The 72,089-nt window shown below is 41.8% G+C and overlaps 1 non-coding gene across 1 annotated transcript; it reads right to left on the minus strand.

The window, feature by feature from the left end:
• Positions 1–26,983: 26,983 nt before the first annotated feature.
• On the minus strand, positions 26,984–27,102 carry LOC145391080 (5S ribosomal RNA). The gene has a single exon (XR_013895771.1). It is a non-coding gene; the product is annotated as a 5S ribosomal RNA (ribosomal RNA).
• Between the last annotated feature and the right edge of the window lie 44,987 nt (positions 27,103–72,089).

Consider the following 72,089-nt stretch of genomic DNA (forward strand, 5'->3'; position numbering starts at 1 on the left):
GAAAATTACACGAGTTTGAAGAACCTGAAATGTTTTTTTTTAATATTATTTCTTAGATTATTATTTTTTTTTGTACACTCGGACTCTCCTAGCCATAAAAATATAACATAGAACATAGCACATATTGCAACAGTATGGTTGGAGGTAGAATACTCCCATCACTGCTCGCCACATCCACCCTCCATCGTGACTGGCAGGTCACCCGGGGCAGTGTTGCCAACCAGTGACAACCAAAATTCCCCACAGCTCCAGGCTAAAATTCCCCAAATTTCCCCATTCGATAATAATATACTATAATCCCCAATTTTTAAGGTACAGGTTCAGTCTAATAGACAGAATATTGCAAACATATTAAGAAGAAATGGTTACTCACAACTGATTGATTAAAATACAGGTTTTTCTAATTGTGTATCCTATTATTTTGGGGGAAATAAATGCAGTGGCTATAGAACATTATGCATAATTATAGCATCAACAGTACATCCTTGGGTAGTGTTACACTTCGCTTATGAACTGTAGAAAAAATATCACCCATACTGCTTTTGGGTTAGCCTTGGAATATGCAATATACGAAACAAATATAGATTAAGCTTCATCAAAGTATCCTTGAATTATGAAGAAAAACATTACACAAACTAACATCACTCAAATTTCTCTTGAGTTAACTTAGTGTATGTCTAATTTCTTTTTCTGTACAGTTACTTCTGGACAGGAAAAATAATAATGGGTACGGTTTGTGGAAGGCATCATTATTATTAGTTAGCTGATCTCTTCTACTGCTGCTGCTGTTGTTGTCACCCATTTCCGTTCATTCGAGTGCACACGAGATATCAACTTTATTGATGAAGAAAAGCAGATGCATTATTGTTTCATTATAGAAAATAGTCACTCTGAAATTACGAAATTTATATATAACCTATTTCAATTTCTACAGCTCAGTTTATGGATTAAGTATCCTGCCTTTGGCAAAAAAAAAAAAAAAAAAATCCCCAAATTTAAAGCCGATTTCCCCATTTCCCCATTTGTACCCCGAATTCCCTAAATCTAGGGATAATTCCCCATGGTTGGCACACTGCTGACCAGGGAGACGGTGAGAAGGGGTTGACAGGTGTCGTTGTGACCTACAATCTCTCCCACTTTGGGAAGAAGGTCTCGGCCAGATGTGGGTGTATCGCACGCACTCAGGAATGTCCAGATATGGGTGCTTCGAAGCTTACGAGTTCAATCCACATCTGCTTTACGTGAGGACCTTTTCATCCTCGCCACGTCATTTAACGTGAAGACGCAGTTTAGCTCAGTGGAAATTTCCATATAATTACACGTATTTACAATACAGTTGTCCACGAGGGTTAAATGCAGTAGCATTTAATTTATCAATAATAAGAATGATTAAAGAGAACGTAATTTCTGGGTTGTAAAAACCGCTTGAAATTATGAAAGATCTCAGGTTTTCCTCTGCTATCTAACCAAGGATGACTATTATAAAAAGTAGAGAGCGCAACTGCTCTGGGGGAAAATATTTCCCACATCCCACATGTTGGAGTACGTCATGAAATTCTTGGCCATCTGGACTACAAAGAGATTGTTGGGGATATATCATATGTTAAGCATTCTTCATGGTATGGGACAATATTGTGGATATACATTATGTGGATTGACATTCCTGGTGAGAAGTTGTGTGTGTCCCCAGCAGACAGTACATCCCGCATATTGTGTTATGAGATAATGTCTACATTTAGCTCAGTCACGCAAAGCTGTCATATCAACACCAGTTAATATTATCATAACATATTAATGCATACTATATACACATTACATTCAGCTTGTAAGCTAATTAAGTGAAATAAATACCGGTAATATTGTAATAGTAACATAACCGCATGAATATTGTATCAAAATTGTAGTTACAACGTGTTAATGCAATTGTCGTTACATTGTGTAAATGCAACTGTTAACCCTGGAACGCATTCGAGGACACTATTGTGGCCCACGCAAACTTTGGCCACATGGCCCTTGCTTCCTATGTGACCCAAGTGGGTAGTGTTCTCAGTAGCTTCCTAAAATGATGCGCTGTGTCGGGTGAAGGTAGTTGGTGCACGCTCCTTAGCTAGGTTTTTCATATACCACAGGCGTGGGCTATAAAAGTGTCCACGAATGTGTTACAGTACTAGACGATTAATGCATGGACAAAATCGATGTTTTTCTGCCAGGAGACTGGGAGTCGGCCTGCTGCCCCCCACATCCCCACACTGCCCACTGGTCAACGGACATCGGGATCCATTCATTATACTCGTGCCTATAGTCTTTACTTATTTTTTTAAAAAAATGTCTCTAGTTACCCCTGGAGGATTAAACTATTGTTTTTTTGTTTTTTTTTTCTGTCAGACTGTAGTGTAAAGAGTACATTTTAAGTCCATACCTTGTAAGTTTAATAAAAACAACTCCAGGTATTTTTTTTTTTTTATTGGTACACAATAGTGACCACGAATGTGGTAGCGTACAAAAAAAAACGAATGTGTTCCAGGGTTGTGTGGCTGTAACATAACATTATGTTAATGCAACTGGGACACAATGATGATTACAATAAAAATGTAGTTACATATTATTAATGCAACTGTTACATAACTGTTGTTGCCATAAAACTGTAGTTACATCTTGTTAATGCAACTGTTATATACTGTAATCGTGGTTGCAGTAAAATTCCAGTTACATCTTGTTAAAGCAACTGTTACGTAATTGTTGTTGCAATAAAATTATTGTTACATCTTGTAAATGCAACTGTTATATAATCGTGGTTACAGTAAAATTGTAGTTACATCTTGTTAATCCAACTGTTACATAACTGTTGATGCAGTAGAATTATTGTTACATCGTGTCAATGCAACTGTCATAAAATATGGTTGTAAGAAATTGTAGTTACAAACTGTAGCAATTCCAATATACTTGCAGTAAAGATAGTGTTTGTAGTTACATAACTGTAGCAATTGTAACATAACTGCAGTAATGCTAGTGTCTGTAGTTACATAATTGTAACAATTGTAACTTAATTGCAGTAATGTTAGTGTTTGTAGTTACACTATTGTAGGAACTGTAATATAATTTCAGTAATGCTAGTCTTTATAGTTACATAATTGTAGCAATTGTAATATAATTGCAGTAATGCTGGTGTTTCTATCTATCTGCCTACCTATTGCCAGACGCCTTAATCCCATACAGGGTGGCCACAAACAAAGCGCCTTCACGTCGCCCTGTTCCCCGACATTTCACTGCCCTGCTCCCAACTTGCACTCCACTCTCTCATATACCTCTCCACTCCATCCCTCCATCTTATTTTTGGCCTCCCCCTCCCTCTCTCCCCCTCCACCTCACATAAACTCTCCTCATCAGTCTCTCACTCTCCATCCTCTCCACATGGCCAAACCACTTCAGTGTGTTTCTCCTAACGCTTCCTATCACATCCACATCCACACCACAACGCTCCTTCACATCCTCATTTGTCAGTCTGTATCTCCATGTGACTCCACTGGCTTCTCTCAAATAACTCATTTCCACTGCTCTCACTCGACTTGTGTCCCTCCAACAACGTCCAAGCTTCACTTCCATACGTTAGAGCTGGTATCACAATACTGTCACATAGTAACTTTTTCACTTTCATACTCACTTCCCTGTTTCTTATCACTGCTTTCAAGGAACCAGCAACCTTTCTTCCTTGTTGTACCCTTTCAAGCACCTCACCCTCCAAACTTCCATCCTTACTCATCACACTACGCAAATAATTAAATGTACTCACATTTTCCATTTCCTCATCATCCAACCTCACTATACATTCACTGACTTCACTTCTTTCGAAGAGCATAACTTTACTCTCCCATACATTCACCTTTAGATTCGGTATCTTACACTCTCTCGCAAACTCATCCACCAAGCCTTGCAGCTCCCCTTCGTCTTCACTTAACAACACAGTATCATCTGCAAACAACAGTACAAGGAGTTTCCAAACACTGCTCTCTCTCACTAGGGCCACTCCAACATCCACTGCCCTACCTTGTATCTCTTTTATAACCCAATCCATGTACAGATTGAACAACCATGGAGACATGACACATTCCTGTTTCAACCCAACCTTCAGATAGAAAAATTCACTCAGTTCACTATCCACACTCACTGCAGCCTTGGCACCCTTGTACATACTCTTCACAGCATTCAACAACTTCCTATCTACTCCATAAATTTTTAATACTTTCCACAATCCTTGTCTATCCACCCTGTCATATGCTTTTTCCAAATACATGAAAGCCGCATACAACTTCTTTCTCTTCTCTAGAAACTTTTCCACTAAAGATCTAAGAATGAATATCTGAACTTGACAACCTCTTCCCTTCCTAAAGCCTCCCTGTCCAACTAATTCCTCTGTTATTTCCCTAACTCTGTCAATAAGTATCCTACCATATATTTTTCCAGTTGCACTAAGAAGACAAATGCCCCTATGATTACCAAGCACTTCTTTTTCCCCTTTCCCTTTTTACAAGGTGTTAGTGTTTGTAGTTACATAATTCTGGCAATTGTGACATAATCGCAGGAATCACAAGTGTGGTCATTGTAGCTGTATAACTAATACATATGTATAAAATTTATACAATAATAGCCATATTTGATGTACTTGTTTATTTGAGACACCATAGGTGAATTGGCTTAGTTATGTAGCATAATTTATATTTAAATGATACACGTAACCCCATATTTTGTTATTTTATATAGAATTAAATAAACAATATTTATAATATATGCAGTGTTTACATAATTTCGTTTGTACCACACATCACTTGATCCTATAGTCCTGCAAAGGTTATGAAGTCAACTTGATATGTTTGCTCATATTTAAATTTTTCTTTAGGTATGGGTTGTAAGTATTTATGTGTGTGGTTGAGTATGGTATACTGTTGCTAGTTCCATTTGTGTTAGGCATTGTCACTTGATTTTCCTTGTAACTGTAATAAGAAGAATATGTGTGTACTTATACTTTAATTCTCTGGTCTTACTAGATTTTCATAAGTACGTATTATACTCATATGTTGATGAAAGGATATATATTGTCTATCACTGTGTATATAAGTAAAGTTGTATATAAATGAAGAAGTACTATTAAACTAATGATATTAATTGTGGTTGTGGTGATGATAGTGATATTGGCTGAAGGGTGTTGGTAGGGTATGTTTGAGGTAGGTCAGGGTCCTGGTATGACTGCGTCACCAATCAGTGTCATCACTGTGGGGTAGGCAGACATGCTGGCAGGCAGGCAGGCAGGTGCAGGATGGCAGGATGGTGTTGCCAGGCACTTGAACTGATTGACGTGTTATGATACTCTTAGCAAATGCCGACACTGCTGAGCTGCTGCCTCATTTTGGTCGTAGTGGTGAAGGAGGTGGTGTTGGGGAAAAGTGGTGGAGGTCATGGTAGGGTGGTGGAGGTTCAAGGAGGGAGAAAATGTGTTAATGCTACATCACCACGCTGAGTCAACACTATTGGCTCAGTACAGATGCATTTCCTCCTTTCTCACTTTCCTTGTTCGCATCTTCTTCTTGTCTCCTGGCCGTCTCTGGTTCTCTCTCCTGCTCTCCCTTTGTCTCCTAGCCGTCACTGGTTCTCTTTCCTTCTTGCTTTCCTGCTTTCTAACCTTCTTACATGTGATATCAGACTTATATCCCCTTCTAGCTTCCAGCTAAAGTGTGTGTGCGTACGTATGTGCATGTGTGTGTGTGTGTGTGTGTGTGTGTGTGTGTGTGTGTGTGTGTGTGTGTGTGTGTGTGTTGGGTATGTTTCCGGCACATGATAGGAGGTGTTCGACATTCTTGATTAGTCTAGGCTAAAGGATGTGTAGTTTTCTCTTCCTGGAGAACTTCAGACATTACAACGTGATTTACATATTTATACCTAAACTATAGCTATAATGATACCTATTATTAATATTAAATTGGAAGTAGTCACTATGAATGGTGTTATTTAAAGATTTATACACAAACAAGGTTGAACAATATAAGTTTATATTATTCAGTCTCAAGACATCAATCTTTTTAACTCGTGGATTGCGCAATTACCTTTTTTTATTCAACCCAGTGGTGCGTAAAAAACAAAGTAAAAAAAAAGTTTTCTTTCTGGTTTTTATATACAGTAGTTGGATTTATCTATCCTGATGGTAAGTTTGTCCTTTTTTTTTTTTTTTTTTTTTTTTTACTTGCCAGGTTGTTATTAACAATATCTGTTACTTCAGTGAGATTATGATGGTTGGTGTAAAATGTGCTGTCATCAGCGAACATCACTCATTTCATGTGAGGGATAGCATTTATGATATCATTAATGTATAAAAGGAATAAAGAAGGTCCTAAAACCGATCCCTGAGGAACTCTATACTATGCGGATGTATACCGGAACTGACCATGGCTACAGTGTATTCAACAAACTGTTTCAAGTTTCCCAAATATGACAAGAATCATTTATTTGCTGTATCATTTATTCCATAATTATCGAACTTTTTAATTAATATTTGATAATTTACAGTGCCAAACGCCTTTGCCAGATCCACTGAAATACCCACCCCAGGAGAAGGCCACAGGGAGGTGCACAAGGGCCCTGAGCTACACAGGCCCACGTTCCCCGCTACCATATGCCCCAGTTCCACCCAATGGAACCAGCAGGGCGTTCATCACCCCACCGCATCACACTCCAGCCGGGTCGACACTTGCCAGAATTGGGATGCCACTTGTCACTGTACAGTCCCAAGTAGGCCTTTGGTAACGTCCACCAGACTTACGAGCAGAGAAACGTCCACTGGACTTCCTGCATCTACAGACCCCAAGGGGAGCAGAGCAGCAGTAACATCCACTGGACTTACTGTAGAGGGAGCATCCACTGGATCTCCCTCATCTTCCACCCACCACCGAGAACAGGGGCACGGTAACATCCACCGGACTTACTGTCAGAGAAAAGTCAGTCAAGGTTTGAGCGCTGCGGAAGCAGGTAGTGTGTGTGGCAGCGTCCTTCCTCGCAATGACGCCTAGTTCCTACCGCCGCCATTGGATTCCCACCTAGCGTGATTGGCGAGAGACTCAGCATGTGCAGTGTCCTTCCTCAGTAATGACACCCAGTCATCGCTTTGTCCACTTTTCTGACCAGTATTTTCTTTTCGTATTTTCCTAGGTTTAAGAGTTAGCTTTTGAGTGAGTGAGTGAGTGAGTGAGTGAGTGCGATCACCTTATATTGAATTCATTTTGAAATGTAACGTAACTTTATTTTATTGTAATCAATAAATTTAAGTTATTTTTTTTAGCTTAATTTAACTTTTTTTTTTTTTAGCTTAATATAATGTAAACTCGTGTTTTATTTTCCATATTAAGCTTATTTCACTTATAGCTCCTAGTTTGCATAAACGCTTTGCTATTCATAACTGGTACTTAGGCCAGTCCTTTTGTATTAAGCTTAAAACCCCTTGTGCAACCAGGAGTTAATGCTTCAGCAAGAACCTGTTATCATTAATAGCATTAGTTATTGATTGTCAGGGATGAAGTCACTTTCTCCAGAGGCTAACAGTACTAACAAACAGCAGTTGTGAGGAATTAGTCTCTGCTGTGTACTGTTGAGAAAGTTTATAAATTCTCGTCCTTAGAGAATCGGCAAAGTAAGCCGGCATAAAGTAATCATTGCTTGATTTTCACAAGACAACGTTTTGTCCCTGCTCTTAAGTATTATCGAATATTTTCTTTAATATTGTATACTCTTCAAAAACCCCGTGACAATTGGCGACCTCATTCCAGGATATTAACTCCTAGCTCTAAAGTTATTCACAAGATAATACTCACTCACTCATACTTAGGTATTTATCATTAAAGTCTATAGGCACTATCTTACTGGTGATTATTGATTCAGTTCTATTAATTTACGTAATAGTTTTCACACTCAGTTGTTTGTTTAATTTTTTTCTTTACCAGTTTAATCATATAAAACTGGTCACCACTAACCTGTGCCTATATTCTTTATTTTTGATTATTGGCATCTCTCTTTGCAAAAATCGCAGTCAGTACTGAGTCGATTGTTTACTTAGATTGAGTTAGCATCATGGCTGCCAACGTCAATGTACAGGAAGCTAAAGATATGGGCCTTACTGACCCAGAAAAAATCCAAAGCTACGTTCTCTCACGGTTTAATTACGAGCAACAACGTGAGAAAGATGCTCGTGAAGAACGCGAAAGAGAACGTGAACACGAACGAAAACAGTGTGAGGAACATAAGAGAACGTGAACACGAGCGAAAACAACGCGAACTCGAGTTAGAACAAGAGCGAGAACAACGCAAATACGAGCGAGAACAACGTGAGAGAGAACGTCAACTCGAGTTAGAACAACGAAAGAGAGAACGTGAATATGAGCGAGAACAACGAGAACACGAACGTGCCGAGCGAGAAGCACGTGAAAAACATGAAATTGAAATGCTGAAGCTCAAGCAAGATTCCTTGGCTTCAGACACATCTGGTGCAGCTGGCCCAAGCTCCACGAGCGCTGTCCCTGCACATGTTATGGCGACCCCACACATCAAGCTTCCTCCATACAAGGAAGGCGAGCGAATCGAGCCATACATAGCTCGTTTTGAAGACATGGCTCAACTTTACCAGCTGGATGATGCAGCTAAGCGACTTCAGTTTCTTAGCCTGTTTGAGGGCCCTTCCCTCGATACTCTCCACAGAATTCGTGGAGATAATCTCACGTATGAGATGATGAAGGCTGCACTCGTCAAAGCGTACGGTCTCACAGTTGATGACGCCAAGAGTCAGTTCATGAGGGCACGTTTACAAGAAAAAGAGACTGCCGTTCAGTTTCTTGACCGGCTTACTGCTTACTTAGATGAGTGGATGGAGAAAGATGAAACTTCTTCCATGCGTGAGGGGATAATTGACCTTATGCTGTGCACGCAGCTAGAAAAGTCGTGGCCTACTGAACTTATGGCTCAGCTTAAGATCTGCCAGGTAAGAGATGCCAGCCAAATGGTGAAGAAGGCTGACGCATTCTTTACTGCATACGGGTATCAAACTCGCAAGCAGCATACCTGGAACAGGAAACCTGATAATTTTGTGAAACCGTCTCAGACTGAACCCGAGCAACAAGGCCGTTCACAGAATAATGGCGAAGGTCCAAAACCGCAGAGGAAGGACTAGGGGGAAAACACTCAGAAACCTGAGTGGAAGTGGTACAACAGGTACCCTAACCAGCAGCAGTATCAGCTACACAACCGACCGTCGGGACTGTCCTTTTCAGCACTAGCTCAAAGGAGGCAGGAGGCGAACGCAGCCTTCATTCCTCAGCAGCAGCACAGTGGTCACGTCCCTACCAGTATGGGTACTCCCCCACAGTTTTCTAGTCCCACAGTGACAGTGAACCCCCCTCCACAGATGGCCAATGCTCCATCTTCCCAGGCAGTGAGTATGACCCCTCAAGTATCTAATTCACAGGGCACCATGTTTGCCACATCATTTCTTCAGCAGCCTAATCAATGGCTAGCTGCTTCCTCCACAGGCCCTCCCACAGGTGACAGTGCCTTCCTTGTTCAGCCAGGGTTTGTGGGAGCTATTCCTGTGAAGGTCCTAAGAGACAATGGGTCCTCAGGTTGCTCTGTCAAGCAGAGTCTAGTTCGGCCTGAGCAGTACACAAGTCGACAGATCCATGCTAACCTTATTGATGGATCAGTGAGATTATTCCCTGAGGCACGTATCCAGGTGGCATCTTCATTTTACACTGGAATGACACTCACAGTTGTCATGCCAGAACCTTTATTTGACCTTATCATAAGCAATATTCCCGGTGCCAAGGATAGTTGCACCGAAGATGATGCTACTCAGACTACGGCTGCAGAAACACCAGCCATCGTTGAAGCTCCGAACTGTGTACACCGGTGACCACTGAATCGCCGCAAGATCTGATGTGTAGCCAAGTTGTTGTTCAAAAACAACATTCTGACCCAAAACCTGCTGTTGTGCAAAAGAAACAAAAGGGTAGAGTGATAAAGTATTCACGGGGAGGTCAAGCCAAGTTCCTTCGCAATCAAGGACGGCTGTACTGTGAGTCACGAACACCCCAGGGCGAGGTTCGACTGCAGTTCGTCGTCCTCACAAAGTACCGCCAAGCAGTGTTAGAATGGGGTCATTGTTCAGCCTCAGGAGGTCACATGGGCAAAAGGAAAACCCAGGGCCATATCCAAGCTGACTTCTTCTGGCCAGGGATGGGACTTTTTCTGGCCACCACTAATCAGGGACATGTCCTTCCTGTGCCATTTGTAACCACACCCATAATCTCTGAGTCAGTTGAGAGACAGGGCAGTGGTAATGTGGGTGCAGACCTGACGTCTCGCCCGTTGGCCCCACAGGACACAGTATGTCCAGGGCCTGTACATACATATGTACAGTAAGTTAAGGGGGAAGTTCGAGAACCCCACAGAGACAGTCCGAGGCTGTGTATGAATTACCTTGTGGAACGTCTTGAGCTGTGGGCCTCTCTGAGGATTACCGGAGAATGCACAATATCCACACGAGTGTTCACACCCACTGTGGGTGTTAAAATATGACCTGCCCGAGATTGCTCAGCGATTCTCAGCTTCCTGTCATTAATCGTAAGCATAGAGTTAGTTAACCAGTAAACTGGGTTCCATTAGCAAATCGCAGCATTTGATGTCCTGCACAGACGCCCAGTCTTTTCGCTCATGACCACATTCCCTGGTTAATTTAGCGAATTGCAGCATTTGATCTCCTGCACAAACGCCCAGTCTTTTAGCTAATTAAATTTAGGGTTTAACCAGTAAACTGGGTCAGTGTTTGATGTCCTGCAGAAACGCCTTGACAACGTTTCCTAGTTAATAATGTAAATAGTGTACTTTTAGTAACATAAGTACTGATTGCTAGGCAGAGAGAGAGAAATGACACTTTTGATGTTTCACCTTGATTGCTTTCGCAGGTGCTGCTGGAGGGTACAGCATTGCCATGCAGAACAGCTGATCGTCCCTGATGCATGCTGCCACCTCTTCTCTTCTGCCTCATCGTCATCATTTACTATTGATTTGCATTATGTAATTTTACACGTAGGTACAGTTACACCACAACTGTCACACCTACACAATGTATTACATACATCACGCTACATAACAATTTGTTGTTAATGTAAATGTAGCAAACTTTTCACTCAATTTGACCTGAGTACAGGATTTTTCACCATCGTCACGGAGTTTTTCCCTCAAGCTTGCTTCTCTTAACGTAAATACGAGTTTTTTTTTTTCACTCACTGGCGACTGTGACTTTCTCCTGTTACTGGATAGCACACACACACCACAGTGTGAATCTTGTGTGACTGAGTTAGGATTTATATGTATGTATATTGATTTTTTTTTTTTTCTGAAGAAAAAAAAATGATTTTCATGGGGCGTAATGTCACGAGTTGGAGTGATTTTGTATTTGAATAAACTCGTGACATCATCTTTGGTGGGAAACCGCGAATTCTAGTGGAATCCAAGTATTTATCACTCAGTCAACAGCCACGTATTCACCCGGTCGGGAGTGTTTTCAGAACAATTTTTCACTGTGTCATAAGTGATCGTCTTTGTGCGAGACATTAGCACTTCCGCTGAGCGATTTATTATGGGCGTGATTCGCTCATTCTAGCCGTTAGCAATGCAGCTCGACACTCGCCTCTTTCTCACGATTTGAAGTTAGTCAAGGTTTGAGCGCCGCGGAAGCAGGTAGTGTGTGTGGCAGCGTCCTTCCTCGCAACGATGCCTAGTTCCCACCGCCGCCGTTGGATTCCCACCCAGCGTGATTGGCAAGAGACTCAGTGTGTGCAGTGTCCTTCCTCAGTAACGACACCCAGTCATCCGCTTTGTCCACTTTTCTGACCAGTATTTTCTTTTTGTATTATCCTAGGTTTAAGAGTTAGCTTTTGAGTGAGCGAGTGAGTGTGATCTCATTTTGAATTCATTTTGAAATGTAATGTAAATTTATATTATTGTAATCAATAAATTTAACAGTTTTTTGAGCTTAATGTAATGTAAACTCGTGTTTTACTTTCCATATTAAGCTTATTTCACTTATAGCTCCTAGTTTGCATAAATGCTTTGCTATTCAAAACTGGTACTTAGGCCAGTCATTTTGTATTAAGCTTAACCCGCCCCGTCCCGGCAACTTTTCGACCACTGGTACCCCCCAATCCCGGGCAATTTTCGACCTTTTTTTTTTTTGCTTAAACTTTCGCTTTTGGTCAGAAACAATGGCCGGTGGCAAAGAAAGTGGTCCCTGGGGTCCCTAATTAGCTTAACCAGGTATGCGTTCGTCCCACCTGGCCCCGTGTTCTCCCTATGCGGTGTGAGCATCAAACGTTTTCTATGGTATTATAAGTTTGGGAAACCAATGAAAGTAAGTAGAAATGAATTTATTACAAACATAAAAACATGTGATAAAAGAGTATATTGGATTTTATACAAAAATAGAGCAGAAATAACCATTGTACCATCGTGAGAAACGAGCAAAATCGGCCAACTTGGTTCCGATGAATCGCTAACATTCTAAAATCATGATACATATAATTTTTTATACTTACATAATACTTCTACAATAACATCATACCATTTTACAATATATTGAACTGTTTTACGTATTCACAGGCCTTTTGATAACATTTAGCGTAATGCTAGCGCTAAATTACGTATGCAGAGTGAACTCGCTGTGACTGATGTTTCAACTCGTATTGTGCTTTTTCTACTAACATAATACCTTTCTAATATTATTATACACTTTTCAACTTTATATAACTGTTTTGAGATTATTTCAGGCCTTACGTAAATATATAGCGTAATATTAGCGCATAGTAACACACATGGTGAAGTCGCTATGACAACTAATTCAACTTACAACCTATTTTTTTACTTATATAATTATTCTACACTAACATTGCACATGTAAACACTTGATATAATTGATATCACATCATTTCTGAACGTACGATGGAACTTAGCGTCATATTTGCGCGTACTTACACAGGAGTGTTATCGCGATATCATTTGTTTCATCTTACACAAGTAATCAACTTATAAAATACCTTACTACTAACATTACAACATCATCCACTGTACTGTATATAATTCCTATCACATACTTACTGACCAGAATGTGGGTGTACTCGTGACATCAATTATGACAACTTACAGTAATGTTCAACTTATACGTTTTATTCATGCTAACATTACACCCGTTTCCACTTTATTTCCTTGCTATCACATATTTACTGACCAGATTTACACAGTGGGTGTAGTTTTGATAACAATTCTTTCCACTTACACTAATTCTCATCTTATACATTACTTTTCTGAAAAAATAACACCCGTTTCAACTTTATATTTGACTTAGCACCTACTGACTGGCCTTACCATTATCATGAGCGTCATTTCGCCTTCCCACACAGTTTCAGAAGTGTACGAGATTATGATATTCCTTGAAACAAGGCTGAAGGCACAACGCAACATTGCACTCGACACACTCGTATCTTGTGTCTTTTCTCTGCGTTGATGGTCTGACTGTCGAGTGCTTACATACATGGCAGCGACGCTGGGGTTTACGACGGTTTGGTTCGGAAGGGATTGCGCTGGGGTAGTGGCGGGCTGCAAGACGTAGGGGAGTCTGAGCAGCACGGGGGGCGCGGGGGCGGTGTGGGGGTCTTTCCTGGGCATGCTTGGCGATTATTTCACGTGCCAGCTCCCTCACAAACCCCTCAAAGGTCTCGGATACTCTGGTGGTCATTGCGTGCAGGTAGTGGGCGTTCAGGACCGTGATGTCGAGCAAGTGGGAAAAGAGTTTCTTGTACCACTTCATCGTTGTCCTGGCACAGTCAACACTTGAAATCATCGAGTCTGACTGATCAACTTGCCTCATGTTCAGATTATAGGCAAGTACAGACTCTGGTTTCCATACGTTGCGCCTCCTCTCGCTACGGTGATCCACGGAGTCTGTGCGGTGCATCAGGGGGCTGTGAACAGTTGATAGGAGGCAAACTTCCCTGTTGTGGTTCCACAGGGTTGCCAGGATGTTATTGGCCTGGAAGAAAACCACCTCATTCTTGTCAAGTTTCCTCCCTATCTTGACCATATGGCGACGGTTTTCTCTTGACTGTACCACAGACTCCGGTGTCGTGTTGGTGGAGGAACCTAGCGAGAAGAGGGCTAGTGTACCAGTTGTCCAGGTACAAAACATGACCACGATGAAGGTACTCTTCTATCATTGTCTTCACACCACGGCCCCAGAGAGTCCTATACTCCGATCTTCTATTATATCTGTCTGTGCGCCCGTGTACAAGACTATGTCTTGCACATAACCAGTCTTACAGTCACACATAACAAAGATCTTGAACCCGAAACGGTGTCTCTTGCTGGGTATATACTGCCTAAAGGAAATATTGCCTCTCCACAACACAAGACTCTCGTCTATGACGAGGTCTCTGTAGGGATAAAATGAGGAGCGGAACATTTCCCGTAAATGATCAAATACCAGCCTAATTCTCCTCATTTTATCGGTGTTATTTGCATTGGCTGGATCATCTGCATCAAAAAAGCGGAGGCAGCCGAGAATAAACTGAAATCTATTACGACCCATCACCTTTCCAAAGAAAGGTGTTAGGATGATTGGGTCCGTTGTCCAATAGGCAGGAATTTGATTTTTCTTCACCACACCCATCAAGATTACCAGGGCCAAAAATAGGAACATCTCTGATATAGTCACGGGAAAGTCATACTGTTCTGCATGCTTGCTAGTGGTTCCTAGGCGTTCACTTTCAAGGCGCTGGGATTGTGAAAATATATTCGTCTGTTCTACTATGCGCCCAACAAACGCCTCATCAAAAAACAAATTGAAAAAATCTAAACGTGACGACCCAGCATTTACACCTGGAGCCGTGCAACCTGACCGCCACTCCTCAGTGAACTGGTGAATGATGGGAGTAAAATTACTCCCATCCTCCCAGTTCCACGTGACACCACCGTCTCCAGCCACGTCACCATCGTCCCCTTCGTCTGGGTGGGGTGGTGTGGGTGGTGGGGGAGGTTGGGGAGGTGGAGAGCGGCGCCTCTCATCACTCGCACTTCTCTTCCCTCTCCCTTTTCCTTTACCCTTTCCCTTCCCTTTCTTTCCTTTCCCCACATCCTGGGGCTGTGGGGAGGAGGTTTGGGCATATTCAGGGGCAGAAAGAAGTGCTGGGGAGTGACTCAACCTCCTCTCCCTAAGCCTACGAGCACCACGTGCTCGTGCTGCCTCCCTCCCACCAATGGCCCCTTCACCCCGCACTACCCCCACACCACTCTCACTTTCACCCACGCGCTGCCGCCACAACACTTTCCCTTTCTCCCAGCAATCCCACCACACCACTTGCTACTTCCCCAGACAAAGTACTTGAACCATACCTTAGGTGTCGTCTCGCCCCACCTTCTGATCCACGTGGTGATATTTTTCCTTTCCCAACCACTCGGCGATATCACGTCCTAGCCCTCCGTCATCCTCATCGTCCTCATCCTCGTCCTGATCAGAATCGTGATGGAGAGATAGCTGTGCACGTGGTTGGGGAGCAGCCTGGCCTTCCCTTGCCTTACGGTATGTCACATACCGCGTTTTCGGGGCGAAGGGACCTCCTCATCACTGCTACTTATTTCTTCCTCTGGCTGACGTAATCGCGATCCACCACATCATCATCGAGTGGAGAATCACTGTCTCCAGTGAAGGCTTCCAGGACGGATGCAATTTGCTCATCTGAGAGACCTTTCCGCGCCATGTCTGACCTGGGTCACTGCTGGCAGGTGAGTGACCGAGACAAGGGCGAGCGCGGGTCACGCGGTCTAGGACGCTGCCGCCTGGCGGCAGGTAGGGAGGCTTGGGTACCCGGGCGAAACGAAAATCTCCCGCGAATTTTGAAATTTGTGGAAATTATGAACCTTGCAATTGCAGGACGTTGAAGTACGTCCTCGGGACTGGCTGTGACAAAACGTGAGGACGTGGAAGTACGTCCTCGGGACGGCGCGGGTTAAAATCCCTTGTGCAACCAGGAGTTAATGCATCAGCAAGAACCTGTTATCATTAATAGCATTAGTTATTGATTGTCAGGGGTGAAGTCACTTTCTCCAGAAGCTAACAGTACTAACAAACAGCAGTTGTGAGGAATTAGTCTCTGCTGTGTACTGTTGAGAAATTTTATAAATTCTTGTCCTTAGAGAATCGGCAAAGTAAGCTGGAATAAAGTAATCATTGCTTGATTTTCACAAGACAATTCTTTGTCCCTGCTCTTAAGTATTATCGAATATTTTCTTTAACATTGTATACTCTTCAAAAACCCCGTGACACCCGGAATGGAGCCTTGGTAACCTCCACTAGACTTGCCAGGGAGAAGGGATGTCCACCGGACTTCCTTCGTCCACTGCCCATGTTAACGTCCACCGGACTTGCCAGGTGGAAGGAACGTCCACCGGACTTCCTTCTTCCACTGCCCTGGAGAGGAGTTTTGGTAACATCCACCAGACTTGCCAAGCAGAGGGTGCAACCACCAGTCTTCCCTCCTCCACTAACCAGGAGGTTCTTGCCGAGGACAGTGTCCTTGACTCGGCTCGCCCCTCCAGAGGCCGAGCAGGACGCCCCTTGCACACCCCCTTCACCATTAGGGGTGGAGATTGCTCCCTGACAGAGTTCCTGGTGGAGAACATCTGGAGTGGTCACGTCATGAGCCTGGGTGTTCACTCACTGCAGCCATCCCCTTGACGCCTCTAGCCGCTGTCAGACTACCCAAGTGAGAGTGGCCGCAGGCAACCTCTGACGGCCTCCCCATCCTAGCGAGACCACAGCCCCCAGCCTTCAAGGGACATCCTGACGACCCCGGGCCAGGCCCAGCCTGGACCCTCCAGTAAGACTCCTACCACCTCCAAGGGCAGGCATCGAGCCACGTGCCTACTAGCCCTGGTTGGCCCCAGTCCTGAGGGCCACCAAACACCTCAGGGCCCCACCAGAAGGGGGCCGCCCACAATGCCACCCCACAGCCCACACTGGACGCCCCACTATACAGCCCGAGACTTGCACCTCATCCCAGACGGCCCACCTCCTACACGTGGCCATCACCCACACCTGTCAGACATCTAGTCTGCTGTATATCTTTATGTGTCAATAAGTGATTTGTACTGTGCCATGTGTATTGTGTAAAGCATTGTGTTTCTCTTTGTATGGTAATATACGTGTAAGACTGGTTAGCCTGTGTTTGAGCCCTGCTCCTTTGCTGCATGCTCCTGACCCGGTCCTGAACAAAAGAACCCAAGTCTGTGCCTCTGTTGTGAGTGCAAGAAGCTTGATTCAGAACACGCTGCACAACACCCATAGTAAGCTTTGCATCATCAAAAGTTCTGAGCATATCTTTAGTGAATAAAATGAGAGCACTTTTAGTTGACATCCCTGCCCTAAATCCAAATTTGCAATTTGTTATGGTGTTTTGATCAGTGCAAAAACTGATCACCCTATTATATACAAGTCGTCGATGATTTTACTGAGTGCTGGCAGTACTGAATTCTGGCAATAGTTACCTAAAATTCTTCGATCACCAAATTTGAAAATAGGAATATCTTTGGCTATCTATGGTTCGTCTGGAAAGATTCCTGCTGCGAAAGATAAATTACAAAGGAAAACTATGATAGGAACAATGGAGTGCATAACTTCTTTAACAATTGACATGGGAATGTGGTCATATCCGGCACCTGTATTTCGTAGAGATTTCACTAGATATATTACTTCAATTTCCATAGTCTGTGATAACGTGAAAATATTTTCTTGCCTGTTAAATAAGAAAGATTCAAAATTTGACTGTGATTCGCCCATTTTCTCAACTAGATTTTTACAAACATTAAGAAAATAACTTTTAAAACATTCTGCTATGTCTTTAGGCTCTATTAATTGTTGTTGTTGCTGTTGTTGTTTACTAGATTATCACGGTTATTACACTGTTGAGTCTTAGTTTTATTTATAATGGTGTTACTTACATCCCAGGTTTTCCTACTATTTCCTATACTTTATTTTATCTTGCTTTTAATGTATTGACTCAGCCTTTCTCATTTTGACCTCTATTTGATTTCTCAATACCATAAGTAATTGTTTTTTTTTTCACACATTTTCTTTGCAGTTTGTTTCTTTCTTTTATCATTGTTTTTACTTCTTTATTAAATTATGGTTTATCAAGATGTTTTGCTTTAATCTTTTTGTCATTTAGTGGGAAATTATTGATGTACATAGTAGAAAACAGAAGGATAAAATTACAGTATCTGATGTGGGGGTCGTTGGCAGCAAAAACAAGGTCCCATGTTACTTGCTGAAATTTTTCCCTAAAAGATGTTTTATTATGTGGACTAAAATCTCTATAGTGTATGTTACTGTAATTTGTTCATTATCTTATGTTCCGATAAATTCTTTACATTGAAAAGCGATTCAACAGGAAAATGGTCAGAAATTTTGTTGTAAGTACTAGTACTTTTTATGCACTCGCTATATTAATTTGTCCATATATGATCTACTATTGTGACAGATGTTAATAACACACGTGTTGGTTTGTTTATAGTATTATAGTAATTATGTGAATAGAAGATAGATAATAAGTCAGTTACTCATGGAACACCTTCACTCTTAAGATGGCCAGTGTTAAAATCATCACAGTTATAGCAATAAATATTTCCCACATTTAACCCCTCCATGGCGTCGAATGATGTTTAACTGATTAATGGCCGCAGGCAACGTTTGAGTGCGGTCTATGAAAAACAGCAAAAAGTTTTAGGAAGTGAATGAACTTTCTGAACGTCTTCAGATGACCTACCCTACATTCCCATGCACCCCACACATCAGTATACTGCGCACATCCGTGATGAGTGAACGTCCAAATTCCACCTCTCTCCCTGCCCCTACCCCCAGCCAGTGCTACTCTCTCCTGCCCCATAGGCTGCTCACCAGCCCCGAGATCAGGGCGGAGCTGTTTCCCCGTGGGGGGAAGAGTGACAAGGACCAAAATGGGTCTGACCTGGAGGTGGAGACCATGGTGGGGAATAGTGACACAAGTGGTGATGAATAGTATCACTCTCCAACCATCGAGGAGGAAGACAGCGACATCTCCTCGGAGAATGAGAAGAAGCCACCATGACCTCGTCATACAACTCCACCTTCACCGAAGAGGAGACGGATGGTGGTGAAACGACTCTTCACTGAGGGAGAGGAGGGGGAGGAAGGGAAGGCTGGAGTGCAGGTGCACTCACCCTGCACCACCTCGCCACCACATTCTGCTTCCGCATGCACCACCTCACCACCTCCACCACTGCCTGCACTACTCCTCCACCCACCACCACCTCCCAGGCCACCTCACCACGCACCACCATCACGGGCACCGCTGCTTCACCGTGCACAGCCTCTTGTGCCACCTCACTACCAAGCACCTGTTGTGCCCCATTACCACCTTGTGTCACCCCCACACCACTGCCCAGCACCATCTGTGCCCCTTTCCCACTGCCCAGCACCTTCTGTGCCTCCTCACCACCGTCCAGCTCCTCTTCCACCCCCTCACCACTGCCCAGCACATCCCGTTCCCCCCTCACCATCACACCGTGCCCCTGGGACCTCCTCCTCAGAACCAGGGGTCAAGTTTGTACACCAGCAAACACGGAAGACTGTCTCGCAGTGTGGGAGGCAGCAGAGAACTGTGCAACTCTCCCCTTCTTGTGCTGCCTGCAGGTGAAAAGAGACGACAGCTTTTCGACCAAGGATGTTTGACTTTGACCAGACAAACTCCGGAGTCAGGGACACGACTGGACTGACGGCAACGAGCTCAATAATGAGCTATTTTCTTGCATTTTTTGACCTGCATTGACCATGTTGATACCTTTAGTGAAAAACATGCACTTGTCAACTACCTGACCACCGATGTGTTGACAAAGGTCGATGTATTCGGAAAGTACATGGCACAGAACACATACCAGAGCATCCTCAGGTTCCTTCAGTTCAGCGACAACACAACCTTGGACCCAACAGACAGTTTGCCTAAGATCATGATGGGTTTGGAAAACCTCAAAGGCAAATTCCAACACTTTTGGGGGGCTTTTCAAAAGCTTGTGATTGACGAGTCGCTGATGTTGTTCCGTGACCGGATCTCGTTCAGGCAATACATCCCATCAAAACAGCATCATTTTGGCATAAAGATCTTTGTACTGTGTGATTGTGATGCAGGTGTTGTCCTTGACATAATTATTTAGACAGGTGCAATGACTGATATTCCACATAATGATCGTCTTGGGATTTCTGGTGTAGTAGTGAAGCGAATGATGGAGAATTATGTGGGTAGAGGGCACATCCTCTACACAGATAATTGGTACACCTCTTCTGAATTGGCAATGCACTTGCTTCCACATGGGATTGGGTCATGTGGCACTGTAGAGAACAGCAGACATGGGATGCCAAAGTTTGGTGCCATGCAGGAAAGAGGCAGTTGTGTTGCAGTGTAGCAAGGATCTCCTTGCCATGCCCTGGCGAGACAAGCGTGATGAGCACGTGCTATCAACTGTGCACACAGGTGCTCTTGTCGACACTGAGAAACGAGACCGTGCGACAAGTGAGCGTGTGTTCGTAAGCCAAATGCAATCACTGACTACAATCGAAACATGCGCGTGGTTAATAAAACTGACATGCAGATTGGTAGTGTGGAGTGCATTCGTCGTTCTGTCAAGTGGTATAAGAAACTCTTTTTCCACCTGGTGGACGAGTGTGTGCTGAATGCACATCACTACTATTGTCAGAAATTCGGAAAGATAATCATGATGCGTAAATTCACACACGACTTGGTGTATGAACTCCTACAGGAATACAGTCCTTAGTCATCAGTGCCACTGGGGCATACAAGTTCTGTACAGGACGCACCCAACAGGCTTGATGTGAGAGACTGGGCTGCACAGCACTACCTCGAGAAGTTACTGTCACCACCTGAAGGCCAAAGTCTGACTAGAGGCAGCAGGAGTGCACAGGTGCGCTGCCAAGTCTACGCCTCCATGGAAAGGCGGCCATGGCAGCTCAAGTTGACCACCTGGCAGTGCCACTCATGCCAGGTGCCTCTCTGCCTCCCCTGCTTTCCCGAGTATCATTTCATTGCAAAGTACTGACTGTGTGGACGAGTGCAGTGTATATAATGCATATTACTTAGTGTAGTGTTGCAAAGCAAGATATAGAAGTGTAAGATAGTGGTAGTGTGTAAAGTAGAATATGTTTTGCAAGTGAATTTTGTACAAAGACTGTGTTTCCAAGACAATGACTTATCGCTACTGTTTTTTTACCTGCTAGGGGAGGGCAGAGATGGGTAAAAGTTCACCTGCACTGACTCCTGTCATCGCATCATGCACTTCAGGTGAGTAACTTTTCTTCTCTGTCTTTATTTCTCAGATGCCAGCCCCCATATATTTCCTTATAGCCTATTACAATCTTTTTGCCCTAGATAGAGTGGTAATCATTGCAGGTTCTGTTTGTAATGTAAGTGAACAGGCACAAGGTATGAAAAATGCTATCTTCTTTATTTTATACGAGGAAGAAGGAACAAAAGGCCATGAGCCCGCAGTAACAGTTCCCTCCAAGAGAAAAACAAAATGCAATAGAGAGCCAAATTCAAGATCCGACCATTTCAAGATGCCTGGACACACTGCGTTTGAAAGACTGGAGATCATAGGCAGCAGGAAATACAGACAGAGGGAGACAGTTCCAGAGTTGACCTGTTGCATAAATGAAAGACTGGGAGTAACGGTTAACTCTTGCATTATAGAGTTGGACAGAAAAGGGATGAGAGTTTGCTGCCAGATGGGTGCTACACACCCGTCGTAGAGGTGGAGGAATGCAAGCAGACAGTTCAGAGGAGCAGTGACCATTGAAGTAGCGATAGAAAAGAGATAAAGATGCAACAGTGTGGCGAAGAGACAGAGGTTGAAGGGAGTCAGTAAGAGGAGGAGAGTTAATGAGACGAAAAGCCTTTGACTCCACCCTATTGAGAAGAGCTGTATGTGGGGAGCCTCCCTACACATGAGAGTTGTACTCCACACAGGGGCAGATAAAACCCCTGTATAGAGTCAACAATTGTGCAGGGGTAAAGAAAGAGCGGAGTCGGCTTAGCACACCCAATCTCTTGGAAGCAGATTTTACAAGAGATGTGATATGATCTTTCCAAGATAAGTCCCGAGTAAATGAAACCCCAAGTATGTTCAAGGATGATGCAGGATTAAGCTGAATATTATTAAACATTAGTGCGTATACCTGTGGAAGATTTTTTCGGGTTGATAGGTGTAAGAACTGAATCTTAGATGCATTAAAAACAACCAGATTATTTTTACCCTAGTCAAAGATACGAGCCAAGTCAGACATTAGGTGTGCCATAGCCTCATCCCTTGTTTGTTGAAGTAACTGCTGAGATGGGCATTGCAGGAAGCAAATGGAAAGGTGAAGGGTGGACTTATCGGCGTATGAGTGGATAGGGTTAGATGTACAGCTTAGAAGGTCATTGATGAATAAAAGGAAGAGAGTTGGTGATAGGACAGAGCCCTGAGGAACACCACTGTTGAAAGATCTAGGAGAAGAACGATGGCCGTCTATAATAGCGGCTATAGAACGACCAGGAAGGAAGCTAGCGATGAAGGCACAGATAGAAAGATAGAAAACATAAGAGGGCAGTTTGGAAATTAAAGATTTATGCCAGACTCGATCGAAAGCCTTTGAGATGTCAAGTGCAATGGCAAAGCTTTCGCCCAAGTCCCGAAAGAAGGATGACCAGGAGTCTGAAAGGTAGTGAGAAGATCGCCAGTGGAGCGTCCCTGACGGAACCCGTATTGACGATTAGAAAGAAGGTTGTGATAGGAAAGATGCCTTAAAATTTTTCTATTGAGAATTGACTCGAAAACTTTTGAAATACAGGACGTTAAAGCATTTGGACGATAGTTGGAGGGTTGGGAGTGGTCACCCTTCTTGGGACTGGCTGAATGAGAGCAAACTTCCAGCAAGAAGGAAAGGTACAAGTTGACCGACAAAGGCGAAAGAGTTTGCCTAGGCAGGGTGTAAGCACAGAAGCACAGTTCTTGAGAGCAACAGGAGGGACTCCATCAGGCCCATATGCCTTGTTAGTATTGAGGCCAGTGATGGCAGAAAATACATCAGCTGAAGATATTTTAATGTCAGCCATGAGGAAGTCAGAGGGGGGAAGTGATGGAAGAACAGCACCGGAATCGTCTAAGATGGAATTGGAGGAGAAAGTCTGTGCGAAGAGATCTGCTTTATCAGTAGAAGTAATAGCTACAGAACCATCAGAGTGGAAAAGAGGAGGGAAGGATGATGAGGTAAAGTTGTTAGAAAGGTTTTTGGCAAGGTGCCAGAAGGAGCGGGAAGAATTCGAGTTGGAGAGTTGAGAGCATTTAGTACGGATGAAATTATTTTTACAAGGCAACCGTGTGATATGCTATTTTATCGTACGTTGACTGTGTGAAGGTTGCCCCAACAAACAGCTCGCCCTTTCCACTCTACCCTGCCAGCCTTGCCAGCATCAGTGCTTGTTCCTGTGTTGTTATCCATGTTTTTTTTTCCTCTTTATGAATTTGAACTACAGTACTTGTAATAATTGCAGAATCATGTTGAAAGCAATATAATCGTGCTTAGGATGTATGATATCCCACACAGATACCGTGCGATACTCCGAGTTTATCGTATTCTGACCGTGTGAAGTGTAGGCAGAAATACAGCTATACCCTTTTTCCTTATCCAGGCAGAAAATATCATACTTTTCCAAACTCACGACACAGACAAATACATACAATATATTGCGAAAATAACAAAGTAAAATGATAGAGAAATGTAAACATGTTATTACGGGAAAAATATATATATATTTTTTCCCGTCTGTGTACGAATTTATTCCTGCTTTGTCTCTACCTTCCTAGTAATCTGACTTGTAGTTTTGAACCATCATTACGATCCTATTTTAGCCATGTAGGTGGTGTGGCAGCGGCTACAAGGGCCTCCACTCCCCTACCTCTAATCGGAGCTGACCATGTGCTAATCCACCCGACCCTCCACATTCATCCCTCGTAGGAGAGCCTACCCTCGGGAGACCGGCAAATTTCTCATTAGGACTGAATATTCAACCCTTTCACTCCCTCTTCCAACCATACTCACAACGCTGACATGCAAAATGACGCGAAACTACCATAAACATACAGTATTTTATATAAAAAACGTGAAAAAAATATTCTTTGTTTTTTTTTTAGACAATCCTAACATCTTATGTACTGAAATCACTCGATATCATCATATCTAATATATGAGCAACATTTCAGCACCATTCACATTGTTTGGGGAGGTAAAAAAATGATAACACGTGTGATGTTGCGCCGCGGCAATACACCACTGCAGCGGATATCTGTTGCTGATATTTCTGCAACTTCCTCTCTCCACTGGAAGCCACTGAATGGATCTAGGAAGCTGAGATTTGCACTGTTAGGTGCGCCTGAACTTCCTCTTCAATATGGCAAGGAAAAATAATCAATTCTCGAAACTTCAGAAAATGGTTCTGACCTACGGCCAAGGAAGGGTTAATATGTTCATAATAGTATTGAAATCAGTTAAAAACTGCGTCATATCAATGTTAGGGTGTCTGTATATGACACCTATGGTTATGACATTCGAACAATATTCCAAGTCAACGATTAAAGTTTCAATGTGGTCTCTTTTAATTGTTAAGTCCATTCTTATGCTGCTAGAATAAATGTGTTGAACGTATACAGCGACCCCTCCACTGCCACGTGTACAGTTGTTGGTGAATAAATCATTGTTTGGAATCTGGGGAGAGTCATTATGAACTGTTTTTAGTTATACTTGACATACTTCGCATTTGTCTAGCATATGTTCGTGAGGTGGGGAAGGTGTTGACAACGCCAACAGCCCCCACCTCGTCCTCTCGCTGCATCACATCAGCCCCAAGCTCATCCCTCTCTCCTGTCTAGTCACCAGGGTTCATCGTCGCTAGAGTCTCGCTTGTTGTTGATGAGGGAGACGATGACAGTGAGCCTGATTCTGTTTGCTTCGATGTCGTTGCTTGTGGAAGAAGGGGGAAATTCTTATGGTGTGTTGGTGCATGTGGCTGACGTATCCTGTACTGTAGTAGGTTGTGGTGGTGGCATCTGTCTGTCTGCTAGCAGGTTATGAACGGATTTTGATGAAATTTTGTGAAATGGTGAGCTATCGGCCAAGGAATAAACGATTAAACTTTGGACTAGATCCGGAGTAACCTGCACAAGATCTCCAAAAGTACTCAATAAATATAAATGAAATTTTGTGGAAAGTGGGCCATCGATGGATCAAGAAAGAATTGATTAAATCTGGGGGCAGATCCAGATCCGGATCCGGATCCTATATCCACGGATCCTCATCGGGGATTACTCAGAAGTTATGAACGGTTTTTGATGAACTTTTGTGGAAGGGTGCACCATGGCCCAGGGAAGAAATCAAGAAATTTTGGGGCGATTTCGGATAGGGAGTATTCCGCACAATATCTCCAAAATTCTCAATGAATTTCACTGAAATTTTGTGGAAAGGTGGGCCATGAACCAAGAAAGAACTAATTAAATTTTTGGGCAGATCTGGATCCTATATCCGCGGATCCGGATCTGGATCCTTTTCAGTGACAATGCATTTACGGAGGTATGCATTCTCTGACACTTTCTAGTTATTATTATTATCTCCACCATTAGTGTACGACTCCGAGTTTATGTTCCAAATATGTGAAAATGTCATATTTCTTAGTGCATCTCTATATATTTTTAATACATGGTGGGCTACATATTTCATAAAGGCTTGTTCACATTAGGGGAGACTTGCAGTGATGGTCTTAATGAAGGCTGTCTTGCTCGAGACCTGTTTCCTGTTAGCAGATTCGTCTGGTGGTTACCAGTTGTTGTTTGAATCTCAGGCTCATGTGAATGTGAACCCGATGGACTAAAGGGTAAAAAGCTGATTACTCCTCTCGACCCCCGTTCTCCCTGCAGTTATAGGATAACGAAGACATTTAAGGATGTTATTTGGCCTATAATTGGGCAGCTGAGCTACTCATCTATAGCAATGCCACCAAGGGAAGGCGTTCCTCACCAACATCTGATGGTAAGAGGAGTAGAATATACAGGGTGGTCTGCTTATAACTCTCCTCTTTCATTCCAGCAGCTGATTTTTCGTACGTTGCGAGGACGGCTCATACAGCATTATCAGTGTCTCCCAGGCATCATTTCTTCGTTTCCTAATCCCACCTTCGCAGCCATTCCCACGCAAGCATGCCGAACAGGCAGATGAGGCTGTAACAGAGTGCTATTTACGGACCATCCAGTACAGAAGTTTGTGGTAGTGAAAGGGATATCCCACTGTCAGATGGTTAGTCCCATTACTGAGGATCCCTGTGCCCTACATACAGTTGCCGACAATAATATCGATCCAGTTTTTACATACAACAGTTATGAAATTCACACAGTATTCCCAAAAGTTTGTTGTGTTCCAGGGACAGCAGTGATGTGTTTCGAAACTGAATCCTCAGTCTAAGGATTTGTCGTTAAAGGGTTAATCCATCCACTGAGTGGTCTATATATTGAGATTCCCAATCTTCTATGTCTTGCTGGGATGGCTCAGTCTGCTTTTGTGAGGAACGTGGACGCTTTAGCTGCATCATGGCATTTTCATCAACCTTGCAAATAAAGGTCGTAAAAAAGTCACTAAAAACGTGAGAACAGTTATAGATCCATCCATCCATTGCCAGACGCCATGTATCCCAAACGGGGTGGCCAACGGCTTAGAGTTAATTGTTTTACAGGGACGGGCACTAATCCTCCACCAACCCCACTTGACACATAGGGATGCCAACAGCATCTGGTGTTCCCAGGCGGTCACCCATCCAAGTACTGACCAGACCCAACGTTGCTTAACTTCGCTGATCGGACGGGAAGCGGTGTACTCAACGTAGTATGGCCGTTACCGTTCCAGCAACAAATGAAAATTGCGATGCGTAGTGCCATGTAACATTACTAATCAGCTACACAATCAGTGGACGTAACAAAAAATAAATAAATAAATAAATAAGTCACTATGAGGCATGGAAAAAGGTTACGGGCAGTAGAAAATAATGAGAGTAGACAATGGTACAGCCGAGCCTTGTCCAAAGTACGTGGAAATTGGGATGTGCAAAATATGAATCAGACTCTATAATATTTGTGTGCATTTAAACAGCACAATTGAGGTTAAAAATACCTTACACATCCCTCCAAACTAATTAAACAATATTCCGTCCCAACTGATATCTGATTAATTCAGTATGAGGAATGAGGCTAACACGTCTGCTTATCGACTACATGAGTGCCATTTTCAGACCGACAGTTTCTGGTCATTTCTAAGTACACAACTCACTATAGCCGGTGTTACATCCAGGTCCATATAAATCTGGGTGAGCAAGGATTAGAGAAAAACAGACTGAAACCAGCAGTCTGACCGTCGAGATAATTAAACTCGGGTGTTACCAGGTGTGAGCTAAACACGCTAATCGGTGTATCATTGGCTTCCTCACTTTAGCAAGATCTCATAGTGTCGACCTTAACGCCTCTGGAATTCCTAAATGATAAAATGAGACCCCGACCCGATTTATGATCTGACTGATTAACCCTCTTACCTTCATGATATACAGAATGGTCCACAAATCGTATGTGTTGCAGACTCAGTCTGATTGTGTGGTCGTTGGAGTGGCAGTGGGACTAGTTAATGTATAAAAGATAAAAGGTAGACCCTGATAACACTGACTGAGCCATCCCCGACACTCACGAGACATCTCTCGGAGGAGTGGATGAAGATGGTTTTATATGGACCTCACTGCAGTCTCATTCTGATTAGCCCACCACACGATGCATTTAACCCGCCGCTTGCTGGTAGACTTTGGACTCTCATGGAGCCTTGGTGCCGGCAAATTTTCGACTTTTTTTTTTTTGTTAGATAGGTTAGAAATTATGAGAAAACATGGAAAACAACCATAATAATACTCACAAAAGCCATTTAGGTCGCTTTTGAGGTCGATTATTCCTGAGCAGGAGGCTGAAAACTTCGGAGTAACACCCATAGACTTTACCTCCCACTGCCGCCACAGAGAGAGAGAGAGAGAGAGAGAGAGAGAGAGAGAGAGAGAGAGAGAGAGAGAGAGAGAGAGAGAGAGGGCAGAAGCTCTTCATTTTCTTCATCGATAACTATGCTATTCGAGCCACGGACACTCTTGTTGGGTATATAGATGATATAGGGAGGCCTAGCGAGGCGCGGGAATATCCCAGTCGATTTGTTGGCACCTAATTTGAATTTTCGAATTCTGGCAAATAAATTGCCGACATACATGTACCTTGCTGGCACTGTCCGCGCATATGGGGGCTGACGTTCATGTACAGTACATCACCAGCAAGGGGTGGGTTAATTTAATCAGGGATCTGTATTAGTGGAGAAGTTTGAGTTGGTTTAGTTTCACCTGACGGAAATAGGCAAATTTTCGAAATCTGAATACGAAGTTGTGGATGCATATAATTTGATGAACCAAAATACGAATGAATCTTCTTGGTTACTATTCCTGGCCATGCTAGCTTAAAGTTGTTAAAGATCTATGTCAGATAAATATAAATCTACTTATGATGGTTACATCTCGTCCCCCTCGTTCAAAATGTCTCTAAGACCTAAGCTGAATAAATGCATCAGAAGATGGCAAGAAGACATTAAAAAAAATTCTGTGGGAATAAGGGGATTCCGGAGGTAGTGAGTGGAAGAAGTTGTGGCCCATAGCATTATGCTTATTTTTCTTAGTTCTTCCTTATTTACTAATTATATAAACAATTAAATGACTTATTATTACATTTTTCTATTTATAAATTCGTATATATATATATATATATATATATATATATATATATATATATATATATATATATATATATATATATATATATATATATATAGCCTATCCCGACTGAAGTGGGGACGATACAACCAATGTATCTCTACCAAGTGGCTTAGGCTATCTGGTAGAGATTGTATGTAGGGTGAGAAATGCTTGTAAGTGTAACTGTAGTGTTGGAGTGGCTTTGCATGTGTGTGTAGTCTGTGAACCAAGCATAATCGGCCTGCGCAAGCCGACTGGGTGCAAGTATACTTTATTGTATGCGACACTGGTTCAACCACAGCACCCCTTATGTCCGTCACGCAGTACGTGGCATAAAGAACGCTCCCAAAGTGTATTATCCTGGCGGGGCGCGAACCCTCGTTCTTCAGTGTACGAAAACGCACACTTTACCCTTGTACCACAGAAGCTCATATATATATATATATATATATATATATATATATATATATATATATATATATATATATATATGTGTGTGTGTGTGTGTGTGTGTGTGTGTGTGTGTGTGTGTGTGTGTGTGTTACTAGTAGGGACACCCAGCATTGCCTGGGCTAAAAGGAGATCACTCTAATTCTTTCTGTTCTAGTTCAGTTTTTCTTTCTACTCCAGAAAGACCTCTTATGCTTTTGAAGAGGGATTATAAGAGGTCACGGAACTTTCTATTTGAGCCTTCACAGACTAACACACAGTATTTGTGCGCACTTGTTTACTGTTACAGAGGACCTCAAATGACCTCTGACAGGTGACCTCAAATAACCTCAGAGGCCAACCTCATATTGCCTATATCCGAACCGGAGGTCAAGTGAGTCTCCATGCCAAAAATTGGGCTGCTGGGTCCTGTAGTTCGAACGTGTAATATTGGTGACCTCAAATGGCTCCGACCAGTGACCTCAAATGACCTTGGAGGTCAACTTTACTATGTCGAAACTGAAGGTCATGTGAGTCTCCATGCCTAAAATTGTGGATCAGGGGCACCCGGCGTTGCCCGGGCCCAAAAGGTGAATAATCCACCAGTGACCTCAAATGGCCTAGATCTGAACTTTGACCCCCTAAAACCATCGTTGGGTCACCCTGATTCAGAATATATATGGGTCTGGGGGTCTTTGGCCCTTGCTCTGGGCGTGACTAAAGGACAGACAAACAATATGGCCCTTTTATAAATAGAAATACGAGTATTTTTGTTGTGGCATGAAACAATGCACGGAGCATGAGAGAGAGAGAGAGAGAGAGAGAGAGAGAGAGAGAGAGAGAGAGAGAGAGAGAGAGAGAGAGACTCCAACAGCTCCCAAACAGTCTTTTTCCACCAAATTTTGCACACATCTCTGGATGCAGCCAAAAAGGTCGCATCCAAAAATCCATTAAACACTATTCACTTTGAGGGTTATCTGTTGAGAGTTAAAGTTTTTCACCCCTTCTTCAACACACATCCAGCGCCTGATGCTGAAAGGCGTGACGTCATCGTGGCAGCCAACGGCCACGCCGCTGAGGTCGATATTCCAATGGCTAATGGCGCCTGCCATGCCATAGAGCTACCAGCCCTACACCAGCTCAGCATGTCCAACTTTCGAGCTTCATATCTATTCTGATTTAGCTTTTTTTCTCCACAATTTATGACATCTTACTGTACTTCTTGCATCGACTAAAGGTTCAAAAGATGGAAGTCTGACTTTGCCAGAATAAACGCAACAGATAGGTGTTTCAAGAATAAATGCGAGCGTAATGGAGAGTATGAAGAAAGAGTGGCAAGCACAGTGAGCAAAATTCCAAGAAAACACATAAAGAAACGCATTAGGTGTTTTGAGAACTGTCGTGGCATCAGAGTGCGCGTGCGCAAGCGAGCAAGCAAGAGAGAGAGAGAGAGAGAGAGAGAGGAGCATCCAGCCACTCCAACACAGTCGTTTTCCACCAAATTTTGCACAGTACTGGGCCAAAGGCCCAGCTTGCCCGGAAGGCCTAGCCAATTAGGCCCAAGAAGTGGGCCTAAGCGGCTATTATATATACAGTATTCGTATATGTATATCTATATACTACTAAAATTCACATTCTTCTTGTCTGTTTGTACCCTCCAGTTAGCAGAAACGGTGCATTACAGCGACAGTCTTTGACTCAACATACCTAAAATGCTCTAAGTAAAAGAATGCATAAAAGAACCGGGTGCAATCGGCCTCCTGTTACGATAAATGTTTTAATTAATATATCCATCTATCTATTGCCAGACGCCATAATCCTGTACGGGGTGGCCATTTGACTCTGAGTTATTTGTTTTACAGGGAGGGGCACTAACCCTCCACCAACCCACTTGACACGTAGGGAGCACGTATGGTTTGGTTATATGGTTACCACCCAGCGTTGTAAATGGTTTCTTGGCTTACAGGAAACCATTTGGCTTGTCACTCAATGTAAAGCCACCTGTAACGGAAAGAAAAGCAATAAGTAGTGAAAGAAAAGATGGGAGAAATAGGAAGAGAGGAGGGCAGGCACAGAAAAAGAATGATAAAGGCTAAGGAAGAAGTAGGCAGCAGTACATCAAGTGAGTGGATGATAGTTAATACACATCCATATTATGCGGTAAATGCAGCTGGGCAATTCCGAGGAGTTTCGTGTCTCTGCAGAGGGAGAGAGAGAGAGAGAGAGAGAGAGAGTTTGTCTGCCTGTCTGTCTGTCCTCTATAGAAATCAAGTGGGATGCATGTAGAAATCTTTTAACAGCTCTCAGCTTTGTAAAGATGAGAAAAAGGCAGAATATAAGAGAGAAGTGGAGGAATGTTTGGGTAAATATGAATTGAAGCAGATGGGGGAGGTGGAAGGTGTGTGCAAGATATTCACAGAAGAAATATGAGTAGGATGTGAGGTGGTGTGTCGTGGATTTCGGGTTTGAATATTCCCGTCCACGACAGCGCATACCTTGTAAATAAATTATTGTGTTGCATAGTTTGGGTAAGATATTATTTATCACTAAAGATAAATCTGGTTATGGAGAAAGGAACGTATTTGGTTGTATAGTTGTTCAGTGATGCTGGGTTTCATTTGATTTACTTCGTGCACGAAGCTGCTCGAAGCTGACGAGTTCTCTCTCTGATGCCAGAGAGTACAGCTCTCTCCCTGCTACCAGAGAGTTAAGTTCTCTCCTTGCCACCAGCTAATGCACACGTGCCTTAAGCATTCTCCAGGAATAATCCAAGAATATTCTGCATTTATTACCGTCAACACCACAGCTAATTACTCAGCATATTTATTAGACCAAGAATATTTATATTGAGTACTGATCAAAACGCCATATTCACATACCGTATATTATAATGGTGAGTTGTTTCGCTTTCTGTTAGTTAATAATTAAGACCCCCTACAGTGATAATAACTAACATGGTGTATGGGGTGAAAAGAAGACGAAAGGGGATGCAAGGAATAGCATGGTGGAATGAAGAGGTGGGACAGGCTGTGGCATAAAAGAAGAAAGCATATAATGAATGGATGAGAAACAGGGGCGTGGAAGAAGTTGAGAGACGGAAGAAAGAATTATATGTAGAAAGGAAGAGAGAGGTGAAAAGATTAGTAAGAGAGAGTAAGAAGAGAGTGGATGAGGAATTTGAAAGGAATTTGAGTGTAAAGTGGAGGCACTGTAAGAAAATGTTCTGGAAAGAGGTAAAGAGAGTTAGGGTGGCAGTGAAGTTAGTAGGAGAGTGAAAGATAAAAATGGTAAATTACTAGTGGAGAAGGGAGAAAAAGTGAGCATATAGAGAGAACACTTTAAGGAATTGTTGAACATGGAAAATGAAGTCAGTGCCAGTATAAGTGGCTGGGGAATGGCTGGGAGAAGGAGGGAGGTGAGAAGACAGGAAAAAATCAGTAGGATGGAAGTTGTGGAAGCAATGAAGAAAATCATAATCGGGAAAGCCCCAGGAATTCATGGAGTGTGTGGTGAAATGCTGAAGCATGGGGGAGAGATAGTAGTAGAATGGATGTGGAAAATGTGGAGATTGGCCTCGGAGGAAGGTAGAGTCCCGGAGGATTGGAAGTTAGGTATAATTATTCCCTTGTACAAAGGGATAGGGGAAAAAGAAGTGTGTGGTAATCGTAGGGACATTTGTCTTTTCCATGTAATAGGAAAAGTATATGGTAGGATGCTTATTGATAGTGTTGCAGGGCTGTTGTTTGGAGAGCCACAGCTCGCAAATGCAAGTAATTTTTCCCTCTGGCGAACAAACTTTACATGCAAGTCGCCTTTTCACGAGGAGAAAATACATCCACTTCAAAACCTAGTAAACTACAAAATAAGTAAATTTCACTTAAATGAACAAGAAAGCAAGTTGTGATGGAATATTCAGTCTTTCCTTGTCGCCATTGTGAATGTTTAAATCCTCATTATATGATTCTAATCATCACAATGTGTAAAAAAATAAATAAATATATTCCTCGTAAAATATTTCGGCTCGTAGTCAGTTTGACAACTAAAAATTTATTTGGCTCGTAAATCTGAAACCTCAGGAGCCAAATGGCTCGCAACCATCGGCAGTTAACAAGAGCCTTGGTTTGGGAAATCTGACCGAGGAATTAGTTGCAGAAGAAAAGGGAGGCTTTAGGAAGGGAAGAGGTTGTGTAGATCAAATATTCATTCTTAGGTCTTTCGTTGAAAAGTTTCTAGACAAGGGAAAGAAGTTGTATGCGGCCTTCATTGATTTGGAGAAAGCATATGACAGGGTGGATAGACAAGGATTGTGGAAAGTATTAAGATTATATGGAGTAGATGGGAAGTTGTTGACTGCTGTGAAGAGTATGTATGAGGGTGTTTAGGCTGCAGTACGTGTGGATAGTGAACTGAGTGAATTTTTCTATTTGAAGGTTGGGTTGAAACGAATTTGTTATGTCTCCATGGTTGTTCAATCTGTACATGGATGGGTTATAAATGAGATACAAGGTAGGGCAGTGGATGTTGGAGTGGTCCTAATGAGAGAGGGCAGTATTTGGAAAATCCCTGTACTGTTGTTTGCAGATGATACTGTGTTGTTAAGTGAAGACGAAGGGGAGCTGCAAGGATTTGTGGATGAGTTTGGGAGAGTGTGTAAGAAACGGAATCTAAAGGTGAATGTAGGAAAGAGTAAAGTTATGGTCTTCAAGAGAAGTGAAGACAGTGAATATACAGTGAGGTTGGATGATGATCTATCCATCTATATACTTATGCTGCTTTCCCCAAGGAAAGGGAGATAGCCGAGACAGGACGACACACTCCCAGTTTACTGATCCATTCAAACACATTCATTCGCATCTTAGCCCCAAACGGGAGAAGGGACAGATCCTCACTGCACCACACCGCACGAGTGTCAAATGAGCAGTGCAATCAGTGACATCTGCAGCAGGGCCTGACAGCAGAACTTATTTGCCCCTGCTCCAGGTTTAAATCCCCGCTGGGGCAGGGAACAGTTTAAGGATTTGAATTTCATTAAATCAGGCTTTACTGATCTACCAGAAGACTCTCCGACATGTCGTAAAAATACCCCCGCTAATACCAATACCCCAGTCCTGTATGAGACAGCCCTAGCACGTATTCAATATGGACGGTGAGTGTTAGTGCCGAAGTGGTGACATGTAGAGGTGTATGGTATGTAGGAGGACTGCTGGGCCTTGATAGCAGGCTGTGAAGCCTATGTCCAGAGTAGAACACATAAAAAAAAAAAAAAATAGACCCATCCCCTTACCCGCACCTGACCTGATCAGCTGATGAGACCAAATGCAGGAGAATATCCCCTTGGGGCTGCGTCATCATTTGTTTATTCACAATTTCTCTCCATTTATTTCTGTGATGCACAGCCACTCTTCTTTGCTCAACAGATATCCCTCTCGCATCCAACGCTCTCTTCACATTGTCCATCCATCCTATTTATTGTCTCCCTCTCAGCCTTACACCTCTCACATCAGATCTAGTAATCTTTTTCACCAATCGCTCATTATCCATTCTCTCCATATGCCCAAACACCCTCTGCTCAACTTGATCAGCCATCTCCCGAACAACTCCAGTTCTCCTTCGCACTTCGTCGTTTCTCACTCGATCCATACGCGTCACTCCACACATACTCCTCAGACACCTCATCTCCATTTCATTCAAACTTTTCCTCTCTGCTACACCAATATTCCATGTTTCAGCCCCATATAACGCAGTCGATACCACAACACCCTCATACAGCCTAGTCCCTATGTCCATTCTAAGCAAACGACATCTAAACACTTTTTTCATTCCTCCCAGCACCTTTCTTACTTCATTCATTCTAAATTTCACTTCTGCATCTATTCTTCCATCCACAGGAACATATGACCTCAAATACTTAAAACACTTTACCTCCTCAAGCAACTCACCATTCAAAACTATAATCATCCTCCAACCATCTACCAATCTCGTACACTTCATCACTTTACTCTTATTCTCATTTACTTTCAATTTCCTCCCTTCACACACCGTTCCAAACTCCTCTACTAACTGTCTCAATCTTTCCTCTGAATCAGCCACCAGTGCAGTATCATCTGGAAATAGCAGCTGCTTCAGATTCCACTCTCTACCATCAACATTCACTAGACTCAGACCTCAACCTAACATTCTTGGATTCACCTCCCTTACAACACCATCCATATAAATATTGAACAACCAAGGCGACATCACACATCCTTGTCGCAGCCCCACTCTCACGGGAAACCAATCACTCACAGTATTACCCACTCTTACACACGGTCGACTGCTTACACAAAATCTTTTCAGCCCTTTTAGTAACCTACCATCAAGTCCATACAACCTTAAAACAGTCCACAACGCCTCCCTATCAATTCTATCATACGTGCTCTCTAAATCCATGAATGCCCAAAATACATCCTTGCCCGTTGCTAAATACTTTTCACACACTTGTCTCGCAGCAAACACCTGATCCATGCATCCCCTCCCTCTCCTAAATCCACACTGCTCATCACCAATCACTCCCTCTATGCCCTCTCTAACTCTCTTAATTAACACTCTACCATACTGTCACGAATCAAATTCGCGACATTTCCCTTTTGTGAAAAACACGAACTATTAGTGGAAAACTCACTGTGTATCGCTCAGTTAACCGTTTCTCTCTCCACTTCGGTGGTATACTTTTCAAAACATTCGTCACTGTTTCAAAAGTGACCGATTTAATGCACGTCACTAAGTGCTCTAGTGAGCGATACTATTGTTTCTTTATTGTTCGCCCCTGCTTGCCTCGACCATTAGAAAAATGCGGCCTAGTGCTCCGCTTTTGTTTCCCACGACTTAGTCAGTCGAGTGTTTGCTCTGACGGAGAGAGGGTCTGTGCTCCAGCAGTGTGAGAGGTCAACCCAAGCTCCACAAGACCACAGCTCCAAGCTCCCACCCTTGGTGATACAAAGCATTCATCGTTCAGTATTTCCTTTCGTTTTCCTAGTCTTAAGAGTTTAATTAAGGTATTTTTCCTAGGCTTAAGAATTTAGCTCGAGTGAGTGAGTGAGTGCGATCTCATTAATTTGATTTTGAATTGTAACGTTAAATTTATTTTGTAATCAATAAATTTAACAGTTCTTTTTCTTGAGCTTAATGTAAAGTAAACTCTTGTTTCATTTCTCCACAATTAAGTTTATTTTCCATATAGCTCCTAGCTTGCATAAACGTTTTGCTATTCATAACTGGTACTTAGGCCAGTCTTGTATTAAACTTAAAATCCGTTGTGCCTCCTAGGAGTTAAGCACCAGCAAGAGCCTGATATTATTATTAGTATTAGTTACTTATTGTCAGGGGTGAAGTAACTTTCTCCAGAGGCTAACAGTACTAATTCAGCATTTGTGAGTAATTAGTCTCTGCTGTGTACTGTCGAAAAAGCTTATAAATTCTCGTTCTTAGAGAATCGTGCGAAGCAAGCTAGCGTAAAGTAATCGTTGCTTGATTTAGTAAGACAATCATTGTCCCTGCTCTTCAATATTATTGAATATTATTATCAATTAAATAATATTTAGCATTTATATTTTAAAAACCCCGTGTTATTTTAAAAACCCCGTGACACATACACCTTACCTACAACACTCAACAGACTTTTACCCCTGAAGCTAGTACATTCATACTTATCACCATAACCTTTATACAACGAGACCACACAAGCACTTGCCCTGTCAATTGGCACCATACCTTTCACAAAGCACACGTTCAACAATCTTACTAACCAGTCAACAATAGTCGCTCCACCACTCTTCAGGCATTCCACAGCACACCCATCTATACCTGCAGCTTTCCCTTTTTCATCTCCTTTATTGTCTCCTGCACATCCTCCTTCATGATCAAAGAATCATTCAACTCTACCAACACATTTATTCCTTGCAACCTTGCATCCGCCACAATCTCAGCCCCCCCTTCCTCCTCTACATTTAACAATATTTCTAAATACTCTGCCCATCTCTTCCTTACTGCATCCATCTCAATTAACATCCTTCCATCCTCTGCTTTTACTCACTCTTCCTTCCCAGACTCTCCCTTTCGCACCCTTTTCACCTCCTTCCAAAACATTTTCTTATTTTGTTGAAAGTTCTCAGTCAACTGCCTACCCCACCTCTCATCTGTTGCCACTTTAGTATCACGCACAGCCCTTCTCGACCTATTTCTCTTTTCCTTATACCTCTCATATGACACCTCATCCTTCCTCTGCAGCCACACTTCATATGCACGTCTCTTCTCAGCATCAGCCATACTTACTTCCTCGCACCACCATTCACTTCCTTTTCTTACACCACCACCCACACGTCTCACACCACACACTCTTCCGCATGCCCCACCACAGCACTCTTAAGCCCTTAACCGTGGGCTTGTTTTGCTTTGACTTGCGGCTCCCGCGGGCATATTCGCGCTCTGACAGACTCTCTGAAAATATTTGCCAAAAATCAGTTATTAGTCCTAGAATATTAAAATCACATCTGCTTATGGCACATACCTTCAGCTTTCTCCTGGGGTGTTTGTTGAGCCTTCGTCGAATACCGTAGGACTTGTTGAGACCTCTGAAGTTGGGTAACGAAGTCTCCACTTTACACTTCCCAACAACCCGTAATATGATTACCACAGCCTGATATCACTAGAAACACTATTCTATGATTCTCAAATAGTTTGGAATCCATACTGCCCCCCAAAAAAAACACTGTGAAAGCAATGAAAATTACGAGCGAGTATACAGTATGACCCCACTTGCGATCGTTCGCCGCTGGTGTTCTGTCATTTATTATTCATAAAAACACTCACAGTTTATATTTCTATTACTATATAACACTTATATATATCTACAGTCTTTATCCAGAAGTTTCCTTCAGTAACAGTAGTTTATTGTCACTGTAGGCATTCAATTTCTCTTTCAGTAAAATACGTAGCATTCACTTTCTCGTCCTGTATACTAGCGTTGAGAATGAATGTCACTTTCACCTTCACTTTCATAACTCATAGTATTCATACATGCTAGAGCGAAACTTTCACTTTCATTACTCTTGGTATGTATACTCGTATTCTTATAATACTACTCATTTACATTTCTATTTACGTTCTCTATTTTATTTACATTATTTACATTTCTATTTACACTGTGTTAGGCACTGTCACTTGCAGTAACTTATAAAACTATTTTCCATTTTTCACTTATATTTACATTCATTGCTTTCACTTGCTGTTTACACATTATTTACGTATCCACTTGCACTGTTTTACTCACCAGAAAGATCGTAGTCACTCTTTATCATTTGTCAGCCCATTACCTCTTTCCACACGAGGTTTAGTAGGGGGTAGAGGTCACAGGGTTCTTTGGATGGGGCTAAAAAGCGGCGGAATTTAGCAGGCACGAATCCGACGTACTTTCACCTTGAAAGACGACAGTAAACTGATACTGGTGGCCTGCCTGCCTACTGCCTAGGGAGAGTGCAATACTGCCAACGTCAGCCTTGTGAGACCTGCTAATATGAAATGATTGGCAGGAAATCTAGACAATACATAATAAATTAGGTAGTTCCAGGTGAATGTAAATATTACTTAGGCTTCTCCCTAAAAAACATTTTTATTACGAGAATAGATTATACGGCATATTTCAAGGGGAAATAAACAGCGAAAATTAGCGAACGAGTGCACGTGAGGTATTGTCAGGTGATAATTAGCCAATTCCAGGTGTATGGCATTATCACTTACCTTATTTCTTTTTTGTATATATTATTTGGTATAAGAATAGGGCATAGGGCTTATTTCAATGGATGAAATCACTGGAAAATTCCAGGGAAGATTTACTTAGCGTGGAATACAGTGTGGTGGCCTGCAATAATTAGGTAGTTCCAGGTGAATGTAAATATCACTTAGGCTTCTCCCTTCCTTTCTTATATATATTTTTATTACGAGAATAGATTATACGGCATATTTCAAGGGGAAATAAACAGCGAAAATTAGCGAATGAGTGCACGTGAGGTGTTGTCAGGTGATAATTAGCCAATTCCAGGTTTATGGCACTCTCACTTACCTTATTTCTGTTTTGTATATATTATTTGGTACAAGAATAGGGCATAGGGCTTATTTCAATGGATGAAATTAGTGGAAAATTCCAGAGAAGATTTACTTAGCGTAGCACGGCCGGGCAGGCTAGAGGAGAGGGTAATGGAGGGGAGGTAGGGAGGGGAATCAAGAACGGGGAGAAGTGACGGCCCGTGGTTAAGGGGTTAAACACCTGCCATTCCTCCTCCACACTGCCATTTCCTGATTTTTCACTGCTTTCCACTCATCTTTCAGTTTCTCCTGATACTCTTTAATTTTCTCTCTTTTATCCAACTCACTCACTTTCAAAACCTCCCTGCCACACCTAACTCTCCTAGTTCTCACCCATCTCTTACCTGCTCTTAACTTTCCCTCCACCAGATAGTGGTCAGACGTACCTCCATCTTCCCCTCTCAGAACTCTCACATCCAACAATCTTCCTATTACATTCCTGGACACAACCACATAGTCCATCAATGCTCCGTCAACAACCCTTCCACCCTCTTGTCTCACTCATGTATACTTATAAATATCTTTCTTCTCAAACAGGGAATTTCCAGTCACCATCTCTTGCTCAGTGCACATCCCTATCATTCGTTCCCCATTTTCATTTCTTCCAGGCACACAATGCATACCAACTAGGCTACACCTTCGGTTGCTACATATCCCACTCTAGCATTCTGATCTCCTATAATTACCATACTCATATTCGCTCCAAAACTCTGTAGACACTCATCAACATCATTCATGATGAGGAAATGGAAAATGTGAGTACGTTTAAGTAATTGGGTAGTGTGATGAGTAGGGATGGAAGTTTCTATCTATCTATCTATCTATATACCTAGGCTGCTTCCTCCAAGGAAAGGGAGGTAGCCGAGACAGGACGACACACTCCCCATTTACTCATCCATTCCAACACATTCATTCGCATCTTAGCCCCAGAGGGGAGAAGGGACAGATCCTCACCGCACCACACCGCATAGGGGTCAACTGCGCGGTGCAATCAGTGACATCTACAGCAAGGCCCGACAGCAGGGCTGGTTTACCCCTGCCAGATCATAATACACCCATCCCCTTACCCGCACGCGACCTGATCAGCTGATCAGACCAAATGCGGGAGAATATCCCCTCAGGGCTGTGTCATCATTTATTCATTCACAATTTCTCTCCATTTATTTCTGTCAAGCACAGCCACTCTTCCTTCCTCAACAGACATCCCTGTTGCATCCAGCACTCTCTTCACACTGTCCATCCATCCGATTCATGGTTTTCCTCTCAGCCTAACACCTCTTACATCTGATCTAGTTATCTTTTTCACCAATCGCTCATTATCCATTCTCACCATATGCCCAAACCATCCCAACACCCTCTGCTCAACTCTACCAGCCATCTCCCGAACAACTCCAGTTCTCCTTCGCACTCATCATTTCGCACTCAATCCATATGCGTCACTCCACACATACTCCTCAGACACCTCATCTCCATTTCATTCAAACTTTTCCTCTCTGCTACACTCATATTCCATGTTTCAGCCCCATATAATGCAGTCGGTACCACAACACCCTCATACAGCCTTCTCTTTATATCCATTCTAAGTGAACGACATCTAAACACTTTTTTCATTCCTCCCATTACCTTACCTACTTCATTCATTCTAAACTTCACTTCTGCATCTATTCTTCCATCCACAGGAACATGTGACCCTAAATATTTAAAACACTACCTCCTCAAGCACCTCACCATTCAGAACTATATTCATCCTCCTACCATCTACCAACCTCGTACACTTCATCACTTTACTCTTATTCTCATTTTCTTTCAATTTATTCCTATCACACACCCTTCCAAACTCCTCTACCAACTGTCTCAATCTTTCCTCTGAATCAGCCACCAGTGCAGTATCATCTGCAAACAGCAGCTGCTTCAGATTCCACTTTCCACCATCAGCATTCACCAGACTCAGACCTCCACGTAAAACTCTTGCATTGACCTCTCTTACAACACCATCCATATAAATATTAAACAACCAAGACGACATCACACATCCCTGTCGCAGCCCCACTCTCACGGGAAGCCAATCACTCACAACATTTCCCACTCTTAAACACGCTCTACTATTTACATAAAAACTTTTCACCCCTTTTAGTAACCTACCATCAAGTCCATACAATCTTAAAACAGTCCACAACGCTTCCCTATCAATTCTATCATACGCTTTCTCTAAATCGATGAATGCCCAAAGCACATCCTTGCCTTTTGCTAAATAATTTTCACACACTCGTCCCACAGCAAACACCTGATCCATGCATTCCCTCCCTCTCCTAAAGCCACACTGCTCATCACCAATCACTCCCTCTGTACCTTCTCTAACTCTCATAATTAACACTCTACCATACACCTTACCTACAACACTCAACAGACTTATACCCCTAAAGCTAGTACATTCATACTTATCACCCTTGCCTTCATACAACTGGACCACACAAGCACTTGCCCAGTCAACTGGCACCATACCTTTCACAAAGCACACATTCAACAGTCTTAGTAACCAGTCAACAATAGTCACTCCACCACCCTTCAGACATTCCACAGCACATCCCTCCATACCTGCAGCCTTCCCTGCTTTCATCTCCTTTACTGCCTTCTCCACTTCATCCTTCGTGATCAAAAAATCATTCAACTCTCCCAACACATTTATTCCTTGCACCGTTGTATCCACCACAATCTCAGCCACCTTTTCCTCCTCTACATATAACAATCTTTCAAAATACTCTGCCTATCTCTTCCTTACTGCATCCATCTCAGTTAACATCCTTCCATCCTCTGCTTTTACTCGCTCTTCCTTCCCAGACTCTCCTTTTTGCACCCTTTTAACCTCCTTCCGGAACATTTTCTAATTCTGTTGAAAATTCTCAGTCAGCCACCTCCCTCACCTCTCATCTGTTGCCACTTTAGCATCACGCACAGCCCTTCTCGACCTATTCCTCTTTTCCTTATACCTCTCAAATGACACCTCATCCTTCCTCTGCAGCCACACTTCATATGCACGTCTCTTCTCAGCCACAGCCATCCTTACTTCCTCACACCACCATTCACTTCCTTTTCTTACACCACCACCCACATGTCTCACACCATACACCTCTTCTGCATGTCCCACCACAGCACTCTTAAACAACTGCCACTCCTCCTCCATACTGCCATTTTCCTGATCTTTCACTGTGTTCCAATCATCGTTCAATTTCTCCTGATACTCTCTAATTTTCTCTCTTTTATCCAACTCACTCACTTTCAAAACCTCCTTGCCACACCAAACCCTCCTAGCTCTCACCCATCTCTTACCTACTCTTAACTTCCCCTCCACCAGATAGTGGTCAGACATACCTCCACCCTCCCCTCTCGGAACTCTCACATCCAACAATTTTCCTATTACATTTCTAGACACAACCACATAGCCCATCAATGCTTTATCCACAACCATTCCACCCTCCTATCTCACCCATGTATACTTATAAATATCTTCTCAAACAGTGTATTTCCAATCACCATCTCTCGCTCAACACACATCCCTATCATTCGTTCCCCATTTTCATTTCTTCCAGGCACACCATGCATACCAACTACACCTTCAACTGCTACATTTCCCACTCTAGCATTCAGATTTCCCATCATTACCACATTCACATTCGCTCCAAAACTCTGCAGACACTCATCATCATCATTTCAGAATGACTCCCTCTCTTCTTCAGTTTATGAGGGCGTGCCTACAAGAAAGGAAGACTTCTGTTCAGTTTCTTGATCGACTTGCTGCTTACTTAGACAAGTGGATGGAGAAAGATGAAACTCCTCCCATGCGAGAGGGGTTAATCGACCTTATGCTGCGTACACAGCTAGAAAAGTCGTGGCCTGCTGAGCTTATGGCTCAGCTTAAGATCTGCCAGGTAAGGGATGACAGCCAAATGGTGGAGAAGGCTGATGTATTCTTCACTGCGTATGGGTATCAAACTTGTAAGCAACACACCTGGAACAGGAAAGCTGACAAATCTGGGAAACCGTCTCAGACTGAACCCCAACAACAAGGCCGTTCTCAGAATAATGGCCAGGGTCCAAACAAACCGCAGAAGAAGGACCAGGGGCAAAATACCCTGAAACCTAAGTGGAAGCGGTATGACAAGTACCCTAATCAGCAGCAGTATCAGCCATGCAGTCGACCATCGGGACTATCCTCTTCAGCACCAGCCCCAGTGTATCGCAGGCAGGAGGCAAATGCAGCTTTCATTCCTGAATAGCAGTACGGTGGTGTCATCCCTAGCATCACAGGTACTTCCCCACAGTTCACTAGTCCCCCAGCAACAGTGAACTCTCCACCACAGGTGGTCAATGCTCAATCTCCCCAGACAGTGAGTACAACCCCTCAGGTATCTAATTCTCAGGGCACTATGTTTGCCGCATCATTTATTCACAGCCTCATCAGTGGCTGGCTGCTTCCTCCACAGGCCCTCCCACAGGTAACAGTGCCTTCCTTGTTCAGCCAGGGTTTGTGGGAGGCATTCCTGTAAAGGTCCAGAGAGACATGTCTATGTTTCCTCAGGTTGCTCCATCAAGCAAAGTTTAGTTCGTCCCGACGAGTACACAGGTCGACAGGTCCAAGCTCAGCTTATTGACGGATCAGTGAGATTGTTCCCTGAGGCACGTATCCAGGTGGCATCTCCATTTTACACTGGTGCAACATTTGCAGTTGTCATGCCAGAACCTTTGTTGGACCTTATCATAGGCAACATACAAGGTGCCAAGTATAGTTGCACTGTAGATGACGCTACTCAGACTTCGGCTGCAGTAACACGAGCCATGGCTGAGGCTCCAAATTGTGTCACCCCTGTGATCATTGCATCACCGCAAGATCTGATTTGTAGCCAAGATGTTGTCGAAAAACAACATTCTGACCCGACACTTGCTGCCGTGTGGAAGAAGCAAAAGGGTAGAGTGATTAAGTATTCATGGGGAGGTCAAGCCAGGTTCCTTCATAAACAAGGACAGCTCTACCGCGAGTCATGAACACCCCAGGGCGAGGTTCAACTGCAGTTTGTTGTTCCCGCTAAGTATCGCCAAGCAGTGTCAGAATGGGGTCATTGTTCAGCCTCAGGAGGTACATGGGCAAAAGGAAAATCCAGGGCCATATCCGTGCTGACTTTCTGGCCAGGGATCGGACAGGAAATAGATAGCTTTGTGCATTCCTTCAGTGTGTGTCAATGTACCACCAATCAGGGACAAGTACTTCCTGTGCCGTTTGAATCCACACCCATAATCTCTGAAGCAGTTGAGAGACAGGGCAGTGATAATGTGGGTGCCGACCTGACATCTCGCCCATTGGCCCCACAGGACACATTATGTCCAGGGCCAGTACATACATATGTACCGTAGGTTAACGGGGAAGTTTGAGAACCCCGTAGGGACAATCTGAGGCTGTGTTTGAATTACCTTGTGGTGTCTCGAGCTATGGACCTCTCTGAGGATTCCCGGAGAATGCACATTATCCACATGAGTGTTCACACCCACGGTGGGTGTTAAAATGTGACCTGCTCGAGATTGCGTAGGGATTCTCATCTTGCCAATGTTAATCGTAAGTGTAGAGTAGGGTTTAACCAGCAAACTATAAGGGTCTTTTGAGATTCTGTCCTGGGACCACGTTTCCTGGTTAATAATAATGTAGGTTTAGGGTTTAACCAGTAAACTATAAGGGTCTTTTGAGATTCTGTCCTGGGACCAAGTTTTCTGGTTAATAGTAATGTAGGTTTAGGGTTTAACCAGCAAACTGTAAGGGTCTTTTGAGATTCTGTCCTGGGACCACATTTCCTGGTTAATAATGTATCCAATACAAAAATAATGGCAACCTCGAATGTACAAAGCTTGGCTGTCACTTAAAATTTTCGGCTAGGGCGTACTCTTTGTACCATATGTACTGATTGCTAGGCAGAGAGAGAGAAATTGTATTTTAATAAAAATTGTTTGTCGCACTGACACTTTTGATGCTCCACCTTCATTGCTTTTGCAGGTGCAGCTGGCGGGTGTAGCAATTTTGTTGAGCTGACCAGCTGATCATCTCTGCCGCATGCTGCCGCCTCTTCTCTTCTGCCTCGTCGCCTCTATTTACTGTTGATTTGTATTATATAATTTTACATGTAGGCACAGTTACACCACAACTGTCACACCTACACCGTGTATTACATACATCACGCTACATGACAATTAGTTGTTAATGTAAATGTAGCGAACTTTTTGCTCAGTTTGACCTGAGTACAGGATTTTTCACTGTCGTCACGGAGTTTTTTCCTCAAACTTGTTTCTATTAACGTAAATACGAGGTTTTTACGCTCATGGGCGACTGTGATTTTCTCCTGTAGCAGGATAGTACGCACACCACAGCGTGAATCTTGTGTGACTGAGTTAGGATTTATATGTATGTATATCAAAAAATTTTCTGAAAAAAAAAAAAAAAAAAAGATTTTGATGGGGCGTAATGTCACGAATTCGCGCGAGCGTATTGATAAATTCGTGACATTGTACTTCAGTGAGAAAACCAAGAATTCTAGTGGAATTCCCACTGCACATCATTCAGTTCAACTGTCGTTGTATTCACTTTGATCGGGATGGTTTTCAGAACATTTCTCACTGTTTCACAAGTGACTATTCTTACCCATGACATTAGCGCTTTCCCTGAGTGATTTATTGTGAGCCTATATCACTCACTTTCTTTCCATTGACCGTTGAAGTTCGAACACGGCCATCTCTCATCCCCTTTCATAGTTTGGAGTTAGTCAGCTTTCAGTCATCATTAGGGTAGGACCGTTTGTGCCCAGCGTAAGGCAGCGCCGCCTTTGTACAGCAAGTTCCTGAATCTCCACCTAGACGGTGAATTGGCGAAGTGGGCTTAGCAAATTGCAGTGTTTGATGTTCTGCACAGGCGCCCAGTCTTTTCGCTCAGCTTCCCTCCACTGACCAGTATTTCTATTCGTTTTTCTAGGCTTACGTGTGTTTAGCTTTTTAATGAGTGAGTGAGTGTATTTTCCTTGTTATTTTGAATTCACTTTTGAGATTCATATAACGTAAATTTATTTTCAGTGTAATCAATAAATTTACAGTTCTTTTCTTTGAGCTTAATGTAATTAAACTCGTGTTTTATTTCTCCACATTAAACTTATTTTTGTTGCCGCTCTTAGTTTGCACAAACTCTTTACATTATTCTTAACTGGTACTTAGGCCAGTTCTTTTGTATCAGACTTAAATCCGTTGTGCCATCCAGGAGTTTGCATCAACAAGAACCTGTTTATTATTATTAGCATTAGTTATTGATTGTCAGGGGTGCAGTCACTTTCTCAAGAGGCTGACAGTACTACAAACAGCACTCGTGAGTAATTAGTCTCTGCTGTGTACTGTTGAGAAAGTTTATAAATTCTCGTCTCTAGAGAATCGGCGAAGTAAGCCGAAATAAAGTAAACTTACTGCTTGATTTTCACAAGTCAATTCCTTGTCTCAATTTTCAAGTAGCATCTAAGCATATTTAATTCATAAATTCACATCCCCCTGTGACAGAAAGATCATATTACATCTCTTGTAAAATCAGCTTCAAAGAGATTAGGTGTGCTAAGCCAATTCCATACCATCTTTACCCCTGCACATTTGTTGACTTTATACATGGGTTTTATTTGCCCCTGTGTAGAGTACAACTCTCATGTGTGGGTAGGCTCCCCACATACAGCTTTTCTTAATAGGGTGGAGTCAAAGGCTTTTCTTCTCATTAACTCTCCTCCTCTTACTGGTTCCCTTCGCCGCACTGTTGCCTCTTTATCTATTTTCTATCACTACTTCCATGGTCACTGCTTCTTTGAACTGTCTGCTTGCATCCATCCACCTCTACGACAGGTGCATAACACCCGTCTAGCAACTAACTCTCATCCCTTTTCTGTCCAACTCTCTAATGCAAGAGTTAACCGTTACTCCCAATCCTTCATTTACGCAATGGGTCAACTCTGGAACTGTCTCCCTCTGTCAGTACTTCCTACTTCCTATGATCTCCAGTCTTTCAAACGTAGTGTGTCCAGGCATCTCAAAATGAACAGATCTTGAATTTGGATCACTTTTGAATTGTTTTTGTTTTTTTTCTTGGATGGAATTGTTTACGGGCTCCTAGCCTTTGGTTCCTTCGCACTTGCATAATATATATATATATATATATATATATATATGTTTATATATATATATATATATATATATATATATATATGTTTATTTTATATATATATATATATATATATATATATATATATATATATATATATATATATTTATATTATATATTTATATTTATATATATATTTACATATATATATATATATATATATATATATATATATATATATATATATATATATATATATATACATATAGATATACATGTGTATATATATATATATATTTATATATATATAAATATATATATATATATATAAATATATCTATCTATATATCTCTATATATATATATAGATATATATATATATATATATATATATATATATATATATATATATATATATATATATATATATATATATATATATATATATATATATATATATATATATATATATATATATATATATATATATATATATATATATATATATATATATATATATATATATATATATATATATATATATATATATATATATATATATATATATATATATATATATATATATATATATATATATATATATATATATATATATATATATATATATATATATATATATATATATATATATATATATATATATATATATATATATATATATATATATATATATATATATATATATATATATATATATATATATATATATATATATATATATATATATATATATATATATATATATATATATATATATATATATATATATATATATATATATATATATATATGTATATATATATATATATATATATATATATATATATATATATATATATATATATATATATATATATATATATATATATATATATATATATATATATATATATATATATATATATATATATATATATATATATATATATATATATATATATATATATATATATATATATATATATATATATATACATATATATATATATATATATATATATATATATATATACATACATATATATATATATATATATATTTATATACATACATACATATATATATATATATATATATATATATATATATATATATATATATATATATATATATATACATATATATATATATATATATATATATATATATATATATATATATATATATATATATATATATATATATATATATATATATATATGTACAGTATTATATATACATATATATATATATATGTACCCTAATTCATGGAAAGAAACCAATATCCACCCAGTTCCAAAGAAAGGAAGTTCCTCTGACCCCTCTGATTACAGACCAATAGCTCTCACTTCTTCTTTGGTAAGGTATTTGAAACTTTAATTAATAAGCACATAGTTAAACATCTTGAATCCAACAACTTAATTAGTGATAGATAATATGGTTTTCGCCACGAAAGATCCACCATTGACATACTCAATCTCCTGATTCATACCGTCCATCAATCAATAGACTTACTTGGAGAAACTCATGCAGTAGCCCTTGATATTTCTAAAGCTTTCGACAGAGTATGGCACCGTTCCCTGTTGTCTAAACTCCTTTGCTATGGACTAAAGTCTTTTGTCCCTTTGATTTCCTCATATCTCAGCGACAGAAAAATAAGAGTAAAAGTAGATTATATATATTCCAATTTCCACTCAATTAACGCTGGCGTGCCGCAGGGATCAGTTCTTGTGCCAACCTTGTTCCTGGTTCATATTAATGATCTCTTATCTATCACCCATAATCCCATCCATTCATATGCAGATGGCAACACTTCATAGTTCATTTATACTCAGACACCCATTTACAAAGTCTAATATCTCTAACTCTCAACTTAGAACAGCCATCTCTATAAATCAAGACTTATCTACAATCAGTGAATGGGGACAAAACAACTTTGTCTCATTTAATGCTAGTAAAACTAAATATGTACAATTTTCTAATAGACAGGTATTGCCAGATTCGTATATTACCTTCAATGCTACAAATATTCCCATCTCGAAAAGTATTGAAATTCTTGGCGTCTCAGTCATCAATGCCCTCAGCTGGACCTCTCATGTCAGATCACTAGCTGAAACCTCCTCAAAGAAACTTGGATTATTGTACAGAGTCTGTAACTTCTTCACTGACCAGCAGTTAGTTATAATTTATAAAAGTCATGTGCCCTCTCAGCTTGAATACATATAATATATTATATGAATATACATATAATATATATAATATATATATAATAATATATATAATATATATATATATATAATATATATATATATATATATATATATATATATATATATATATATATATATATATATATATATATATATATATATATCTGAAAGAATTCTGAAATGCAGAAGTTCTGGAATATGGATGAGTGACATTCCAGTCACGAGCGCTACCAGATGCCCGTGTAGAACGAGGGAAGGCATGGAGAGGTGGCACAATGGACGCAACTTCGGCTGAACAATTGCTATAAAAAAATCTGTAAAATAATGCAAGGGAGGCAACATTCCTTCTTACTTGTAGGGGAGGTAGTTTATTAGTAATAGCAGGATTATTAATCATTCTAACAGCTTTGTTCTGGATTTTGTCTAGTTTTTTTTTTAATGCAACCTCTCCACATCCATTCCACAAGGGTGAGCAGTATTCAAGCTGAGAGCGCACATGACTTTTATAAATTATAGCTAACTGCTCGTCAGTGAAGAAGTTATAGAGATGGCTGTTCTAAGTTGAGAGTTAGAGATATTAGACTTTTAAATGGGTGTCTGAGTATAAATGAACTATGAAGTGTTGTCATCTGCATATGAATGGATGGGATTATGGGTGATAGATAAGAGATCATTAATATGAACCAGGAACAAGTTTGGCACAAGAACTGATCCCTGCGGCACGCCAGCGTTAATTGAGTGGAAATTGGAATATACATCATCTACTTTTACTCTTATTTTTCTGTCGCTGAGATATGAGGAAATCAAAGGGACAAAAGACTTTAGTCCATAGCAAAGGAGTTTAGACAACAGGGAACGGTGCCATACTCTGTCGAAAGCTTTAGAAATATCAAAGGCTACTGCATGAGTTTCTCCATGTAAGTCTATTGATTGATGGACGGTATGAATCAGGAGATTGAGTATGTCAATGGTGGATCTTTCGTGGCGAAAACCATATTATCTATCACTAATTAAGTTGTTGGATTCAAGATGTTTAACTATGTGCTTATTAATTAAAGTTTCAAATACCTTACCAAAGAAGAAGTGAGAGCTATTGGTCTGTAATCAGAGGGGTCAGAGGAACTTCCTTTCTTTGGAACTGGGTGGATATTGGTTTCTTTCCATGAATTAGGGAATGAAGAAGTACATATGCAGTGTCTGAATAATTTAGCAAGAACAGAGGCAAGTTCTGCAGAACACTTTTTCAAAACAATTGGCGAAATTCCATATGAGCCTGGAGCTTTATTAGTAGGTAAATTGTCTAGGATGGATTTTACGTATCTTATCTGTATTCTAAATGGAACAATTTCGGGAGAGTCAAGTTCTAGTACCGGGACGACTTGTTAAATTTATTATTGAAAGAACTGAGAGCTGACCAGAATATTCTATTGTCATTAGGGTTGTTAAGTACTTTTGATGCTTGATTTTGAAGAAAGTTTGATTTTGCGAGATTTATTACAGCTTTTGCATGGTTTCTAGCAATTTTAAATTGAGAGTGTGATTCGTATGTTTTTTATTTTAAGAGTTATTTGCTAATGACTTTTGGGCTGTTACTCTGGCACAGTTGCTATCAAACCACTTTGGGGAGTTCGATCTTTTAGTGAACTGTTGACTTGGTATGAATAAATCCATAGCAGCTAGTATTAAGTCGCAAATGTGGGACTGGGTAGAATTGGCATCAGTAGAGAAGAAAGACTGCCATGGAATGTCAGTAAGATTTTTTCTAAATCCATCCCAGTTTGCCCTATCAAAGTGCCATCGGGTCACCCTGACAGGTTCAGAATAGGGAGGTTTGGGTAGGGCTAACTAATGAGGCTTTGATAAGATTGTGATCAGAGGATCCAAGTGGAGACAATATCTCTATCCTGTGTTGATCTGGATTATTTGTCAGGAATAGATCCTAGAGATGAGCATTATGGTCAGGATTATCAGGTATTCTGGTTGGTTGCTTTACCAGCTACGTGAGATAAAACAATTCAGCAAACAGCTCGCATTCTAGACCAGCATTGTCAGTCCTGGCAGAATACAATAACCATTCAACATTATATATGTTAAAATCACCCAGAATGGTAATTTCGGTGCTGATGGCAAGGTTAAGGCCACTCAACTGTGTGGATATGGAATCAAAGACACTGGGTTCCGAAGAATCACTGGGGGAACAATAAACTACAGAGATATATTTGGAAATATTTTGAAAATGTAGTTTATACAATGAGTATTCAAAAGTGGATGAAGTAAAGTTTAAAATGCTTTCAATTGCATAACGAGATTTGATATAACAACATTATATATATATATATATATATATATATATATATATATATATATATATATATATATATATATATATATATATATATATATATTAGGGTTAGGGTTATCTTTATACTCGTACAGTAGGGCCAAAATTCGATTTCGAAAATTCAAATGCCATACCCATTCAAAAAATTCTAAATAGGTTAAAAATACTGTATGTGAAATAGTTTTGACAACAAATAATTTTTGGAGGTTGCTCATTGCCCTTGAATCACTGCATAATAGTCAAACCGTGCATATTCAGAGGATTTTGTATCTGAAATTTTCTGACATCTATGAATTTCTCAGATACGATATCAGCTCATAGAAGGTCACAAACGGCTAATGCTGGAAAAAGTAGATATATTTATTAACTAATCGAATTGCTTCAAAGCAAGTTATAGATTTTTGATGAACACTTAATTGTAACACCAGTAAATCACTATCATTACAGTCACTTCTGCATTATTAAATGACCAATATGTCGCCAACCAAATCATTGACCATTCATTGCTGCAGGCATCGCTTAACTCAATGAGGAACTCTGTGTCTGTGGTGGGCCACAACTTGTAGGATGTATTGCAGCTGGCCTTCATCCTTCGTTAGACGACCGGAGAAGGCCTCGATAAGTGCAACTGCTCGTTCAGTGTGATCGTTGGTTACTGCGAGTTTTTGGAAACATGCCAGCGCCTTTCTGTATGTACGATCTTCATACCATTTGTCAACAGGTAACTTCAAAAAGTCATCATCGATATTCAGTCTTTTGAAGAGGTTCTTTGTCTGCTCCGTGGCGAAATCAGCGACAGTCTTTCCTCGAACGTCACCAAACGCAATGGTCACTCGGTTGGGAGGATCCTCCATACCATCATTGAAATTCATAGCTTGCAACATCTGTTTCTTGACTTCTTGACTGACGTTATCATCAAACAGTGCACGACCCACCAGCTCTTCATTCAAATACCACAGATGAGAGGCAATTTTCTGAGCTGTTACTCTGGAAATCTCATTGTTGATGGTGGCATAGTTGACTAGGGCCTGCAGCAGATGCAGGTCGTTCTGTGGGGCGCTCACTGCGAGTGGTGCTGTTATCCAGGCCTTGACATAGAAGCGTGTGTAAAACACACAGGTCATGGAGACCACGCTCTTCACTGATGGTCAATGTAAACTGTGAACGAAACATCCACTCTTTGAATGTGTAGATTACTTTTGACATCTATCATGCTTGATGCATCGTGCTGGACTTACGAAAACGAGTATCTCGTGGTGGTGATGAACCGAGGAAGATGGCAGTCAGCTCGAGTAGCTCACGGTAATCATTTCGAGGCTGTTTGTGCAGAAGTGCTGTGAAAACAAAGGTCAGGGCCTCCTCCTTGATATCTTCAAGTTGAGCTGTGACCACTTCATCAGATGATTCGTCTTGGAAGTGCTCCTGGTCAATTGAACTCCAAAAAGTTTGAAATTGCTTGAAGAGCTTTACTTCTGGTGCTACTGCAACATGCATGGATGCCTTGAAAGCAGTTCCTGCAAGTAGTTTTAAGATGTGATGCCAGCAGGCGAGGTACAAGAGTTCCCTGTTCAGTAGCTGTTCCATCATAATGCATGCTCCTTTGTGGCGACCGGTGTTTGCGCTTGTCGTGTCAAAGCAGATGCCTTGGACCCTTTCTCAACTCCCCACCGCTTCAGTGCTCTGACCACGGTTTGTGCTTGCTCCAAACCAGTCCCTGATTCTAATTTTGGAACTTCTAATAGCTGGGATTTACCACTTGATGAGATGATGATTGGAAGTCGGTCCACTTTTTCATTGTTGGTGAGGTCTGGAAGAAGCTTTCCATCCCAGTGTACGACGATTACTTCGTCCGGAGCGAACTCATTCATTATGCTCATCGCTGTCTCTTTGCGCCATTTCTGTCGCTGTCGCCTGATGCTGCTGCAGTTCAGAATTAATGAACTGAGATCATAACCCAAAACTTTTGCTGTTTCTCCGAGGATCATCAGAGCAGCACGATCAGACAATTGGTATTGATCCAGAGTGGCCGACAAATTTTGACTCAGCACAACTTTCCGACCACGTTTGGGTGGTGAAGGAAGACTTACATTTAATTCTTCATTTACAAAAGTCATGCAATTACCACTGGACTCATCCCCAGATGACAAAGTACTCCTGCTGCTGCTCTCCAATTCAGCGATTTCTTGAGTCCGTGCAAATGCAGTAGTGGCCTTTTCTCTTCGTTTGAGCTCCATATACTCACGGTGGCACTCATTTGCTTCTTTGATACTTAGGGTCTTGTCGATTCCTGCCATTGCCCCCAGCCGACCTTTCATATGCTGACTGATGAGACACTACTTGTCCTCTTTTATTGTGATCAGTTTCAGGGCGTCAGCATGTGCAATATCGAAAAGGTCATCCAAAGTATCTTTAAATGACTGCTTACCCTGGACTTGTGCTGGTGTTGTCCTGCCCTTGTTTTTCTTAAGAGAGTGCCATTGAAGCAAAATCTTCTCCATTTTTTTCTTGGAACTGCATGTTTGTCGAAATGGAATAAGGGCACGCTCCCAGAACTGTTTCACTTTTTCAGTTGTAGCTGTCACTGCTGTTTTAAATGCCTTGCTCTGCGCAGGTGGAGGTGCAAAAGATAACCTAGGGCTTGGCAGTTTGAAGGCAATTTGGATCCTTTGATATCATCTTCCAACTTGTTGAGCAAGTAGACATCAGACCGAGTCCTAGACAGGTTCCTTGCTTTAGCATCAATGCTCCCACTCGTCGAAGCCATATTCGTCCAGAATCAACACAGTTCAACCAGTTATCAGTAATTATGAAAGATTGCCTGTAAAAGCAGAAAGCATACAATTAAAGGGTGCAATTAGATTGTCACTGTATGCTATCAGTACACAATTGTGACATCTCTATGCACTTAACAAGTAAGTGAAACACTGTTATATACCAAATTGTCATTGAAATCAAGTAAATTATCGTCACCACGAATGTCAGCAGCATAACCGTCATAAGGTCTAACGACAATTATATAACTGCCATGCCCGGTTCACAGTAGGCAGCTGTGATCTGCCTAGGTGCTATGAATTTAAATCTTTGTACAATGCAGAACTGAGTAGTTTCAAGACACCGAAACTGTGTGAAAGACATTTCTGTGACAACTATGTGGGACAAGCTATATGTGTCGATAAGTAATACCGGTAACATAAAAGGCCGATGAGCGACCTCTACTGTAAGTATAAATATTTTTGAAAAATATTTTGCATGACATGTTTTCGTGTTATATGGAAGGATTTCAGGGGGTATCGTCCTAAAAATTCGCAAGATCGAAAATTGGGACCACCCTAATATACAGTATATATATATATATATATATATATATATATATATATATATATATATATAAGGCTGCTTCCCCCAGGTAAGGAAAGGGAGGTAGCCGGGACAGGACGACACACTCCCCATTTACTCATCCATTCAAACACATTCATTCGCATCTTAGCCCCATATATAAAGATAGATAGATAGATAGATAGATAGACAGGCAGATAGATAGATAGATAGATATACATAGAGAGGTAGATAGATAGATAAATATAGATATAGATAGATAGATAGATAAAGTAGGCTAATAACCTTACCTAGCTAGGAAATAAAATTAGGCTGAGTAATGGTTATAGTAAGGTAATAGATAATTTTTGTAATAAATCAGCAAGAATGATTCATTTAGGTAACTGAATATCCAGGTTACCTTTTTTTCTTTTTTCTTTTTTTTTGGTAAAGACCACACTGGAAGAAATGAAGTACCAAGGTGTAGCAATGCTAAAGTAATATGACTGGACAATAAGTACAAATAGGTTAGGTATAGTAGGTAGAAAAAAAAATCATAATCACTGTCGACGTCACTAACTTATGTTTCCCACTCTCACTTGAGAACACTGGATGAGAATTTATTTAAGTTGGTAGGTAAGTAAATGACATGTTTACGATACAAAGTAAGATGTAGTAGAAAGTAACAGTGCGTAACAAAAGGGTTGCTAGTAAGGAACACACACACACACACACACACACACACACACACACACACACACACACACACATCTCACAACTGAAGTGGCATTACCAGACTCCTACTTGCCCCCTTTCATCACGAAGTGAAATAGGTGTAGGTATATTTCAGGGCAGAAAACCACTTACAACGCTGGGTGGCAAGCGTACCTACGTGTCATTAAGCGAGTTGGCGGAGGGTTAGGGCCCCTTCCAGTGAAACAGCTCAAAGTCAAACGGCCACACCTTATGGAATTATGGCGTCTTTATAGATCCATCTATAGTATAGATGGATAGATACATACATACATTTTTGGGGTAGGCTGGTGAATAATGTGATTAGTATACCATGGGAATTAAAAAAACAACAGACACTTGCACCAGATTGTATTCATAACTTACGATTAGTAACCAGAAAGATAAAAAAAATGAAGGAGGTTGTAGTTCCCATCCTACCCATATACCCCATCAACCAATATCTTCTTTCCTCATTCTTTCCTTCACTCTTCCCCCTTTCCTCCTCATTTTCCCTCCTTTATCACCCTATCTTAAGTAATGTGGCTTGACTATTACATGCTTGGATGAGGCGCGTGGGGAATATGGGAGGCGGTGGATGATGTGGGGCTGGCAAGAGTTGTAAGCATGGGGTAGAGTACAGGGGAGGTGAGGGGGTCAGAAGTGGGAAGTGAGGGTGCTGGTGTAGTGATGCTGTGTGTCGTGGCCTCGAAAAGTGTTGTGCAGAGAGGGGGTTGTAGTGTTGTCATATGGATAATTATCATTAAGGATGAATCTTAGGGCGTAATAGGTATCAGAGGTAGGTTAGTGAATACACGTGAAATGGTTGACAGACTAAGGAAAATCAGTAGACACTTACATCGTGTGGTAATGATAACTTTGTAAAGATGGAAAAAAATGTGGAAGTCCTCATCCGCACCCACACCTTCCATTCATGACCCACTTCTTCCTTCCTTCTTCTTTCCTTCACTCTCTCTCATCCTTCCTCCTCCTTTCTTTTCCACCATGTTCGTATATGGTATGTCTTGACGAGCGGTGCGGGGTAGAGGAAATTGTGAAGTGGGGACAGAGAGTGCCAGTTGGTGGGAGGTCTGTGCGAAGGGTACGGTAAAGGTGTGAAGTGTCGGGTGCAGGTTAGTGGTGGTGAGACAAGAGGTGCGAGGCAGTGGACGGTGATACCATATTGACAGTTATAATTGTGCGCGAACATTAGGCCTTAGCTCAGTGCTCATTGTAGGGCGGGTATTTGGCCCCCTTACCCAGGCCCCCAACCCTCTGTTTCCACGGCAATTAGTACTCTTGTTTACGTATTTTAGTAAATAATATGCTCTCCCGAACATAAACAAAGACGAAACTAGATAAAAAAGTTCAAACAATTTATGTCGAGGCTGGAGACCACGTCCTCAACCCAGTCGATATCTTACCATACATGCTGACGGTGCTAGGTAAATAAAAGTTGCCATAATGCTACCAAAGAATCTGTTTGTGATAAATAAAGTATTTAAACAGCACACAAACACCTTATCACTGAGGAATAGGATCACGCCCTCAACCCGGCGCATCGTCGAAAATCCGGACTTAATTATACTTTTACTTTTACCAACAGGTACAAAAAATTGATCACACACACACACACACACACACACACACACACACACACACACACACACACACACACACACACACACACACACACACACACACACACACACACACACACTCGCACACACAAACACATACACACACACACACACACACACACACACACACACACACACACACACACACACACACACACACACACACACACACACACACAAACACATACACACACACTCGCACACACACACACACACACACACACACACACACACACACACACACACACACACACACACACACACACACACACAAAATAAAGTATGTTGCCATCACTAGGATTACATCTGATATACGTGTGGTATTAAGTGAAAAGTAAATCTATAATAAAAGAACAGATGTGTTGACGTCCTTCACATTAACGCCTCATTCCCAAACTTCATCCCATCGCGGGAGACGTGATGTCGGTTTCCCTCCATAATTGGAATTTCCGACCGCAATATCTCCGAAAGTATGGGGAGTTCGTATCATACCGTATTTAAAAAGGCCCCAGCTGGCTTACATGCGTCGGCCATGGTCACCCAATAGCGGCTTTCCATGCTGCTTGATCTCTGGCAGCTTCCCTATTCAGTCCCTCATTACTGAGGTCACGTTTTACGACCTCGTCTCTTGGCTTTTTCGGTCTGCCTCTCGCAACCCTACTCCTGACGTTAACACTTCTCACTTTCCGCACTAAACTGTCATCCTCACTCCTCTCCACATGTCCAAACCATCCCAATCTGCTCCTCCTTATCACGAGACTAATACACTCCAGTCCCATCTTTCCTTTCATTCTTCATTCGCAAACCTAAACCCCCCAGTTGTCGCATTCAAAGACGAATTACACATCCTTCTAGTCATTGTCATTTCTGCATGTTTGAGCCGACGAGTATTCTTCCTTTACTGTCCAAGTCTGACTACCATACAACATTTCACTCCTAGAACATGCCGCATACGAAAATCCCTTAGCGCGGAGGGAGTGCCCTTAAAATGTCATGGGTGGCAACAGCTCTCTGAACTTTCTCCAACCACTCCTTACCCTGGCAATAGAGCTAGCTCCAGCCCCAGCTACAGCACATATCATATCCCCAAAATAACAAAGCTCATCCATACACTCAAGAGACTCACCAGCAAGATCAGTCCTTTCACGCCTGATACTCTATACATGCTCCCCCCGACATACCACACACACAATCAGCATTATCCCGCAGCATATCTCTAATACCGTTACATCTCTTCTGTACCCGCTATCACAAATACTGGGCAAAATGGAGTTACTTCCCACACCCTTGTGGCAAACTGCACATGGCTACACTTCCTCTGCTTTGACAGTACCGCCACCAGCCCTGGACATCATCACATTTGTTTTATCTGCATTTTCTCTTAAACTCTTGTGCCCCTTTCCGTCTCTCCGTCTGTTAAAACATTCCCCCAATCCATCTCATTCTCTGCAATCAACACCAAGTCATCAGGATACAACTTGTCCCATGGAAGTCCATTTTTAATGTCACGTGAGACAGCTTAAGCACCATGAAAAACAATAAGAGGCTCAAAACTGACCCCTGATGCATGCCAAGATTCATGGAAAACTCATCAACAAATCTCCATTTAATCATACCTGCGTCCGAGCATGCACATACATAGCCACAACCACTTTGCCAGTCACTTCTCGATCCCACTTTTTCTCTTTGCCCATTTCACCAACTCCCTATGGACTCTGTCAAAGCCTTCTTAAACAAAACAGAAATGTAGGCTACAGCTCCCTTTTCTTTCCTATATATTTAAACTCTCGGACAGTGATAATGGCATCAGTTGTCCTTTTGTCTGCCATGAACTTGAACTTCATCTCATAATTCTTTTAGCTTAACCCAGATTTTAGTCCTATTGCTGTTTAGTTCACTTAACTGAATGGCAGAAACAAGGTTGTGTATCCTTTCCAAAGCACTTTACTGTGACTAGCATCATATTGTCGGATTAATCAATTGGTGTAAGTCAGCAACCATGAACAAATGTTAAGTTTGGGCCAAGGTTTAATGAAAAGGATTTTGTTACCTAAGCGAGATCTTACTGGAAGAAACCAGTGGTGCATAGTGTAGCTTCGAGTTCGATTCTCTGGCATAGTTTGCATCTTCTAGTCTATGTTCAGCCAGGAGTAAAGATGGGGAACCTCGATGACAACCTACTGTGCTTCGTTTCCTCTAGTTTGACAAATGTCCCTAAGCCCTTTAACCTAGGTTAATGTTAGATTTTGGGGACAATTTAACTTGAAACCAAGGAGACTCATTTATGTTAATAAGTAAAATTCAGCGAATTTCATGCAATAACAGTAAAGAATTTAAGTTATGAGTGGTTTAGTTCTATAAACAAAAACAAACCGACTATACCATGGCTTGTATTCGAAGGGCAGACTGTGACTTATTGTCTATTAACCCACTGAGCGTGTGAATGAGTTTCTTTAATTCTTGTCATTTTCTAACGATGTTACCAGCTTAAGATAGGTTGTTCAACACAAGTAGCTTAGATAATGCCCTAATAAATCCCTCCTGTACTCAAGTCCTTCCCAGTTTGGAAAAATAGTAAATATAAAAATCGAAAAATAAACCAGAAAAGTACGTCACCCGGCTTCAATGGAATAAGCAGCGTGTAGTCGACAGGCAGAAAATCTTATCTTTTCAGTTCTGGGAGAGCTTATTACCTTAAGACACACTTCTGACACCGTTTAAAGGAACTACTGACCACGGTTGTACGTCATCTGTCCTTCTCGCCTGTCTCGTAATTCCGAAGTGGCAAGATAAGATGATAAGAAACTAAAACATAAGTATTATCTAATCTCTGTCTCTGTCTCTGTCTCTGTCTGTCTGTCTGTCTGTCTCTCTCTCTCTCTCTCTCTCTCTCTCTCTCTCATTCCAGGAAGTCTTTTTACTGTTCCTACCACCAGGCAGTTTTATTCAGCTTCGATAGGCTTCTTTTGAACCAAATGTCTACTTTCTTTCTTTCCTACGCCTTTTCCAACTCTCCCGTCTCATCCCTTTAGTTCAGAGAAACCATTTCACTTAACTTGTTGACTGTTCTATCTCCAGACGCTTTCATTCAGTGTTACGTAATCCTGCGAAGTTTTATTTATTTAGGCTGACTCCTGGAAATTTTAATCGGCTTTTGAATGAGCCAGTCAAGAGCTAGATATATTCCACATTTTATTTGTGCCACCGTCAGGCCATTTTATCCAACTTAGCAGAAAGCTCTCGCAGTGAAGGCGACTGACACATCCACCATTAAGTCTCATTACCTTAACGTCTTTAGTAGTTTATTCTGGCTTCCTCGAGGTGATATTATGCAGCTGCGATAGTGAAGGGGCGAGGAGATACACGTACTGTGTGTGTATGTGTAGTTGGCGTTCCTCGCATATATCACTGTTAACATATGACAAATGTACTCAGCGCAGATGGTGAAGAAACAAATAGAAAAAATATATATATTTCTTATTGTAAGTAACCTTCATTGCCAGCACTAGACGACATTATTTATGACCAACAGTGAAGGGAGTGAGGGGGAAAAAAATAGGCCTTTATTGTGACTGTCGTGTGAAAGAGTAGTAACAAACCTGAGCTGCCTGAGAAACAACAACCGTAGTCACCAGTCGATAGGTGAGGGTGAGTGGTGAGGATGAATGGTGGGTGGGAGGGTGGTGAGTGAGAGTTATGAGGGTTAATGGCGAGGGTGAGTGGTGAGTGAGTGGTAAGGGTGCGTGGTGGGGAGAGTGGTGAGGGTGAGCGTAGAAGAAGAGTAGTGAGGGTGAGTAGTGGGGGAGATTCATGAGTGGGCGTGATAAAGGAGACTGGTTAGGGAGAGTGATGAGAGAGAGCGATGAGGGAGAGTAGTGAGGGTAAGTGGTGACGGTGAGTTGTGAGGGAGAGTGGCGGGGGACAGTGGTAAGCGAGAGTGGTGAGGGTGAGTGGTTAGGGCGAGGGGTGAGGGTGAGTGGTTAGGGAGAGTGATGAGGGAGAGTAGTGAGGGTGAGTGGTGGGGAAGACTGGTGAATGAGAGTGGTGAGGTGAGTGGTTAGGGTGAGTAGTAAGGGTGAATGGTGAGGGTGAGTAGTGAGGGTGAGTGGTGAGGGTAAGAAGTGGGGATGAGTGGTGAAGGTGAATGGTGGGGGAGAGTGGTGAGTGAGAGTGGTGAGTGAGAGTGATGAGGGAGAGTAGTGATGGACAGTGGTGAGGGTGTGTGGTGAGCGAGAATGATGAGGGTGAGTGGTGAGTGAGAATGGTGAGGGTGAGTAGTCAGCGAGAATGGTGAGGGTGAGTGGTGAGCGAAAATGGTAAGGGTGAGTGGTGACGGAGAACGGTGAGGGTGAGTGGTGAGTGAGAATGGTGAGGGTGAGTGGTGAGCGAGAATGGTGAGGGTGAGTGGTGAGGGAGAGTGGTGAGGGAAAATGATGAGGGTGAGTGATGAAGGAGAATGGTGAGGGTGAATGGTGAGCGAGAATGGTGAGGGTGAGTGGTGAGCGAGAATGGTGAGGGTGAGTGCTGAGTGAGAATGGTGAGGGTGAGTGGTGAAGGAGAATGATAAGGGTGAGTGGTAACCGAGAATGGTGAGGGTGAGTGGTGAGGGAAAATGGTAAGGGTGAGTGGTGAGGGAAAATGGTGAGTGAGAGAAGTGAGAGTGTGTAGCCTAATGAGGGTAAGTGGAGAGTGAGAGTGATGAGTGAGAGTTGTGAGGATGTATGGTGAGGGAGAGTGGTAAGGGAGATTGGTGAGGGTAGTAGTGAGGGAGAGTGGTGTGGGTGAGTGGGGTAAGCGTGAGTGGTGAGGGTTAGTGCTGAGGGAGAGTGGTGACGGAGTTATAAGGGTAAGTGGTGCGGGTGAGTGGTAAGGATGAGTGGTTGGGATGGGTGGTTAGGGTGAGTGATGAGAGTTGTGAGGGTGAGAGGCAATGGGGAGTGGAGATGGTAAGAAAATGCGGATGAGGAATATAAGTGGGTGCTGAGCGAGTAGGAAAGATGAGTGATGAAGCTGATGAGTGTACCTAAATGGTGAGAGTGAGTAGTGTAGATGAGTGGTGATGGTGATTAGTGTAGATGAGTGGTGAGGGTGAGGTGTGTAGATGAGTGGTGAGGGTGAGGAGTGTAGATGAGTGGTGATGGTGATTAGTGTACATGAGTGGTGAGGGTGAGGTGTGTAGATGAGTGGTGAGGGTGAGGAGTGTAGATGAGTGGTGAGGGTGAGGTGTGTAGATAAGTGGTGATGATGAGATGTGTAGATGAGTAGTGATGATGAGGTGTGTAGATGAGTGGTGATGACGAGGTGTGTAGATGAGTAGTGATGATGAGGTGTGTAGATGAGTGGTGAGGGTGAGTAGTGACTAATGAGTGAAGAGGGTGAGGGTAGGGAGTGAGTGGTAAGGAATGTAAGTGATTGGGGAAATGAACACTGTCGGTGATAGTTAGATGTGAGGAGGAATGAGGAGGTTAAGTGGTGTAAGTGATTAGGCTGAGTGATGAGGGTGTGTGAAGAGGGTGAATGGTGAGAGTAAGTAATGTTGGTGAGTGGTGAAGGTAAGTAGTGAGGGTGCGCGGTGCAGGTGAATGGATAGGGTGAGTGGTGAGGGACAGTGGTAAGGGTGAGAAGTGTAGGTGAGTGGTGAGGGAAAGTGATGAGGGCTAGTTTAGGTAACTCGTGAGGGCGCGTGGTGAGGGCGTGTGGTGTAGGTAAATGGTGTGGGTGAGTGGTGAGGGAGAATGGCGTAATTATGTGCTGTGGGTGAGTGATGAGGGGTAAGAGACGGGGTAAATTATAAGTTACTGATCGGAATTCTCATTGGTCAGAGATAGAGGAGCCAATCAACAGGAGAGAGTGAGCAGTGAGAGTTGGGGTAGCTGGCAGGAAGGAGGCAGGTGAGGATGAAGGGACTGGGCAAAATAACACTTTTAGCCCGATCATTTTTATTCCATATTAATTATTTATACTCAGAGTTGGAGGCTGTTTTGTGTGGTGAAGAGATTATGTAGGCTATATCCAACCTCTCTATTTAAAGAAAAAACAACTCTGACCTAAATTACATCATCTCGAGAAAGCAAGGCAAGGATAATTTATTCAACTACAGTAGGTATGGGGAATGGTGATATGAGCTTTATGCTAAATACAAAGAATGCGAAGATGAGAAAAAGACTAATTTTTGTTATGAAAAGAATATTCTTTTCGGTCGTGTGTGTGTGTGTGTGTGTGTGTGTGTGTGTGTGTGTGTGTGTGTGTGTGTGTGTGTGTGTGTGTGTGTGTGTGTGTATGTGAGCAATATAACTCAAACAGTATTTATCTGATTAAGGCAAAGGATGATATAATTTTGGGGCTGAAATCAGTAGGTCAACGGCCAGGGTCACATGACAATGTTTAATTAAAGTTTTTATTTCATCTGGACCAAGTTTGGCGGAAAGGTTGAGAGTCAGGCAGGGATGACATGACCCAATTTTGAGACCAATTCGTTGACGGACAAGCTCACGCTGTAAGGTGAAATGTTTGGACCTTCGACCGATTGTTTCGGTAGCGTATCAAACATGTTGGCCGCGGGTTCTGAGCTCTCTGTGTGCTCCTTCTTGTTGATGTTTGCAAATGGAAGGATATGTCTATTTTTCCTGCATAGTTGGTGAATACACTATATAATCTGGGATGGAAATGTATCACATCTGACAATTAAAGGTGTTCATTTTTTATTTTTTTCAATAACAGAACAGAGGAAAGGTGGTGGCGACCATCATCCACTCACTTGATGTAGTGCTGCCTACTTATTCCTTCTCCTTTGTCATTCTTTTTCTATGCCTGCCCTTCTCACTTCCTATTTCTCCCATCTTTCCTGTCACATCTTATTGCTCTTCTTCCCTTTACAGGTGGCTTTATATTGAGTGACAAGCCAAATGGTTTCCTGTAAGCCAAGAAACCATTTACAACGCTAGGTGGTAACCATATAAACAAACCATACGTGCTTCTTACGTGTCAACAAGTGGGTTGTTGGAGGGTTAGTGCCCCTCCCCGTAAAACAAAAAACTCAAGAGTCAAATGGCCACCCCTTACGGGATTATGGCGTCTGGGAATAGGTAGATACACAGGAAAGAAAAAAATAATAAAAAAAGTCAATAGATGATTGCCTATACCCTCATGCACTCAGTTTTAATACTACAGCAGCTGAACGACTGGAGAGGATAGAGTCATCGTCATCATGATCACCACCACCTCCCTACATCTAATTAGTACACTGAGTAGGAGGGACTAAGAAACAGAGACATAAAAGTGCAAGACTTTGAAAACGGTCAACACAGTGCTAAACAAAAAATGGGTCGGGCCACACGTCTCTTAATTCGGCATTAAAGTCTTAGAAATTCTCGGCTCTACCCCACAGGACAAAAGATCCACTGAAAATTGGTTTCATAATGTCTGTTGGAAATTCCGAAGACTGCCAGCTGAAAAAGAGGAAGGAGGTTGGGGTGTGTGGCCCCGTCATATACATCTCCGTACATATTTCAGTCCTCAGTCTCTGTCAGTCATTAAGCCAGGCAGACTAAGTCGATGATCATTGTTCTTGTACGAAGTGGATTTGGGTGTCTGTCTATCTGTGTCGAAAAGTCAAATCTCAGAAAGTGTTGATTGTAGCAGGGAAAATTATTAATAAAAGTTGCTTAGAGTCGCAGCTTGACTTCACATGTCACTCAACCAGCATTGGCAGTCATCCAGGATGGATACCTAATAGTCAAGTTTTCATCTATCAGCATTATTACAGTCTACCTGGCTCACAAATGATGGGCAGTCTTTTTTTTTTTTAATACTTCCTAAATATTCATATCTTGTTTATTCACACTTTCACCTATAGTGGCAAACGAAATATCGATACACTTCATTAAGATGACTGACGAAACTGAATAATGCGATGCTCGCAGCCCAAGATAGCCTACTTTTCAAAGTATTTAGTAAGAGTTTCATAATTGTTAGACTATAAATTGGTGCGACATTATTGTACACACTGACTATTCCCTTTCTTTTTGGCCTTTTATGATTTAATATATCTCTTCTTATCTGCGGCTCCTAGCTGCGTAAAACATCCTGGGTGTCGAGGTGATGCATAATAATAAAAAGGGAAAAACTTGAAAAAAAGAATGGTCTTGACGACTGGACGGGTGGTTTTGTCTGATGTCACCCGATTTCACCAGTATTAATTTAAGATATCATTAGCCTCTTGTGGTATGTGGGGGCGCTCACCTTGCACTCAATCGATTTAGTGTTGCTTTCGGGTGTCTGCCCTTTCTTCTCATCCACCCATCTTTCCTTCCATCCTCTTCTGTCTTTCTTTCCTTCATTTTTTTCCTCTTCCCTCTGCTTGTGGGTGACTCTACACTGTTTCAAGCCAAATGGTTTCCTGTTCACCAGGAAACCATTTACTTAGCTGGGTGGTAACCATATAACCAAATTTTGGCGCCTGTTGGTTTAGTGGGTAATTACTGAGCTCCAATCGGATTGAGCCGATGAAGGTTTATATCCAATGGATGCTCGGGTTTATTGCTCACGTATTGCCACTCAGGGATGAGTGAGGCTTGTCACTCTCATCTTAAACGTCAGGACCAACTTGCCTAGCCCAGGGCTCCTACGTTCTTCATGGGGCAACGTAGGATTGGATAATGACTGAATGAATGAATGATTAGTCTCTTGTGCAGTTTTCTACATTCAGTTATGCAACATCTTGTTGCCATTATATAGGTTTGTTTAGTTCAACATACAATATTTCATACTGGAAAGGTCAAAGTACAGCCATCGATAACCCCTTCCCTACGAGAGGTTCATCCCAAGATGAATAAAACGGGCAGAAAGAAGCCACGATAAACTATACTCATTTGATTCTAAGTTGGCCGAAAATTGCCATCTCTCAATCATACATGAGGCGTTGTAGCAATATATTAACATTGGAATATGATACTAGTCACGAAGAAGTGCTATAGTAGGGATGCCGAGCTGTAACAATGTATTTAACTCCTAGTGGGCTTCGTGGACGTACACATCTGGGACAAATAAAGGCGAAAGGACCATGAGAAAGATATTACGGGGTTGAAGGCTTGGGTCATAATTAGGTTAAGAATTATTTCCAATACTTTTCAATGCTATGACGTATTTTTCTCCTTGTTTTTGCTATTGCCAGACGACCATATTTGGAGTAGGGGAGATTATTCTTGCAAGACAGTGTGGATATAGCCATGACTAAGTTCATTGCAAAAGATTCTCCCAAGGCTGAACATACAGGATAGTCTACTGTATGTATGACGTTCCAGTTACACTCTGTTGGGCGATTTCTAGTTTTGTGGGAACTGCTTAGTCACTGTTAGCGATGTTTATCCTTCATCATTTATTCACTTCGCACTCCCACTACCATACTCACGCCCATACCAGCAGAACGAGCCCTCTCTGCAACACATAAGGTAATACTAGATGGATTCTATTGGCGCTCTGTATATGGAACACCCTGTACATTGTCAGGAAATTGCAAGAATAGGTCTATTAAACTAGTTACAATTTCAAGGTGTCAAGGAATTTCATTAGGTGTCGTCTACTTAACAACATCACTCCAGTATCGGTTTACCTATTTATATTCTTGTTGCATCCACACGATTTCATCCAGCTGACGAGAGTACATGAGTATTGTCGGTTTCTTTTCATTTGACAAACATCCCGTGACACCTGTCTACTAGGCTGATGGCCAAATATAGTCAGAATGGACAGTTGATCTGACTTAGTAATCAAGGCTACTCATTCTTACCTCATGATTGTGACTCAGTTTTCACGTTGTGTGAGTCGCCCAGTTTCATCAGACGAAGCAAACCGACTACAGTGACGAGGTTAAGAAACATTATAATAGAAGTACCCTTCCCAATCCGAAAAGTCTCTCCTCAGGGGAAAATAATCGTGGTTACATGGAGAATAAGTTGTAAATGATACTCTCGTGCTAAAAAAAAGTTTAAAACCTAAATGGCGAGGGAGAAATAAACACGAATTTTTATGTGTGGGAGAATTTATAGGAATGGCCCTGTCAGTCAGTTATATCGCAAAGATTTTCATACGAAAGGTGCTTCACTCTAGCAAATCCCTGTGTGGTGGCTCAATGCAGCTCCATAACGATTTTCATATGCACCGTGCTTCCTTCTAGCGCAGACCCATACAATCATTCGCTTTAGCGAATACTTCTTTACTTGTTGAAGGATCTGTCTGCATCTCACGTCGCAGAGTGCTCATATGGTCCTACAGCTATTCACTTCTTCTGTACTTGTTGAAGGATCTGCCTGCATCCCTCATCCCACATCACGAAGTGCATTTAGCAATGATATGAAGGGGCCAGGTCTCTTTTATTTTCACCCAGTTACTTCAGAAATCATCGTCAATCACTTGGGTTTTGCTGTTACCTTTGGAAATATGTATTTTTATGTTATCAGTCTAATAACGTCTTTTGTTTTGTGCGATTATTATTTTTTTTGCAAAAGACTTTTCTCATATTAATGGGAGTTTTCGGAGTGGAATGATCAAATACAGCCTTCATTAACTACTTCATTACTAGAGGCCAGTCCTAAGGCGAAGAAAATCATGTTATAGTAATAGATGGTATGTTTGGGACGGTTCATCTAGGAATCTCACCAGAGTGCACTTGGTCGAACCAAGGAACCCTAACCCCTTTTAGCTTATCTGATGACCATGTGTGGTCAGATTGGAGGGTTGATTGGACTAGTAACCAGGAAGATCTTTTTCAACCTTGTAATGAAGAGTCCTGCAACCACGACTTAGGGTTCAAAATGTGGAAGAGGCCCCCTTCCGTCAGATCAAAAGAGACTTACTACAGAATGGAGAGGCAGCACGTCCAGTCCGCAGCTAGAAGGAACCGAGTTCGATTCTGTAGCCAGTCCGACTCCTGGCCAACGTTTGTTTCTCTCTTGTCCCAGTCACACGGCATTACAACTGGAGACCTGTATGTAACACTGACTATTGCGTGTGGGGTTGGAGAGGGATGAAGGGATGCCTCACATGCTGGCATTTATGTAACTAGTCGGGTCCACGTCCTGGTAAAACAGATATCTTTCAGTTTTCTCCCTGTCTCTCAAACTGGGAAGGTGGATTGTAGAAGAGTATTTGCAGCCTATAGTCGGCCAGATTCATGTTTCAGATGAACTTGGAGGTGTCCATCAACTAAAACAGCAACAACTTCTACTCGACCGCTACTACTACTACTTCTAATTATACTGCTACTACTACTACTACTACTAGTAGTAGTAGTATTGAGTGTCGTGGGATAAACATTGGACTTAAAAAATTTAAACGTCCATTTTTATTACCATACGGTAGCAACCTATAGAACTATAACAAGACGCCTTTAAACCGTTACGAGTGGCCACAAACAAATTGTCTCCATTTTACCCTCTCATCTACCAAGAGGCTGCCCTCCCACCAGCTCGCACACCCCCTCGCTTCTCCATCGCATCCCTCAATTTAATTCGTGGTCTCCCCTTCCTGCTCCCCTCTCCGCCTCCCCCCTTCCTCCCCTCCATCCTCTCCACATGGCCAAACCATCTCATAGCATTTTTCCTAAAGCTTACCCTGACATGCACTTCGGCACGACAACGCTCATTTATTTCCGCATTACTCTGTCTGCTCCTTTCATAACTCAGCATACTCCTCTCAAATACCTCATATCTACAAGTAGATTGTAGCATCAGTCGAGCAGGGCAGTACTCCCAAGGTGGATGGAAAGCTGATGACAGGGAGAGCTGGAGATCCCGTTTCATCAGCCCCCGGGACTAGTTCCTGACCATCCCCCTTTGCTGAACTTTTTCAGTGTCTCATTAACACAGAGAGTAGGCCAGCATGCTCTCCAGTACAAGTTTCTCTAACTGTCAGCACCAAACTACGTGCACAGTACACAGTACACGTCCGAGGATCATCAGAGCAGCACGATCAGACAATTGGTATTGATCCAGAGTGGCCGACAAATTTTGACTCAGCACAACTTTCCGACCACGTTTGGGTGGTGAAGGAAGACTTACATTTAATTCATCATTTACACAAGTCATGCAGTTACCACTGGACTCATCCCCAGATGACAAAGTACTGCTGCTGCTGCTCTCTAATTCAGCGAGTTCTTGAGTCCATGCAAATGCAGTAGTGGCCTTTTCTCTTCGTTTGAGCTCCGTATACTCACGGTGGCACTCATTTGCTTCTTTGATACTTAGGGTCTTGTCGATTCCCGTCATTGCCCCCATCCGACCTTTCATACGCTGATTGATGAGACACTGCTTGTCCTCTTCTATTGTGATCAGTTTCAGGGCGTCAGCATGTCCAATATCGAAAAGGTCATTCAAAGTATCTTTAAATGACTGCTCACCCCGGACTTGTGTCGGTGTTGTCCTGCCCTTGTTTTTCTGAAGAGAGTGCCACTGACGCAAAATCTTCTCCAATTTTTTCTTGGAACTGCATGTTTGTCGAAATGGAATAAGGGCACGCTCCCAGAACTGTTTCACTTTTTCAGTTGTAGCTGTCACTGCTGTTTTAAATGCCTTGCTCTGCGCAGGTGGAGGTGCAAAAGATAACCTAGGGCTTGGCAGTTTGAAGGCAATTTGGATCCTTTGATATCATCTTCCAACTTGTTGAGCAAGTAGACATCAGACCGAGTCCTAGACAGGTTCCTTGCTTTAGCATCAATGCCCACTCGTCGAAGCCATATTCGTCCAGAATCAACACAGTTCAACCAGTTATCAGTAATTATGAAAGATTGCCTGTAAAAGCAGAAAGCATACAATTAAAGGGTGCAATTAGATTGTCACTGTATGCTATCAGTACACAATTGTGACATCTCTATGCACTTAACAAGTAAGTGAAACACTGTTATATACCAAATTGTCATTGAAATCAAGTAAATTATCGTCACCACGAATGTCAGCAGCATAACCGTCATAAGGTCTAACGACAATTATATAACTGCCATGCCCGGTTCATAGTAGGCAGCTGTGATCTGCCTAGGTGCTATGAATTTAAATCTTTGTACAATGCAGAACTGAGTAGTTTCAAGACACCGAAACTGTGTGAAAGACATTTCTGTGACAACTATGTGGGACAAGCTAAATGTGTCGATAAGTAATACCGGTAACATAAAAGGCCGATGAGCGACCTCTACTGTAAGTATAAATATTTTTGAAAAATATTTTGCATGACATGTTTTCGTGTTATATGGAAGGATTTCAGGGGGTATCGTCCTAAAAATTCGCAAGATCGAAAATTGGGACCACCCTAATATATATATATATATATATATATATATATATATATATATATATATATATATATATATACCTAGGCTGCTTCCCCCAAGGAAAGGGAGGTAGCCGGGACAGGACGACACACTCCCCATTTACTCATCCATTCAAACACATTCATTCGCATCTTAGCCCCATATATAAATAGATAGATAGATAGATAGATAGATAGACAGGCAGATAGATAGATAGATAGATAGATAGACAGGCAGATAGATAGATAGATAGATATACATAGAGAGGTAGATAGATAGATAAATATAGATATAGATAGATAGATAGATAAAGTAGGCTAATAACCTTACCTAGCTAGGAAATAAAATTAGGCTGAGTAATGGTTATAGTAGGGTAATAGATAATTTTTGTAATAAATCAGCAAGAATGATTCATTTAGGTAAGTGAATATCCAGGTTACCTTTTTTTCTTTTTTTTTTTTTTTGGTAAAGACCACAGTGGAAGAAATGAAGTACCAAGGTGTAGCAATGCTAAAGTAATATGACTCGACAATAAGTACAAATAGGTTAGGTATAGTAGGTAGAAAAAAAAATCATAATCACTGTCGACGTCACTAACTTATGTTTCCCACTCTCACTTGAGAACACTGTATGAGAATTTATTTAAGTTGGTATGTAAGTAAATGACATGTTTACTATACAAAGTAAGATGTAGTAGAAAGTAACAGTGCGTAACAAAAGGGTTGCTAGTAAGGAACACACACACACACACACACACACACACACACACACACACACACACACACACATCTCACAACTGAAGTGGCATTACCAGACTCC

Source organism: Coenobita brevimanus, chromosome 16, assembly GCF_032717465.1.
Source record: "Coenobita brevimanus isolate Jiangsu-jjx chromosome 16, ASM3271746v2, whole genome shotgun sequence".
In the NCBI taxonomy this organism is placed as follows: domain Eukaryota; kingdom Metazoa; phylum Arthropoda; class Malacostraca; order Decapoda; family Coenobitidae; genus Coenobita; species Coenobita brevimanus.